The sequence below is a fragment of the Haliotis cracherodii genome, unplaced genomic scaffold (genome assembly GCF_022045235.1).
Source record: "Haliotis cracherodii isolate W230 unplaced genomic scaffold, xgHalCrac1.p SCAF_6, whole genome shotgun sequence".
Classification (NCBI taxonomy): domain Eukaryota; kingdom Metazoa; phylum Mollusca; class Gastropoda; order Lepetellida; family Haliotidae; genus Haliotis; species Haliotis cracherodii.
The window spans coordinates 55,591,941-55,664,029 of NW_027266319.1; the positions used below are offsets into that span (position 1 = coordinate 55,591,941).

General features: G+C 41.5%; 4 protein-coding genes across 4 annotated transcripts in view; 1 reads left to right on the forward strand and 3 right to left on the reverse strand.

Annotated features, from left to right (window-relative positions):
- The window catches only part of LOC139445372 (universal stress protein YxiE-like), a 6,043-nt gene extending 3,737 nt beyond the window's left edge, over nucleotides 1–2,306 (reverse strand). The window contains exons 1-2 of the mRNA XM_071226507.1: nucleotides 2,189–2,306; nucleotides 1,077–1,163 (exon numbers count right to left, since the gene is read on the reverse strand). Coding sequence (XP_071082608.1) covers nucleotides 1,077–1,163; nucleotides 2,189–2,264 — 163 coding nt within the window. The 5' untranslated portion in view covers nucleotides 2,265–2,306. The remainder of the gene's footprint in view (nucleotides 1–1,076; nucleotides 1,164–2,188) is intronic.
- A 3,554-nt stretch (nucleotides 2,307–5,860) lies between these two features.
- On the reverse strand, nucleotides 5,861–16,762 carry LOC139445141 (universal stress protein YxiE-like). Its single transcript, XM_071226240.1, has 4 exons — nucleotides 16,648–16,762; nucleotides 13,396–13,476; nucleotides 8,173–8,279; nucleotides 5,861–6,534 (listed from the first exon to the last, which is right to left on the reverse strand). Exons 1-4 carry the CDS (start codon nucleotides 16,712–16,714, stop codon nucleotides 6,322–6,324), a joined length of 468 nt encoding a protein of 155 aa, XP_071082341.1. The 5' UTR covers nucleotides 16,715–16,762; the 3' UTR covers nucleotides 5,861–6,321.
- A 5,212-nt stretch (nucleotides 16,763–21,974) lies between these two features.
- Nucleotides 21,975–26,464, reverse strand: LOC139445142 (universal stress protein in QAH/OAS sulfhydrylase 3'region-like). Its single transcript, XM_071226242.1, has 4 exons — nucleotides 26,255–26,464; nucleotides 23,416–23,496; nucleotides 22,676–22,773; nucleotides 21,975–22,381 (listed from the first exon to the last, which is right to left on the reverse strand). Exons 1-4 carry the CDS (start codon nucleotides 26,325–26,327, stop codon nucleotides 22,184–22,186), a joined length of 450 nt encoding a protein of 149 aa, XP_071082343.1. The 5' UTR covers nucleotides 26,328–26,464; the 3' UTR covers nucleotides 21,975–22,183.
- Nucleotides 26,465–43,984: 17,520 nt separating this feature from the next.
- On the forward strand, nucleotides 43,985–48,067 carry LOC139446687 (perlucin-like). Its single transcript, XM_071227958.1, has 3 exons — nucleotides 43,985–44,285; nucleotides 45,961–46,140; nucleotides 47,844–48,067. Exons 1-3 carry the CDS (start codon nucleotides 43,985–43,987, stop codon nucleotides 48,065–48,067), a joined length of 705 nt encoding a protein of 234 aa, XP_071084059.1.
- The last annotated feature ends 24,022 nt before the right edge of the window (nucleotides 48,068–72,089 follow it).

Consider the following 72,089-nt stretch of genomic DNA (forward strand, 5'->3'; position numbering starts at 1 on the left):
TTTCTCCTTGAATGTTACATTGTCACGTTTCAATGCATGCGCAGTGGTTGACATAATGTGCGATCGCAGCGAACCACGATCACCAGCACTGCAGTGTCAGTTTACCCGTTTTGCAAATATTCTTTCTCGTGCAGGTACAGCGCCGTTGAGGACCTTACAATGGAAACGAGACTCTATATAAATCAATTATTATTTTATTTCAGTATCATTTAAATGGCCATGGTTTGTCAACATTTACTCTGATACACGACCCCGGCGTGTTTCATAAGCAGGGTCCAGTGTTTATTCATGAAGCCGTCTCTTTATCCTTATGGTGCTCATCTTCCCGAGGCAAGGGAGTTAACTGACTACAAAAGTCCAGTTTCCACCCTTGCCGAACTATAGGCTGGTGTTATGGAGTTACATTTTGGCTGGACTAACGAGTCTATGCATAGTCCAATCAAAATCGCTCAACGAAATCGAAATCCGGTTCGTAAACTGTTATGCAGATTTCGGTCGATTGCAGGATTTGCAAAGCATGTGCACCGCCAACTCGTTGTCAGCAGATATTTACCTAATCTCTTGATGATTTTAATTAAGATGCTCGCGTGATTTGATACACTTCGCGATGTAAGACACGTTTTATCACAATATAGATCTTTATTATCGATCAGATCGTCTTGACTGGGTGCCGCCGTTTTGTTTGAATCAAAATGATACGTTAGGTGGAATCGGATTGTACATAGGAGAGATGCATAGAAAGGACATAGCTCGTAATAGCCACTGGTGGCGCTACGATCGACCCCAGGAATTCCAGCCTTGTTCGGCAAGGGTGGAAACTGGACTTTTGTAGTCAGTTAACTCCCTTGCCTCGGGAAGATGTATGGTGCTATAGGGGCTATTCACTTAATGGTTCTAAATGGTGATTATTCATACGCTTTTACGAGGCGTTTCGTAGAGGCGGACATCTCGTCTTCAAATTTGATTTTGACCTGGCGTCCACTTGAGACCCGTCAACTAATGCAAAACCGTATGTCTATTGGAGGAAATACGGTGCGTCAATACTTGTAAAGTACTATATTATGCTTTGGACTTACTTGAAGATGTAGTAAAGGCGTTTTGGAATTCAGGGGTGTGGACGAAAATCACGTGATCCGTCTTCCGGTGAGCATTCTCCATGTACCCTGCATAATAAAGATTTTGATTTTACTAATAAAACATTAGTCCGTAATTAAATTATTGTATTAAATCAACACCCTCCTTGGGTATCAACAACGAGGGGCCCTGGATAATGACCCAGGTCACACGTGTATTAATGCATGTTGTACATGTATGTAATGGAAGATAATAATTTATTGATTTAGGTTCGGTAGAAATATTCTGAAACAATAAGTGGGAAAAACTGCCATGAATAAGCCAATTGTTAGAAGGCAGTTCGCTGAAGTGAGCAAGTCGATGGAATTTATCAAAGATTTATGGGTAACATGGATCTTATGAAACGTTACAGCCATCTGTGTCGTCATTACATCAATTTGACATGTACAAGATACGACAGCATCCCAGCTTGCTGTGAACATAATCCCCTTTGAGTTGACGCTGTAATGTTGGCGCACATTGATCGATCCAAAGAACAGCGTAATAATAATATAGGGCCATTAGTATGCACTTGGGGAATGGAATCTGACTCATTATAGTCCTACATAGATTGTCCGTGAATATAGTTTTTATTAAAATCGGTGTATAGAGATGGTATTAAAAATTAATATATTTATGCATGCATAATTCTAAAATATATCTACAGCTATAGCTTCAAATATCGGATCCGTTTCCAGTTTTGTTCACAAAGAGGAATAACAAGTCATGATTGAAACTGTTATACCTATGAAAAGCCGTACATATTACTATGCAACTAATTTGCGCGTTCACAAATATCACATATCTCGGGGAGAAAATTGTATTATCACCGGTATAGCGTCCTTGACCTCACGAGCAAAACACAACTGAACGGCAGTTATTGCTATGCTTCTGGACTGACTGGTTATCAAAACGGATGACGCCGACAGTAGATGAAGATCTATATCTTTTCTAATAAATTTTTCGTACTATATCATTGCTTGAATTCAAGAGCGGTGTGTGGCAACACGCTGCCCATTGACTGACGCAGGAACGATCGATAAGTGAAATTATCAGAAAAAATATTCTAACTTACATTCGAAGGCATACGCCGCGAAATGACTCCCATCCATAGCAACGACCACTGTCCTTTCGTGTAAAGCTTCTGCCATCTTCCCTGTCTTTCGGAAAACAAGATTCTCTGTGGATATTGCGCCGTCACAGGCAAATTCGCAACGATTACTGCGCGAAAATAGGTCGGTTTCATTAAAAAGGTCAGCGGTCATAGTTACCGTTCTTTATCGAATAAATCTGTATCGTGTAGTGATAATTCTTGCTGACTATCTACATACGTATCTTTGATTCAGTAGACAGTTTAAACATTGACAAGGGTTACTTTTAGCATGTTCGGTTCGTACAGACGTAATGATGATATGTAGTTTAAACTATTCTTAAATTAGATGGTGTAGTTGGGACGATTAATGTTTGGGATTATTGTGAAATCCGGTTATCATGCAAGGACATCATATTTGCCATCGTGTACCATTTTTTTTGCTACAGATGACTTTACCTGGTAATCAATATTTGATGATCTATATCGAAACCCATTAATGTACTCTCCTAAATGGTGCAAAATGCATCGCGAATATTTCTCAGCAAATTTCACTCGTCGCTATGTATATGGCTGAAATAATGCTGATGCGACGTTCAATTTTAACTCACTCACTTTCACTACATCAACTAAAGCCACCACACTAAGTCTAGGCCTACTGCTTTTAATTATTTTTTTATTCATAACTTGTTATGGTCGCATTATGTGTGGCGGCGATGTGATTGGTAGCATGTCATCGTACCCCGACGCCGTGGATTGTTACTCATAATATCAATCACTTGATGGAATATTTACAGAATATAGCTGCAATATTGCCGAGTGCGGTGGTAAACAAAGTAAAAGAAAAATCAAACACCACTACAGTTAGCTACTGCTACTGGTATTGCTGCTGTAAGTTGTTTAACGCCGTACACGTCAATTTTAACCCGGATCTTCACGGGTACTTATCCTTGAAGATCCGGGTTAGAATAGGTTTTCAGCAAGTCATGTTTGTCGTAGAAGGCGACTATGCGTGTCGAAAGGGACGACTAACGGGATCGGGTGGTCAGACGCGCTGACTTGGTTGATGCATGTCATCGTATCCCCATTACATAGATCGACGCTCATGATGTTAATCACTGGATTGTCTGACCCAGACTGGACTATTTACAGACTACTATCTTATCAGTCAAATTTTGCTGAGTGCGGCATTTAAAATCAAATTCCCACTGCTTCGTTACTACAACGTCCATCGCTACAGTGATGCTTCGCCTACAACAAAGCCATCTTCTGTTACTACACCTACGACCTCTTCTTCATCGGTATTTACGGTATAAATACAAAAATATAAATATTTAATTGTTGTACTCAACTGTGCACAAGCTATGGCACGCAGCTGTACAAATGTCGAGTGTTTGTGTAAATTGTCGAATGCCATGTTACCGATGCAAGTTCCCGATCGATCGGACACAAAGTCTTTTTGACATTTTGAGTTTGTTCGCATACTAATTATTCTCTCCAGAGAAATTGATAAACATGAGTCGGGAGAGAATATAAAATGAGAAGATAAGCAAGTATCTGTAATGTATTATACATGTACTAACACTATCACGCATACATGTTGTATACCGCTCTGCACCGTGCTCGAAATACCGATATGGACACGTCTGACAAGTGGGAGATGATGACACGTGACCTGACACATTAAGGGTCAACGAAGGTTCATATGGAAGGTGGTTAACTCAATACAAAAAAGTACACGAACTGGACAGGTTATACACATAGAATGTAATTGAACCCGTGACCATGGCTTGCTTTAGGTTTCATTGAGTGAGTGAGCTGTTTTTTGTTCAGTTATTACCCGGAGTCTATTTTTAGTGGGTTGGGTTTATCGCCGCTCTGAGTAGTATTCAGTTATATCACGTCGGCTTCGGTTGCAGTCGGCGAGATGGCTCGGGCGCCATGTTGAGTAGTTTTTTATTCAGCACGGCGGGTTAGATGTCAGGGAGTGTACAAGCTTGGCTTGGTTTTGAGCCTTTTCAATCATTATCTCAGTCATATCACGCGTCTTTGTAATATTCGGATATTTGTTCAATATGTTTTTCACTCTTAATCAAACAAAACGCACCTTGAAAATTCTGGGTCCGGATTTTTTTCATGCTGTGTTTTAATTAAGCGCGACTCACGTGGGAGTCGGTACGCGTAACGACAAGCCAATTTCAATACAATACAGTGTACAACATGTTCAGTGTAACGAATATCGAAAAATCGATTTGCAACCTCTTACACTCGCGACACAATCGATGCAGGTTCGAGCGGCCGATTTGTCCCTTTTGTCGAATTCGATTAATCACTCAGACGAGTCGATATCAGCATATCGATTCACCGGGCCGACCCGTGGGAGTCAGGTTTCAATTGGGTTGAGTTCAGTTGAGTTTTAAGCGCCATTTCAGAGGATCGCCTGACCAACCAGGATATGTCCAAGCACGCGGGTGACCTAGTTGTCAAGGGCCCGTTAACATCCGGGTTAGAATAGTTCTTCAGCAGCCCGGCCCATGCTTGCCGTAACAGGGGACTAACGGAATCAGGTGGTCACGCAGGCTCACTGACTTGCTTGATGTATGTCATCGTATCCCAATAGCGTGGATCGATGTTCATGATAGCAAACCCCGGATTGTCATGTATATGTAACGTGGGACTAAACGTTGAAAATATGTGTTACGCCGAAGACAGCAATGTTGCATCTGTATGTGTGTGACATCCCGCCTAGATTGTCTGGTACAGCTGGAATATTGCTGAGTGGGGCGTCAAACAGCAAAGTTACTAACAACTGAGCACAGGGGATTCCACCCCGCTGGACAACTGTTTGTCTGTTTGTTTGTTGTTTATTTTTTAACGCCATTTTGCTTGCTGCGGTGCACAGTTGCGTCCCTTAGTTTCCCTGATAACGATTCTTGGTTTGACGACAATGCGCATGCTCGTCGTTTTCACCCAAGTGTTAAACGTCAAAGACTGGCGTCACTGGGCTTTTCCCCCACGTCAATCTGACACGCCTCGGGATGACTGGCAAGAACTTCGGCTCCTGAGACGGGGCTCCGACTTGCTTGTTTTATACGCTGATGGCAGAAGTGAACCAGTCGGAAAATTTGACAACAGTGAAGAAAAGAAAATCAAGTCATGAACTAACGTTTTATTTTCTATGTGGATGAGTATCAAGGGGCTTAAATAATTTCCAATGTTTGTTTTTGTTTCTTCTGCTTGTGAAATATATTATTACATTTTACTCTCTGGTCTCCATTTACACAAGCTGGGTATAATTAATTAAGGATGATTATATAGACGAACTATTACAATGGCATGTGTGTCAAACAATATAAATCAATGAAACGTCGATCTACTACAATTCAGTAGTACAATCGACACCGATTATGCAATTTACACTGATGGGAAAAAATAACGGAACACGGTATGTCATGGCATGGTAACATACCCGATCACTGAACTATCTAAGGGGCCGGCCATTGGCTGGTATGTAACGTTTATAACGAACACAGAAGCGTCTATCCATCTGACGCAATGAAACATGTTCCCTTATGTATACAGGCAGGCAGACTGATTATTGTAGTAAAGGTCGATGACGCATAGTAGACTGGGGGGGGGGGGGTGGGGGGGGGGGGCGCTGTTTCATGGTCAAAACCCTGTGCAAACCTAGGGATAGACTTCTTTGTAATTACAGTCAACAGAGTTATGTTTGAACGACTCTGCTGTCCCAGCAAGGTTGATTCAAGACGTCCAAACTCCAATTTGTCTGCTTACTCAAACGTTATCGATCTTGAAGTTGGTGAACTCAATTACAACGTCTATACCCGCACGGACGACTGGAAACCAGATCGTCGAGATTTTCCCTAGATTTCCCAACGTTTCTTTCTGGCATAACATCATCTACTCCACTTAACGACGCTTCAATCGTCTTGAATGTCTTAAGACCCCCACCTACAGACACGATGGCTCTTGTTTTTGTATGGAAAACCATGGACCAGATTGATCACCCGGGTAACCTTGTCGCCAGTCAGAGCAAATCCTAGCCGACGACCAAGGGTATCCGGATGCTGATAGACGCAACCGAGTAGGCCCTTGACCTAGTGTTCATGGGAATGATCCTTCTGACGACACACGAGCACAGGGATGTGGCTGTGATGTATGATGTAGTCGCTGACGCTACCCATGAGGGTGCGGCGAATGGTGCCGTTGCCCCGAGTGCCTGTTATAATGAGACTCGCGCCCTCTTCCTCGGCAACCCGCACCACCACCTCCCCTGGTCGGCCGCTCACGCTCTTCACTTTCCCGCCAATCTGAAAGGGAGATTAAAAACGTTTTATTAATAGTCAGTCGTGATCTGGACAGGAAATGTTCCCGCTATCCTATACTCAATTGGCTGACTGATGGTGTGCCATTGTGACCGAGGGTCATGGATCGTTGTTCATGCCATATCAGGCAATGCATTGCTTGATCCAGTCTCATATAATGTACACGCCGCCCCGATATTACTGTTTCATCAAGAGCGAGCACACGGACAGACAGTTAATCCCCCAATTCCAGGTACATCACAGACAGGCAGACAGCTACCTCACAGGCGGACAGTTGATCCCCAAATCCCAGCTACATCACAGACAGTCAGACAGACAGCTATATCACAGACAGACATACAATATATCCCAATATACCACTTGTAGGCCTTTCTTTCAAGGGGAAGTGTACATACAAAAGTACTTTCACAAAATAAGTGTTAAAATGTTACGCCGAAATGAAACCTTCGTTTTCCGATATAACTAGGACAGAGTTAACCCCCAACACACACACACGCACTTGGATTATGACGTACTGGGTCCTTGTCTGGTCACAAAAGATATCAAGTATCACTTTATGATGAGACAATATGGCACCGGATACATTGTCTGATTCCGAAGTAGTTCTCTTGACCCATCAAGAAATCGTAAAACCATAGCTTATGAACCAACACGAGCCAGTTTCGCGGTATGGAAACGATAAACACGAAGTGGAAACAAAGTGAAGACCCGTATAACACCGAACATAATAGTAGGCTGCGCATCTGAGACGCTAGAATCACACACCTTTACCTACTCCACGTGAAACGGGTCTAATAAGTCTTATGACGTTATTCCTTTATCGATTCGCACCAATGACATCATATTGCAAGGGACATAAGCCATGGTGTGTTTATTATGGGAACCGAACACTCATTATATGTGAAAAATATGACCCGACTTAATGCAAAAAATGAATTAGTTACTCGTGATGTTTGTATTGTTTTGACTATGAAACTACTAGGTAAATACTTTAAATGTTGAACAAGTACAAGAAATATATCTTAATTTCGTGTGAACCACCCCTTTAATCTAGTCCCGACCAGGCAAACCAGAGACTAGAATCATGACCAACGACCCCCGTCATCGGTAAATGGCGACACGCAATCAGTCGAATTAGAGCGGGTGCACACCGACCCCTCTTTTGTTCGCCTGTTACGACCAGCAAAGGGTGCTTGAGACTTTTTCTTGCCCGTTCACCGCCCGTGGGGACCCAAGCAACCTATATGGTACTCGTAAGAGCAGGCAAAATGGATCTGGTGGTCTGGCTCGGTGACTTGGTTTTTTGCATGTCATCGTATCCATTTGCGTGGAACGATGTTCATGATGTCGTTCACTCTATTGTCAGGTTCAGACTCGATCATTTGCAGATCGCCGTCATATAGCTGGAATAATAATATATTCGGAGTCCGGCATTAAAAACAAACAAAAAGATAGCAAGCAAACAAGTAGGAAATATCCTCGACGTGAAGAAATGCCAGTCTGGATCTTATTCAGCATTAAACAACAGGACAAACAAACATACACATAATCAAACACACGAGGTGCGACGGGCATGGTAACTTTGTTGTCTTCTTGTCTATCATTGCATGATGATTTGCCTACCCCAGCGTTCCTGAGCTTCTCCCCAAGGTCGTTGAGCAGCACTTTGATCTTTCTTTCCTCCTCCGCAATGATCTCTGTCACTGCCGTGACGTCGGCCAACACCATCGCTGCAAGCATTAACAAACACATGAGGAGAGGTGAAATGTGTAGTTACGTCGCGCTCAAGATTATCTATACAGTGGGGTGCATTAACGTGTGTGTGCGGCTGCTTGTAAGAGATTTATGTCGGTAATATGGTGCTTGCCCACTGAGATACCTTGCCGAGGTGGCACGGGTGGCCCAGTCGTCTAAGGCGCCGCGATTCGCTGTGCAGAGTTGCCTCCCTTGGGCACGCCAGAAACCTATGATTGTGGGTTCGAATCCCGGTTCGCCCCGATGATGTTTCTAGGTTTGTCAGCACCATACCCGTGCTCGTGGGTTTCACCGAAGTGGTAAACGTCTGAGACCTGCATCACTTCGGGCTTTCCTCATACATTAAGCTGACACGCCGCGATATAACTGGAATAATGTTAAAAGCGGCGCTAAACCCAACTCACTCACTCAATACCTCCGAGACGACTGGTCCTTGTTTTAGCGCCTTAATACCGATTGCCAGGTAGGTAACACCAAGTATCATGATGTTATATAATACGTCTTTTGGTGTGCCGGGGACAGGGGATTGAACCACTGATACTCTGTCCACTACACCACGGCGGTGAGACACACGAAGACATGCGAAACATTGTCATCAGCAGGACTGCACGTAATGCCAACTATGCAAGCCTCAACATTGGTAAGTAAAGTGCCTGGAGTTTGAACATGGCAGATGTCGCAACTCTTTGCGTAGAGTTGTGTCCCTTAGCAACCAGGACCTCAAGCTCCTTCCCAGCGCGTGACACCTTCGTTACACTCTCGGTAACATAGTATAGAGAGCCCCGCGAACGGGCTATTGCTGTGAGGAGCTTGCCAGGACCTGCATTATACCCGTCCTCGTGGGTTTCCCAAAAGTAGTAAACATGGACCTGCGTTAATTTGGCTTTCTCCCTAAATTAAGCGCTGGTAATTAAGACAAAAACGACGAGTGGAAGTTGTTTATCGTCCAATAAAACACTAAAAGGAGAATAAACCATGAGGGGTGCAGCCCCGAGTGGTTTATTCTCCCTGCAGTGTTTTATTGGACGAAAAACAACGACCACGAGACAAGTCCATTTTATGAACAGGGTGATTATATTTGGTCTTCCCCGCATATTCTCACAATCTGTACGTCGACAATCTGTATCTTTTCACCAAATACCCATTGTTATATCTCTCGCACTTTTCGGTGCGATCGTTCGGCCATTGCGTGTATCTACGTTGTCTTGCTACATCTACGGGGAACAACTAACTAGATACCTCCCTCTCATAAATAACGGCGACCAATTTACGACGTCATCAACTTGCGGGGGCATATTCGAATATACAAAAATGCCGTCACGATAGAACAATGTTTTATCGTGAAATGAACCACGCTTCGTTCTTCATTGTTCTTTGTTTTTTATCGCGTAGCTATCTTATATCAAACTATAAGTGTCCTTTACCGCATCATCAGATTTCGAACTCCGAGTACACAGTTCCTGTGCACTCAACTGTATTGGGGATCAAAAGAGCGGTAACACCGGCTGTTGGCGTTTAGTCTACAACTCCGTTGTGGACTGAAATGGATGCCACGTTACTTTGTGATATTTCTTTACAAGATTATTCAAATGTCGATTGATTGACTATGCATCAGTGTTCGACTATATCCATATGGAGATATATATTGACACAGACACGTGGACTAATTAAGACAAGGAATGAACATCATGTAAATGTTGATACTCAATTATCAAATGCCTATCTCCCATCAGCCAGCTGTTGCACCAGGTTCTCAGCTTGCAAATCAGCTGATGCATCTGACTCACGCCATGGACCACCGTCCGCGGTCTATGGAGAAATATCAGATAGCTACGCGATAATTCGCCAATGAAAAACGAAGTAGGGTTAATATCAACAAAAACGTTGTTCTACCATTACGTCATTTCTGGACATTCGAGTGAGTGAGTTGGGTTTAACGCCGCTTTTAACAGCATGCCGAAGTGATGCAGGTCTGAGACGTTTACCACTTCGGTGAAACCCACGAGCACGGGTATGGTGCTTAGAAGCATTATTCGAGGCGAACTGGGATTCGAACCCACAATCATATTTTTCTGGCGTACGCAAGGCCAATTGCACAAAGCGATCTTAGCGCTTAGACTATCGTAAGCCTATGTTAAAGTATGGGAGTTAAGATAATATTAGTGCTAAGATTGCTTTGTGCAAGTTGGCCCTGGACATTCGAACAAACGGTGGCAATGGTGGTTGGGTAGCCTAGTGGTCACGCCGATGACCCGGGTTCGATTTCCCACATGAGTAAAGTGTGAAACCCATTTCTGGTGTCCCCCAGTCGTGATATTACTGGAATATTGCTAAAAGCGGCGTAAAGACAAACTCGCTCACATTCGCTCGCATCATTATGACGTACATCGGACGACACTATTTTTATTTATGCTATCACTGCCACCAGTCAAAGTTCCCCACTACGTTAGGGGGGACAAACACGCTTGGATTTGAACTCGTATCTAACTCACCGTTATGTTTACAAATAAGTGATGACTGTCGTGACACCAAATATTCTTAGACCAGCTTAATTATTTTCTCTGTGTGACAATTTGAATTTCTGTTTCATTTCAGCTGTAAATAGTATAGTAATAATGCAAGGGGTTGAAGTTGGGTGATTTTCCGTTAGTCTGATATCTCGAACCAATCTGATTAAACACACAAAACATAAATTCTGCCTGCAGTTGTTTATTGTACGATAAACAACCCCCGTCGTCCTATTTCTTAAATAAAGAATCTGAATCTGACAGTGGGCCTTGCAGAGTAAGTGAGTGAGTCACTGGGTAAATGAGTGAATCACGGAGAGCACGAGTTGGCCACGTGTGAGTGAGGTACGTCTCACTCAGCATTTGTTTGTTTGTTGTTTAACGCCATCACTCAACAATATTCCACCTATATGACGACGGTCTGTAAGTAATCGAGTATGGAAAACTTACAACTTTATGGATAACAACTGCTTTATTGCATATAGCGACGTTTCGAAGTAGATTCTTACACCGTTGACAAACTTGATAACGTTGTAAGAATCTACATCGAAACGTCGCTATTTGAAATAAACCAGAAGTTGTTATCCATAGACCCGTACGAATTTCTTACTTATTTGCCAACTTCTAGAATGCCTATCAAACAGTTTGTAAATAATCGAGTCTGGACCAGACAATCCAGTGATTAACGCAACGAGCAATTTGGGTTCGATGTGCCTCAACCAAGTCAGTTAGCCTGACCACCCGGTCCCGTCCCTCCCTTGGACGCTGGTCACATCGTGCTACATGATATCACGAGATCTAGAAGCCAATATTTATTGCCACAAAATGCCCTGTCTATGACAGTGTATCGTTAAGGCCTATTGTGTCAGAGAGTTATGTAACTAAAAGTTCATATCACGGCCCCCAGATGTGTTAAGTAACTACTCTGAGTAATAACTTCATGTACAAATCTCCATAGTAGATTCGGTGGTGGGGGAGCGGAGGCATATGTTGATGTGTATAGTGAGTAAATGAGTTGGGTTTAACGCCGGTTTTAACAGTATTCCAGGTATATCACGGCATGTCAGCTTAATGTGGGAGGAAAGCCCGAAATGATGCAGGTTTAGACGTTTACCACTTTGGGGAATCTCAAGAACTTCGAACCCTGCCATAGGTTTCTGGCGTGCCCAAGGGACGCAACACTGCACAGTGATTTGCAAGTTTGAAGACTTTGGCTGATAGTTAGTCCCAGAAATACAGTTGTCCTATTTAACAAAATCTATATCATCTTATAAGTCTTAGAGCTGAGGCAATCTAGACTTGCCAAATCATTCTAGACTTGAGTTGGTCTGCTTTTTTAATTTATTCTCTAGGGTCTTGGAGACCGACTTTTGACAAATGGGCCACCCATGTCCCCAGTAGACAACTATACACTTGTGTAGAGAACTCTTGGTGACTTGTTTTCAACAAATATAACAATTATTTGATTAACTTCGGGCTCACAAACGAAAATCGTTTCCCGAATTATGAGCTGTCTTTTAAGTGCACCCTCCCGCCTTTTCCAAAATGTTGTACACCCAGCTTCGTATTTGAAGGATATAATCATCGCACCAAGAAAAGGCGCACGAACAGTATCCACATCTTCTCATCTTCTGTGGAGAGCAGATGGTATGGGGTTCGATCCCCGGCCGCGTCATACCAAAATGATGTTAAAATACGGTACTGTGGCATGGTATCTCAATGGGATAGCACGTGCAGGCACACATACGTGCAATGATCTTGGACGTGACGTTAAACCCAATTTCACCTCACCTCAACCTCCTGTTATACTCACTTTTGTACTGTCTTTCCCGTGAGTACTATTACGTAAACTGTGTATCTTGATTGGTGAATTTTGAACATATGAGTGAGTGAGTATGGTTTTACGCCGCTTTTAGCAATATTCCAGCAATATCACGGCGGGGGACACCAGAAATGGGCTTCACACATTGTACACATGTCGGGAATCGAACCCGGGTCTTCGGCGTGACGAGCGAACGCTTTAACCACTAGGCTACCCGACCGCCCCTTTGAACATATGAAAGGGTAGGTGTATTTAAAGGAAATATATAACATAATCCCTGTTAAATTCTTATTTGATATATCGCTTTGGTACCACCCTTGTTGTATCCTTCACGACCCGTGAAGATCCGGGGTAGAATGTATCATCAGCAACCCATGCTTGCCGTAAAAGGCGACTATTTTGTTTTGTAAGAGGCGACTAACGGGATCGGATGGTTAGGCTCGCTGACTTGGTTGAAGCATGTCATAGATCCCAATTACGTGTATCGATGCTCATCATATCAATCACTGGATTGTCTGGTCCAGACTCGATTAATTATAGACCGCCGTCATATAGCTGAATATTGCTCAGTGCGGCGTAAAACAACAAACCACCAACAACAATGTATTGTTCACACGGTCCCCATGCTAATAACAAGAGTGGCATGGTTAAGCTGGAGTTAGGGCATATCGAGGGTAAACCCTTGCATAATTGTGTAATAAACAATTGATGACAAACACAATGACCGGCATGTGACCCCCGGGTTGTAAGATGAATACTCACGTGCTTGCATGATGGCGTGGTACTCCGGACAGTGGACAATAATCACGTGATCATTGGTCTTATGGATGTTCTTCATATACCCTGAAATCAGACATACATTAGCTTAAGGGGGACATCCTCAGTCTGATAGCTATCCAGACAATGCAGTGCGTGACGCGCTAAAGTGAACATTGCCCCTGCGTAATTAGTGTCCTCGTTAGTCTGTCTTACAGACCCTGAAACAGATATATCCAATAAAGCCCATGCGAGTCTATGATACTAGGCAAGTCTCGATTACTGCAGTATCAAGCTGAAGATGATGTCTCTTTGCTCCTTTTATTATATCTTATAACTTTAATTTAACAACTGAAAAGAAAGCTATTAATTCCCCGAGTCTAGTACCCCTTCAAGGCGATGTTTTCAATAACATTTTCTGTGATTGCATGGAGCTGAATTTAGTGAAGCAGTTTAAAAAATAGATTTAACAACGAAACAAAAATGCATTTTTAACACCGACATGAAAATAACTAACATTTCTAAATTGTATTTGAATTGGTTTATTTTGCAAACATCTAAGCAATAGGTAGGCGAGGAAGTCAATAGCAATACGCGTACTAGATACAAGGGACAGACGAGGTAATTAATGCCGTCTTGAACAATTACATCACGTCGTTTGAAGTGTCACGAATATCCGAAGTGATGCAGTTTTTAGACGTTCACCACTTTGCTGAAACCCAAGAGCACGGGAATGGTGTGGACAAACCTGGCAGCATAATCATGACGAACTGGGATTCAAACCCAGGATCACAGGTAAAAGGGATTGCTTTCTTTCTTTGCTTGTTGTTTAACGCCAGGCTCAGCAATATTCCAGCTATATGACGGCGGTCTGTAAATAATCGAGTCAGGACCAGACAATCCAGTGACTAGCATTATGAGCATCGACCTACGCAGTTTGGATACGATATCATGCATCAGCCAAGTCAGCGAGCCTGACCAACCGATCCAGATAGTCGCCTCTCACGACAACCCTAGTCGCCTGACACTGTAAGCATGGGTTGCTGAAGACCTATACTAATGAAGACCTATACTAATGAAGACCTATACTAACCCGGATAAAAGGGACTGCGGCGTTTTAGACGACTAGGTCACTCAGAGAGGATCGGTGTATGGCTGATTAATGGGCTCACGTGGGTGTGAAAAGAGGGCTACCACGTAAATTGTGGATGCCTTGTACCCAATATGTAATCTGCATGTATGTGCTGTTCACATTTCAGGACCAGCAATGATAAGATACATAGGTCGCAGAGTTTGAACCACACATCTCTTGTAACGGTCAACGATAACATGTGGACAGTTGTGTTGTTAAAGTATACATGTAATTAAACAAAGGCTTATCAGTGGATCAGACTTTCATATATTATATATTATTATTTTCTTCTTTTTTGTCGGGAACATGTTTACTCAACAGTTTAAATATTTTGGGTATAACCACTTATGAGCGTGAGTCCAGGTCACCCCTCCAAGCACTGTACTTGTGTTGAGTACTCTGTGATATTACAGACTTCACTCTTACGAGGTTGGCTTGAGAGTCCACTTGTTGACAGTCGCAGTGTGCACGCTTATCTTTAATATGACACGTATCTCGCGTCTAGGGTCACATAACACATAATCTGTTTTCAGGTACATGTTCAGAGATAAATGTGTGTGTGTATGTCGCTTGAACATGACCCGGTTTTCGAATTGTTAAGTCCACATGTACTTTAAGTTGTGTTGACCCGTGGGGATCCGGGTTAAAACAGGTCTTCAGCATGCCATGCTTGCCCTAAAAGGCGACTATGCATGTCGTAAGAGAAGACTAACGGGAACGGGTGGTCAGGTTCGTTGACCTGGTTGGTGCATGTCATAGATCCTAGTTGCGTGGATCGATGCTCATGATTTCAATCACCGGATTGTCTGGTCCAGACTCGATTATTTACAGACCGCCGTCATATAGCTGGAATATTGCTGAGCGTGGCGTAAAACAACAAACAAACAACAATAAAGTTGTGTTATTGTTTTTATGTGATGGATCCCATTACTGACGTCTTCCGTAAGAATAAACCCCGGTGGTCCGGTCTCCGGGTTAAGCACCCCAAGCACCCCGTGTCCACTGTACGACACGACTCACTGAATCGGGTTACCAGGCTTGGTGACATGGTTGATTGTGTGTCAAGTACCAGCGAGACGTTGCTCATGATATCAATGACTGGATTGTCTGACCTCACCGCCATATAGCTGGAATACTGCTGGGTGCAGCGTTTAACAACAAACAAATATATAAAACGTCAACGCCAGAGAATAACCAGTCTCGATTATCCGACGAAACAGATTCCATTGGGCGTGAAAGGTAAAATAGTGTTGAATATTAAAAGAATGGATCACTGAAAATCAGTGATGACACCAGGTGTTCGGGAAGAGGGCAAGCATGCGCTGCCTTACCGAGAACATCCGCCACTTATGTAAGAATAGACCTGATAATCTTTTTAAATATACTCGACGTGAAAGGATACAAGTGTGGGATGTATTCGCACTTGGAAGATCGGAAATAGTCTAAACACTAAAGTCCAATAATGTTTGCAACTTCAATATAAGACCAAGTCGCTGAATATATTTTTCAATATAATCTCCATTCACCTCAGTACACTTATTCCATTTGTCCTTCAAGCTTTTAATACCACTTTTATAGAAAGATGGAGATTATATTGAAAAATATAAGTGCAAAAGATATTCTGCGACTTGGTCTTATATCGAAGTTGCAAAACTTACTGAACGCCCCTCGTATGTCAGGCTCGCTGGTACATTCAAACTACTAGTATTTCAACTGATGATCAATACAAACGTTTGAGTCACAGATGTTACGTATATAATTGCCACAGATGTTACGTATATAATTGCCAAATGCATTCTTCTACATTTTCAAAATAGACAGTTTATAATATGGTTGGGCATTGTAAGCCTGAAAATGAAAAGTCGATGAAAATAATAAACGTGACAGTCGATGAAAATGATAAAAGTGACAGTCGATGAAAATGATAAAAGTGCCCGATCGCTTTGTTTTAACGCAATGCTTCGATATCTATTGCATGGTAAGGTGCATAGCGCAAGGACAGTGTGTGTTGTGTTACACACAGCTGTGTCTACTAACACGCACATGTTGACGTTATACACTGTTTCATCTTCCCGCATTATAACACGGGCTTGAATATACATGCATATAAACATGTCATTACTTACAATCAAATGCGTACGTGGAATGGTCGCTCCCATCCATTGCAAGGACGACATTCCGTGGTGAAGTCATGCTGGTTTAAAGTTGAATCTACAATATTTCTGAGAGGGCTGAGATACGAGGTTAGAGGTTACAGGTTACAGGTCACCTACTGAGAGATATGGCGCTCACTCCAGGCCTTGCGGCATTGTTGATAAGCGGTTTGAACTTGTCACTGGCCATTTGTTTATGGTCTGAGTAATATTATGCAATGTCGTGAAATGGTCAGGTTATGACAGCTCTTGGGTTGACTTTTCTACCTATAGGGTATAATTCATGCAACCTTTCTTATGATAATGCAAATTCGAAAAAAAGAATTGATTTCACTGGAACCTGGTAATTCGACATTCTCGGCGTTGATTTTCAGATGGTTATTATAATGAACTTGTCCGTATTGTATTAAACTCGACATGAATACTCCTAGCGCGGGATATGGGGTGTCAGGTGTGTTTGCATAGCAGATGGTCCCGGGAAATCCAGGGATAGCAGGAAAGTGACCATGCCCCCCCCCCCCCCCCAAACCCCAGGAGGAGGAGTACGTGTGATGTGAGGAGATCACGGTATTAATTTGTATGACCCTCGCAATGTCCCCGGCTCTGAATTAAGATAGCGTGCTGACTGCGGACAAAGTAAACCTGGGAGTGCGGTGGACGGAGATAAAATTACCGCTGGTGCGTAGCTGCGTATGATAATTTCGTGGGGATGAATGACTACGTGTGGTGGCATATAATCTTCTTCATCTTCTTCATCATCATCATCATCATCATCATCATCATCTCCATCATTGCAATTAAATATATTTACTATGCTTTTATGGTTATAGTTGTGGAAATATTTTTAGCATTATCATCATCAGTGGTAATAGAAATGTGACATTGTTTTTATCAATTTCTCTAATAATATCTGATACCGATTAACACGGTGTTAGAATAAAGTAAAGATATGTGTGACAAGTGTTAATTTATAAATACCTATCGTGCTGACTGTGGACAAAGAAAAAGTAAGGCGTATGTGAACCTGGGAGAACGGCGGACTACGTGGGTATGAATGAAAACGTGACATCACATGTAGAGGCACATCATCATCATCATCATCGTCGTCGTCGTTGTCATCATCATCATCATCATCATCATCACAATTTCATGTATTTACTATATGGTTACAGTTGTGGAATTAGAGAATGATGTTTTTATCAATTTCACTAATAATGTCTGAGACTGCTGAGACCCTGTAAGAATACAGTAAAGATATATGTGGCAAGTGTTAAATACCTTCCACTCTGTACAGACATATAACCTAATGCCAGACCGTCGTAAACATACACATTACATCTTGACCACAAACTTATTTACCCTGTGGTCTGATGTTATTTTCTAGAAGAGAAATGCTACCATGATACAAATCCTCGTTCCAAATAGGTCACTATATCTACTGGCATTGCGTCGCTTTTCCACACTCTTACACGAGGAAGTCCAGAGACCATAAGTTGATACATGTCTATAGTGAGTGGGTGACTATTGTTTAACGCCGCATCAACAATCATGCAGCTATTCTCAGCGCAAAAGTGAGTGTACAGTAGTTTAGTATGCATTGTCTATGAGTGAGTGAGTGGGTTGGGTTTAATGCAAGAACGGGCAAGGTGCCAAACAAACCAAGAAACATAATCAGGGCGAACCGGGATTCGAACCCACAATCATAGGTTTCTGGCGTGCCCAAGGGACGGAACTCTGCTCAGCAAATCGCGGCGCCTTAAACGATTGGGCCATCCGTGCCCACTCATTGTCTATGAGATTGTCTACATTGTATGAGTGAGTGAATATGGTTTTACATCAACTTTTGGGAATATTCCTGTACTATCACTGCGGCGGACAAACGGCTTCACGCATTGTTCCCATGTGGAGAATCGAAACCATGCCATTGTCGCGACGACCGAACGCTTTAACCACAATGCTACCACACCGCCCTTCTAAGATGTGTGACCAAGTCCTTGCATCAGGTGACCTTGACCGTGTATATGTAGGGTTTCCGGCGTAGAAGAAATCTGATAGATGTGAACACCATATGTCGCCCATATCTGTGACTGTGAATAACCTGATTCTCAAGAATGAAATATCAATATTTATTGGACGGATACGTCTACGATGGTCACATGACACATGGATTTTCTACATGACACGTGTGCTGGAAACACGTAGATACATCACAAGAAGAAACACGTGGAAACATCACAAGAAGAAACACGTAGATACATCACAAGAAGAAACACGTAGATACATCACAAGAAGAAACACGTAGATACACCACAAGAAGAAACATGTAGATACATCACAACAAGAAACACGTAGATACATCACAAGAAGAAACACGTAGATACATCACAACAAGAAACACGTAGATACACCACAAGAAGAAACACGTAGAAACATCATCACAAGAAGAAACACGTAGAAACATCATCACAAGAAGAAACACGTAAAAACATCACAAGAAGAAACACGTAGATACATCACAAGAAGAAACACGTAGATACACCACAAGAAGAAACACGTAGATACATTACAAGAAGAAACACTTAGATACATCACAAGAAGAAACACGTGGATACATCACAAGAAGAAACACGTGGATACATCACAAGAAGAAACACGTGGATACATCACAAGAAGAAACACGTAAATGCATCACAAGAAGAAACACGTAGATACGCACTGTATTTTTCCTATTCCTAGTTCGAGTTAAGAGCTTCACCTAAAAGATATTATTACACGCTAATCTTCATGTTTTCCCGATGCTTATGCTTTCCCTCTGTGATACTGACGTAGATATGTCACGGGAAGAAACGGGTAGATACCCGCAAGAAGAAACAAGAAAAATGTAGACGTGCACATTACGAAACAAGTAGATACGTCTCAAGAAATAACACGAAGATACGCATAAGAAGAAATAGGTAGGTACATTTCATGAAGACACACGTACATACGCAGTGTGCTTCCCATAATCTATCTCAGTGCTTTGCCTAAATTATTATGCTACATGCTAATATTCGTGCTTTCCCAACACTTATCTCTGTCCTTTCCCTCGTGCATAATATGCTTTCCCTCTTCGAAGCTCTTTATCCGTGTTCTTATACACGCCTGTGTTAATTTTGTTAGTTTGTTTGTTGTTTAACGCCGCACTCAAGCAATATTCCAGATGAATAAAAATCCGTCAACTGTTAGTCTAGTACACGTACTTCGTGTACCCCTCTGACAAGTGTACATTGGCACGGCTCCCACGGCCGAAAGCTATGAACACACAATGCCATTTAGAGAGGGGTCAAATGTAACAAATGTTATATTTGGGATGCCACTTTCTGAAAATATGTGGCGGCGGTCTGTAAATAATCGAATCTGGACCAGACAATCCAGTGATTGACATCATGAGCATCGATCCACGCATTTGGGATACGGTGACATGCATCAACCAAGTCAACGAGCCTGACCACCCGATCCCGTTTGTGGCCTCTTACGGCAAGCATGTGTTTCTGAAGACCTATTCTACCCCGGATCTTCACGGGTCCTGTGTTAATTTTCGTATGGACATCTACTCTACCATACGTGTGTCTCTGCTTTTTCTCAAGTTTACTTAATGTAGTTTTACCTGTTTCGTCTGACGTTTAAAAGAACTTCATGTGTATCTCTTTGTTTCTTCTGATTTTTCATTCTTAGTATATACCCATGAAAACAGCTGTTGAATTGTTTTAAAAACCTTTGACCTAGACTGGCCACAGCTCGGAGACAAACCCCTCTGGACAAAGGGGTTTCAAGAATGTAAATTGCATGTGTATCTATATATTTTCAAAGTCTGTTGTTCTGCATATGCGTATCTGTATGTACTTAAATGTAACTTTGGATATTTGCTTATATGTTAATTGTGCCTCTGGTGCCTCACTCGCGTGTTTTCTATGGCCGCTCCAGTTTATCTTACTGCCTTTACTGTTTAGTCCGATCAAGTTTTAATTACAAACTGTCCACTGTTGGCATACAAGTTTGTTTCGTGGTTGGAATCAGGATGTAAATGTTACCGCAGTTAGGTCAGTGCTTTCTGAGTTTCTACGAACGTTTTTCGTTTCGAATTCTGATTTTGACACATACTCTATGAACGCGGATTACGTATATTCGAACCGTAAGTTAAAACAAACAAAACAGAAATATTTACTTTGTAATAACGTAATGATTTATTCAGAACTGATATATGAGAACGATAAGAAATAGACAAGAATACATCCTTCACCATGGCTATCAACAACTCAAGAGACCAACCGGTGTCTCTTACATTACTTCTCTCTATATTTGATGAGTGTATAATACAAGGTTATAACAAGGGTGGCATACATTTACGAGGTCAGACGGACACAGGTGACAAACGAGCTGACAAGTGTAGACTGAACTACTCATTGTAGGGGATATAATGAGGTCATTGACAGTCAAGATTTATCTCCATACTTTAATGTAATCTGGCAATGGATTTACATTATAGCTGACCCGGTCACCATCCGGTAGAGCAGCCGTAGTGATAACATAGCTTTGTTGCAGTAGTAATATGTATGCGCGAAACGCTAAATTAGGTTTGTGCACCCCACCTACGTGCACCCCGCCCCTCAAAGAAATGTAGACGATCTGATTTTAATACATTGTCACCCGAACCCCTACCCCGCTGAAGTTATTTACAGGGATAACAGTGTGTGAGTTGTGTTTAACGAAGTGATGCAGGTCTCAGACGTTTACCACTTCGGTGAAACCCACGAGCTAGGGTATGGTGCTGACAAACCTAGAAATAGGCCGAACCGGGATTAGAACCCACAATCATAGGTTTCTGGCGTGCCTTAGGGACGCAACCCTGCACAGCGAATCGCGGAGCCTTAGACGACTGGGCCACCCGCGCCGCCTACAGGGATAACAGGGAGGAGGGGGTGGGTGTATGTTTTAGAAAGGTTATGCGGGTATAAACAATGCGCCATCTTATATACATTACCGGGCAAAAGAAAGTACACCCATGCTTGATGGTGGCTAAAAATGAAATAAGCGATAATGGTTATTTGATGCTGATATCGTTGATACGGTTATTGTTATGTTTTGGACCTTAAGTGTGTACTGTTTCAGCGACTGTTTTCAGCCTAGTAGAGTTTAGATAACGTTTGGGGGCGGTCGGATAGCCTAGTGGTTAAAGCGTTCGCTCGTCACGCCAAACACCCGGGTTCGATTCCCGACGTGGGTACAATGTGTGAAGCTCATTTCTGGTGTCCCCTGCCGTAATATTGATGGAATATTACTAAAAGCGGCGTAAAATCAAACTCACTCACTCATTAGATAACGTTTGTAATGTTTGTGGATAAATCCAATTTTCAGTGTATACTTTCTTTAGCCCGGCAGTTTAGCCTGGGATGCCACAAATGAACGTCACATATTCCAAGCGGACTGAGTATGCTAATGTGTGATACTGCGCCAGGAGATGAAGTCTTGTCTAGTCCTGGTGACGGCAGATGAGTACGGGGACGTTACTGAGATGTACGACGTAGTCACTGACGCTGCCTAAAAATGTCCGCCGTATCGACCCCAACCCGCGAGTCCCAGTGATGATGAGATCCGCCTTTTCCTCCACCGCGACCTTCACGATTACCTCCCCTGGTGTCCCATACACGCACTTCACTTTCCCGCCAATCTGAAAGGGAGATCACTCATGATGATATTTTCAATGATGGAGATTGGTGTTCAACACTTCAAATCACATGAGTGAGTTTCAAGCTCTTTCAGCTACTTTGCCGGATTTTTAATGCAGGAAAAAGCTACAATACTTTTAATTCATTATATTCGTTGGGAATTATCGACCCTCAGCATTAGGATTGTTCAGTTCAGCAATATCCGTCAAGCTTGAAATATTCACTTTTAAGCGATGAGCTATTTATATTTGACGTTAAAGATGGGAGTCACAAAACAGCATTGGGCCGTTAGGTACCTTGGCTTTCTTTAGCTTATCCCCGAGTTCAGCTACCATGGACTTGATTCGCTCAGCTTCCTCCACCAACAGGGATGCAAGCTCAGCCTCCACCATTGCTGAAACAGGCAGAACACGGAGTAAAGTCAGATACAGGTGATAAACTACACTAACAGATGACAGGGTCCCTCTCTCAGCTACACTGAAAGAGGTCGGGGTCCATCTCAACAATACCCGTGAAGATCCGTGGCAGAATAGGTCTTCAGCAACCCTTGCATGTCGTAAGAGGCGACTAACGGGATAGGGTGGTCAGGCTCGCTGACTTGGTTGATGCATGTCATTGATCCCAATTGCGTAGATCGATGCTTATGATATCACTGGATTGTCTGGTCCCGACTTGATTATTTACAGACCGCCGTCATATATCTGGAATATTGGTGAGTGCGGCGTTGAACAACAACCAACCAACCATCTAAACTAAACTAACAGAAGTCAGGGTTCATCTTTAAAACACAGCTGCTGATCGCCTCCGTGGTCTAGTGGATAGAGCGTCTGCCCGAAAAGGTGTCCGAGTGGGGTAACAGCGGTATGGTATCTCAGTGAGCTAGCACTTCAAAACTTTGTTCGGACAAGCACAAACGCGCGCACTCTAGCAAATAAGATATGCCGACCATGCTGTAAACTGCAATCACTCACAGACTGGCTTGGTCGAGTATGTTCATCTGGCACTGACCTGAGTGTAGTGTTCATCTGGCACTGACCTGACTGTAGTGTTGCCCTGTACTCGGGGCAGTGGACAAATATCACGTGGTCGTGACGTCTGTGAATCTCTTTGACGTACCCTGGAGATAAAATGTCAGTATTAAACGTGTCACAGCCATTCATTGAATCATTAATGTTTGTTTGTTAGTTTTGTAACGTCGCACTCAGCAATATTCCAGCTATATGACGGCGGTCTGTAAATAATCGAGTCTGGACCGGACAATCCAGTGATTGACATCATGAGCATCGATCCACGCAATCGGGATACGATGGCATGCATCAACCAAGTCAGCGAGCCTGACCACCAGATAAGCATACCCATAAGCATAGTCGCCTTTAACGGCAAGCATGGGTTGCTCAAGACCTATTCTACCCCGGGTCTTCACGGGTATGTGATAATCGTGGATATGGTTTATGCTAGAATGAAATGAAACGCCTTCGTGGTCTTGTAATAGAACCTCCACCCGGAGAGCGGAAGGTACGGGGTTCGATCCCCTGCCGCGTCAAACCACAAGACGTTAAAAGATGGTACTTGTTGTTACCCTGTCTGGCGCTCGGCATTAGGGGCTAAAACAAGGACTAGTCGGCTCGGAGTCAGTATACTGTGTCTGAGTGGGTTATTCATGTTAAACTGTGGCATGGTATCTCAGTGAGCTAGCACTATAAATCGGCATCAGTCCGGACTAGTACAAGCAGCCACACACACACACGCGCGCGCTCTATATAAGTTCAAAAATCTTGGAGGCGACGTTAAAACCAATTTCACCTCACCTCACTGAATGAAATGAGAGTAATGGTCAAAATTATAAGAGTTTGTCGTTCCAAAAATCTGTGACCCACCTATGTGGGTAACACCATACGTCTGAGACCTGTTTTCTCACCTTTACTGACAATAGAGAAACCATGATTTACACAATCCCTTGGTTTAGGGTTACTGGTATGGTAAGAATTTCTTTCTTTTGTGAATGAGACAATAGTGAGGTCGATAGGATAGGATAGAGGCTGTGCACCGGAAAAGAAGGACACACGTCTAAGACCTGCATCACTCCTGGCTTTTTCTCCACATCAAACTGGCACGTCGTGATAACTAAAATTACTGTTCAAACGGCGTTAAACCCAACTCATTATACTCGTCCATGGTATCATATACTCTCTTAAGGTACCACACTAAGGTCCCTATTCTAAAAAAGGCATCAATTGTCTGATAGCTACATCCATCAAATACATCATTCGAAATACATACTCGTCCATCGTATCAAATAGCCGTCATTTGTATCATGTACTCGTTCATCGTAACATATATTCCTTCACCGTATCAAATACTCATCTATCGTATCACATACTCGTCTATCGTATCATATACTCGCCCATTGTGTCATAAATATACGTCCTATATCACATACTCGTCAGTCTTATTATATATAATACACTATTTGTCGCATCCCATACTCGTCCGTCGTATACGTATCATCTACAAAGGATCCATCGTTTACAGTAGTATATACTGTAAATAATTCCTATAGTTTGTTTGTTTGTCTGTTGTTTAACGCCGCATTTAGCAATATTCCAGCCATATGAAAGCGGTCTGATAAATAATCGAAACTGGACCAAACAATCCAGTGATTGACATCATGAACATCGATCCACGCAATTGAGGCACGATGACATGAATCAACCACCCGATCCCGTTAATCGCCGCTTACGACAAGCATAGTCGCCTTTTACGACAAGCATAGTCGCCTTTTACGACAAGCATAGTCGCCTGTTGCTGGGTTGCTGAAGACCCATTCTAACTCAGATCTTCAGGGGTTCATCGTATAACGTTCTCGTCCATGACATTTTCTATACTTTTCCATTGTATAATGTACATGTCAGTTATATCATATACTCGACCATTGTATCACTTGCACATCCATGATAACATATACACGTCCTCTGCATCATACACACGCACTCAAGGTAGCATACCACAAGGGATGATAACAGTGTTGATGAGGGCATCGACCTATTATACAGCATCATCATACGTCGCGTGACAAGAGTGCTGTGTGTACAGATACAAAATTGATATTGTATTCATACAGTGCATAGATGAGGAATTTGATAATACATCATGTTTTTATGTAACTGGAACATCCTTAAGAACATCATTTCCCTTTTCCTGAGTAAACAATACAAATTCTGCAAATTTCTTAATAATGATACTTTTTAGATGAAAACAATCGGTTTGTCACATAGCAATATTTTGGAAGAATACTGGTTCGTATGACACGGGCGTTCATGCCTTGGTGTGTGATATCTGTTAGTTCTTACGAGAAGGCTGTCAGGAACAGCAAAATGTGACAGTATTTATTTCAAATATTACTACATCAATATACCTAACAAAATTATAATTGTGGAAATTATTATCGGACAAACACCACTGAAGTTTTGGGAACTTTGAAGTTTACCATTACAGACTTGTTTCTCAATGTCTATACATTTGTTTAATACGTGCAAAAACATAATTATTAACATTTTCAACACCCCGATGCACCAGAACCTCACCACATCCTTCGATGGAGACATCTTAACAGTCAAGGCCCCTGTACGTGCTGCAACTTCCTGCTCTTTAATATTGGAATATATCAGTTTTCTTCAATATCAGCTGCCGTGGAGTAGCCTTGTGGTTAAAGCGTTCGATCGTCACGCCGAAGGCCCGGGTTCTGTTCTCCACATGGGTACAATGCGTGAAGGTCATTTCTGGTGCCCCCCGCCGTGATATTGTTGGACTATTGCCACAAGCAAAACCATAATCACTTACTTAATTCAACATGATTCAACAGTATCGATACTCACAATCAAAAGCACGAAGCGCGATATCACTTCCGTCCATTGCGATCACGACATTTCTGACTTCCGATTCCGCCATGTCTTCGATCGGAGAAGAGAGGTCCTTGTTTGTTTACCGAATGGTCAGTTGTCCACTACGTAGCCTGCCAGATGGCGCTGTGCAGGTAAACCGAGGGGTTAGAGGTCAATCTGAAGGGCAACCAGATAACATCTTTTGTTAATGCTTGCTCCAAAGCTATGTTGCAATCAATCGTGTCAGGCAGGCTATCACTCACAAGCGTAACATGACTGATACGTTAACAGTACACCTCAACCTCATTGCGTTACCGATGGAGAATGTCATGCTATTGTGGCCGTGCATGTCATGATCGTCATGCCACAGGGCCACGGATAGCCATACTATACTGACTGTACTGATTACATTAATTTTTTTAATGTAATCAGTACAGTCAGTATAGTATGGCTATCCGTGGCCCTGTGGTCATGCAATTGAGCTGAAGCGACTCTGGACACAGCATTTGTGAATGTCGCTTATGGTAACATCTCTCGGCCCCGTTCCATAAAGCGATGTGAGCGCTAGCTTACGACGATCGTAAATCGTTAAGTACTTTAACACAGACTTACGAGAGGCGTAGGGTTGAGGTCGCCCAGTGGAAGGAGGCCTAGTATCCTCTTCTGTGTTAGAGATTCAGAGCTTTCAAAATTAACAGCTTTGTTTGGTGTTGAGAAACAAGGTTAACGGCGAGGCAGAATCCATCGGTCAGACATTGCTTTGTTTTACCGACAATTTCTTTTTGTGTTTCAGCAACCAATACGTGTCGTAAGCGGCGACTAACGGGATCGGGTTATCACGGTCGCTGACTTGGTTGATGGATGTCATCGTATCCCAATTGCTTGGATCGATGCTCATGATATCAAACCCTGGATTGTCTGGTCCCGACTCGATTATTTACAGACCGCCGTCATATAGCTGGAATATTGGTGAGTGTGGCGTTAAACAAAAAACAACAACAACAAATTTGTGACCGAAATTTCCTTTTGATTCCTTATATGTTTTCTCTCGAAGAATTACACAATGCGTTATTTTTAGACTTTCCGAACACGGATTACTTAAAACAAATAAAATACCCGTCCCTGTTTAGAAAGAGACCAAACACTTAATGTTCTCGGTGGAGAGGACCTGAAATAATAGTTAGAGAAGAACTTCGAATTAATGATAAGGCAGCGGCGAATCTGGCTTTACGCAACATCATCAGTCTTGCAACTTATAATTATTATGTTGTTATTATTATACTATACATTTATACACCTAACTTATCCAGATGTATCTGCTCAAATACAATTTATTTGTTCTCCGAAAATTGGATCCGGCGGCTAGCCAGTTATCATTCTCAACTCCCTGGGGAGTATCCAACCCAAGTTACCTACGGGGGTGTCGTGCCGGGTTAGCGAAAATCCAATATTCCCTAGTATCAGTAAAGCGAAAACCCAAGTTGGGGTATTTGTCCCAGAAGACCCAGAAGACCATTCTGTACCGACAACGCCACAAGACCCTTCCTAAACTTCCTGCCACCCGACCTGAGATTCATCTTGAAGGACAGTGGACATTGACCGAAGCAGGAGAACACTTCCTTCATCGCATCGACAACGACATTCTCATCTTCACCACAAGCAAGAATATTGAGCAACGAATTGGAGCCCACCGGTCAGCCCCACCCAGAAAGAGAAGATACCGGCTGATTGACAACCGTCTTCAGGCTCTGAAAGACAATCTCGTCAACAACGTCATCGGCGACGTTGAGTACACAGATCATGTTGGTGATCCGATCCACTTGGAGTGAATGACAAATTTATTATTGAATGTATTTATGTATTTACCATATTTTAAGATATAAGTTATTGTTGTTTTTGTAGAAATTATAATGTACATTTATGAAATATTAAAGTATTAGAGTTATTAAATTTGTTAAATGTAAAGTACTTTTGTGCAACTATACTATACTTCAGCATCTAATAAATTACTACTGTAAATACGGCATACGCATTTCTGTGTTTTTCTTGTAATTTGAGAGTCCCGGTACAGCAATATCCCGTGTTTACTGTAGCGTGACTAGTCTTACTGTAGCTTCACGAAAGCGAAGAGATTTTAGAGTTGATTATGGCTAGGTTTCGCTCTTCCGGCCCATAACCTTCTATGGGCGCTGGGGGCCTTTTGGAGCAGTTACTAGGGGCAACCGGCTGAGTTCAGCTAATTAACTGGGCAAGCCTCAATAATTAACAGATGGACGTTCCAAAAATGTGTCGAGACACTTTAAATGATTGCGAAGCGATGTAGGGGAGGTAACTCTAAACGCTTACGTGCGTCATCGTTAATTGAGTGAAGCGTTCTTAATATATATTGTGTCCATAACGGAAACAACAACTGAACTGACAGTTGAACTTGAACACCATTCGGCAAAAAACGGGAATTTTCACTAACCTTGATGATAGAACAGTTTCCCAAAAAGTGTGTGTCGCCAGCGGGATTCGAAATACCGAAGCCCGCATCGAAGAAACGTTACGGAAACATGGGAAGACAATTACATGGAATTAACAATAACATATTTACTAACAGCAAGACTAAATAAATTCGTCGATGAAAGGGGATATCTGTGATATATTCTGTATGTTATTCTACACATTGGACGTACGTGTGATGTGGTAGCCTTTCGTTAAAATAAGTCTTTTCTTGACCAGGGCTATGTTTGTTCGTAATACATTTTAATTTATCAACATGGGCTTGGAATATTTAGTTGATTGATAAACGTGCACGAGTTGGTCCCATATGAATTACAGGGTAATTTGCGTTTCATATCCGGAGCTGTGCGACGAACGTTTTCTTTCAGCTGTATTACGAAGGACGACTCACACAGAAGTGAGCGAGTGAGTGAGTATGGTTTTAAGCCGCTTTTAGCAATATTCCAGCAATATCACGGCGGGGGACACCAGAAATGAGCTTCACCCATTGTACACATGTCGGGAATCGAATCCGGGTCTTCGGTGTGACGAGCGAACGCTTTAACCACTAGGCTACCCGACCGCTCCTCAAACAACTTTAGAGCATGTGTCGCATGACGCTACTTGAATTCTTAGTAGAAAAGGCATACTCGATAAGTTAATGTGAAATTTAGACACCAAAGGCTGGAGCTACGCCGCATCTCGCCTGCAATCTGAATTTACAATCCCAACCAACGTTTATCTTGTTTCTTTGGAAAAGTGCTAATTTGCAAGTTTTCATAAATAAACAGGCCTTTTAGAACCCTTGTCAGTGACCAAAACGATTGGAACTTTGTATAACCCTGAAAAGGGGCACATGTGCTGTCCCAAGTTTTCTGAGGTGAGGTGAGGTGAGGTGAGGTGAGGTGAGGTGTGGTGAGGTAAAATGGGGTTTAACGTCTCGTCCAAGATTATTGCACTTATAAAGCGACGTGCATGTACGTGTGTGTGTTTGTGTGGCTGCTTGTACTAGTCCGGACTGATGCCGATTTATAGTGCTAGCTCACTGAGATACCATGCCACAGTTTAACATGAATACCCCACTCAGACACAGTATACTGACTCCGAGCCGACCAGTCCTTGTTTTAGCCCCTTAATGCCGAGCACCAGACAAGGTAACAACAAGTACCATCTTTTAACGGTATGACGTGGTCGGGGATCGAACCCCAGACCTTCCGCTCTCCGGGCGTACGCTCTGCCGCTAGACCACGGAGGCGGTCCCAAGTATGCTGAAGTGAACACCCTGGTTCCGGCCATGCAAATGCGGAAGAGAACCGTGAAGATCCGGGGTAGAATAGGTCTTCAGCAACCCATGCTTGCCGTAAAAGGCGACCATGCTTATCGTAAGAGGCGACTAACGGGATCGGGTGGTCAGGCTCGCTGACTTGGTTGATTTATGTCATCGATCCCATTTGCGTGGATCGACGCTCATGATATCAATCACTGGATTGTCTGGTCCAGACTCGATTATTTAATTACACAGACCGCCGTCATATATCTGGATTATTGCTGAGTGCGGCGTTAAACAACAAACAAACAAACAAACAAACATACGGTAAACCCTCCAGGAAGTGTAGATACCAGAAGTAGGTCCCTAACCACCCATTATACATCGGTCGGATTTGTATAAGATGTCTTCGATTTTCGAGAGCTTTCCAACCACTATGCGTCAAAATCGATTAATATGTGGTTAACTGTGTTTTTATTTATCTCACCAGCAAGTTGTCTCTTACAGCGCCGACTGACGAGCACTTGGTGGCTTTTGTCATTTTCGATTTTTTAACGTAAGTTGACAGGCCTCGTTAAACCCTTGGAATAATCCAATCACTTGAAATCTTGTGAGTGAATTTATTTTAAGGCTTCTTTGAACATTATTTCAGAAATATCATGGCGTGTCAGCCTGATGTCATCGTATCCCAATTACGTGGATCGGTGTTCATGATGTCAATCTCTGGAGATGTCTGGTCCAGACTCGATTATTTACAGATCGTCGTCATATAGCTGGAATACTGCTGAGTGTGGCGTAAAACAACAAACCAAACCAAAAAAAACTATGTATACTGAGTCAAATTAAAAACTTCACATTTTTAAAAGTAATCCCATATATGATAATACAACGGACACATGTATCAGATGGTAATTTTTAATCATTAATGTCCAAAGAAGCATTTTAATTAACGGTGGTAACCATAATTTGTTCCAAGCACCTACGGTATTCGGTAATAACATCAACAGTTTAAATCATAAGAATCTGATGGCACACACGTTCAGTATGATGTATGGCCACCATGTGCGTTGATAACTGCCACACAACGCCTCCGCATGGACCTTGTGATGCTTGTGAAAACATGATTGGGAAGACGACGCCATTGTTGCTGCAAAATGGTGCCAAGATCTTGCAAATTCTGTGGTTGGTTCTGGAGAGTGCGCAGACTTCTGCCAAGAGCATCCCAGACGTGTTCGATGGGATTGAGGTCGGGAGACCTTGGCGGCCAGTCCATGACGTTGACTCCCGCATTCTGAAGGAAATTCCTTGTCAAAATTGCTGTGTGGGGTCTGGCAATGTCGTGATGGAAGATCAAACCGGGTCCATGAGCTGCCATAAAAGGCAGAAGTTCTCGTGCCAGTACCTGGTCGCGGTAAGCAGCAGCGTTGAGGTTGCCACGGATGACGAGAAGCCTGGAACGTGCATTGCCACAGAAAGCACCCTACACCATGACACTTCCGCCTCAAAATCTGTCAACTTCCTGTACACAACACTGGGCGTAACGTTCATGACGGCGCCTCCACACCCTCGCCCTACCATCAGAAAATCGAAGATTAAATCGGGATTCATCATTGAAGACGACTTGAGTCCATCGTAAGTGTCGCTGTGCCCACAATTGACGTTGACGTCTGTGTAATTGAGTCAGATTCGGCCCGCTGTATGGCCGTCGTACTTGAAGGTGAGCAGTTCTCAGACGATCTCGAACAGTTTGCGCACTCAGTCTACCCCTAAACAGTTAATTTCTGGTTGATATGGCCGTCAAAAATCGGTTACGGAGGTGACAATCTGACGATCCTCTGCATGTGACGTCACACGTGGTCGACCTGGCCGAGGGCGATCAGCAGTGGTACCCGTTTGCTGTAGACGCGTCTGTAAATCATAAACAGTCCGTCGACTACAACCCATCGTCCTTGCGACTACAGCTACGGACGTTCTCGTCTGCAACATGCCGATGGCACGTTCACATTGCACATTTGAAAGGCGTGGCATGTCAAATGGCCGTAAAGACTTTTGTTTTCTTGTGTTTTTCTTTTTTTTTGTTAATGACTGCTAACACGTATGGCTGAAAACACGTGCGGTATTATGGCCACGTGACCAGTTGCACGTGAAAAAACACTTTTGCCATTGTAATGCTGTGCACATGATTTTGATCGATTCATGGATCACCTGCACAAAAACAGGTGTTATCTGAAGACAATACGTGGCCATTACTGTTTAAATACACAATAAGTGCCCACAATGATAACTGGTCAAAATGTTAAAATTTTAGGATTGTGAAGTTTTTAATTTGGTTCAGTATATTTACTATGTGGTTATGGTTATAGTTGTGGAATTATTTTTAGCATTATCATCATCAGTGGTAATAGAAATGTGACATTGATTTATCAATGTTACTAATAATATCTGAGACTGATTAACACGGTGTTAGAATAAAGTAAAGATATATGTGACAAGTGTTGAATACCTATCGTGCTGACTGCGGACAAAGTAAAAGTGAGGCGTATGTGAACCTGGGAGAACGGCGGACGGAGTTACCGCTATGCGCAGCCAGTGGACACGATGAATACGTGGGGATTGCAAACATAAGTCAAGGGACAGCTGAGCGGCCGGGTTGTTACCTTCACCCCTCTGCCGGTAGACTATACGTACAAGGTCCACCGTAACCACAGAGGTATGGAGGAAGAACACAGCAATTATTAGTGAGTGAGTGAGTATGGTTTTACGCCGCTTTTAGCAATATTCCAGCAATATCACGGCAGGGGACACCAGAAATGGGCTTCACACATTGTACCCATGTCGGGAATCGAACCCGGGTCTTCGGCGTGACGAGCGAACGCTTTAACCACTAGGCTACCCGACCGGCCCTATTAGTGAGTGAGTGAGTTGGATTTAACGCGGCTTTTAACAGTATTCCAGTTATATCACGGCGTGTCAGCTTAATGTGGGAGGAAAGCCCGAAGTGATGCAGGCCTCAGACGTTTACCACTTCGGTGAAACCCACGGGCACGGGTATGGTGCTGACAAACCTAGAAACATAATCGGGGCGAACCGGGATTGGATCCCACAATCATAGGTTTCTGGCGTGCCCAAGGGACGCAACTCTGCACAGCGAATCGCGGCGCCTTAGACAACTGGGCCATCTGTGCCTCCCAGCAATTATTAAAGCACAGCAGCAAAAAGGTACCAAAAATCTTCACGTAGCCTCTTCCACAATATTCTTAGTCTCATAAATTATATTAACCCTCCTTCTCATCTTTATAACATACAATTAACCTGGGCTGTGAGCGTGACGATGGTTTACCCATTAAGCTACTCCACCGCACCATAACATCTAGGACCTTGAGTCTGTCATCCTACGTTGGAATTGAGTTCAAGCACCTGGGTAAGATATAAATGCCTAGCACTGGCTTAAGTCGTGACTTGTGCAATCAGCCATGCACACCAACCACACCATAAGTGCAACAATCTTGAACGCGACATTGAATTCCATGTCACTCACCTCATAAAGTAAACTAATTCTCAGGGGATGTTTTTAATCACATCTTTGGATTCCAAGAGCTATATATTGAACTACAAACTTTGAAACTATGAGCTTACTATCACAGCTTACTTGTCATCTTGTATGATGAACTTGACTCTAAATGCGAGACTTTTAGACGATATCGGTCACGATTGCAAGACTACAAAAGAGAAGCGAGTTATTGTCAGAAATCAGATCAAGCAAACGAATTAATGAAGAGAGGAAAGCGATCTATACGAGACTGAAAGTCACTTTCAAAGGACAACAGTCTGATAATGCTGATGTAAAGTCCCAGTTTGCTATCCTTAGAATCGATTTGGATGATATTGATGAGTCCTGGTGATCTTGTGTCTACATTAGTGGCATTGGCATTTTCAGTATATAACTAACTTTTATTTTGAGTGATTAATCTTATATTTTGTATGGTGCTATACAAGTAAAACGAAAGTCATACATATTTTAAGATTTATCTTGAAGTTGGAAAGGTATTCAACATATTTTAAGTGGATGGATGATAATCTTCCGATTGTTTGTTCTAGTGAATATTGACATACTTTTGTGACAATTTCGTAAATTATCCGTCTTATTGGCATAACCAATATCAGGAAGCATGTCCTGAATGTTTTTTATAAAGAAATAAGACTATAAAACAAACACAATTTACGGTTATATAAAGTCTTTAACAGAGTATACTGTGGAAGAATGTCAACAAATTTCTATTGAGGTTTTTGAAATTGTTGCTGCGAACAACCATCCTAAACTGCGCAGGCATTTTCAAAATTTAATCTAATACATGTTGTAAGAAATATATAAGTTTCAGGGTATGTCCATTTTTTATATAGTTTAGCTTCCTCGTATCGTTTCAGTTGATCTTATGCAACAATCTATGTGTCATGGTCACTTGCTGTCTTGCTGATGAGAAAGTAATTACAAGATGTTAATCAGTTGTTACAATAGCAATATGTTGATACCATACTAATGAAATATCTTCTCTTTGATTGAGCATAGAACCGCTTTGGTTTTACTTGAGTTGAAACATGATGTTCACGTCACCTTCCTAGCTTACCCATTAAGCTTACTGGCTTTGATGTAAATGAAATACTTTCCATGGCAACATTACACGTGAAGTGAAATGGGGTTTCACTGTGTACACGTATATTTCACACCGACTTGTGTGTGGCTGCTTCGAAACAGGAGTCGCTGTATGGTTGATTCGTTTGTTTGGTTGTTTGTTTGCTGTTTAATAACACCGCACTCAGCAATATTCCGTCTGTATGACGGCGGTCTGTAAATAACTTACTCTAGACTAGACAATCCAGTTATTGACATCATGAGCATCAATGCACGCAGTTGGGATACGATAACATGCATCAACCAAGTCAGTGAGAATGACCATAAAACGTAAAACCATACTCACTCACTCACTCACTCACTTTCTGTGAAAAAAAGGAGAATCAGTTTTTCAACAAAACCATACTCACTCACTCACTCACTCACTTTCTGTGAAAAAAAGGAGAATCAGTTTTTCAACAAAACAGCCATGCCCCCTGAGACCCTCAGTTTGTTTTCGGTATACTACTTTCATTTTTAATGGGCCATAACTCAGACTAAAGCATGCTGGAAGTTTGATTGATCACAGCTTTGAGAGCGCGTATTTGTCTATGATGTCTATGGCCTGTGATTTCTGCTGCAAGACAGGCTTTATGGTAAACATGCCTAATGACAATTTATGTCTTCTTTGATAGCTATGAGGAAGTTCTAATTGACAGCTAATGATGTGCGAAATAGCAAAGCAGCGAGAAGAGAAGTCAGATAATCATTAAAGGGGAAGAAGAAGAAAGAACTTCACGGTTGAAATCATGTGAAAAGCTGATAGATAAAAAAGTGAGTTTATGCTGAAAGGTTGATACCCGAGAAGGATCAATGCAACTCTAGATGTATATGACATTCTGAAATAGTGAAAAAAGAAGAAAAAAATGACATTTTTGTGGAAAGAATGAATCTGTTTGGAGACTGTTAAAAATTTTGTTCATGAAAGAAATACCAGTACAGTAAAACTGTACAGCACTAATGCACATATTGGATGGTGCTTATACAGGCGAGTTGAATGTTAATGGTGAACGAATTATGAAGACAGGTTATTTCTTTTTCACTTATTAAAGGTAATATATTCCTAAATGAAAGCGTCGACTTCCATTGTTACTGGATGATCATCAACCGGGTCTCTTGTGCGATGAGTCAGCAAGTTGGAAGTTACACATCGGCATTATCGATTTACACACAGATATTGACGAGAAAGAAAAATTAATATACATCTAGGACAGAAAGGACAATGAAACAACGAGCACCTATCACATATTGAGGATAAAAAAACCCAGACCAGTTCATAAACTCACCCGATTGTATCAAATCAATGCGATCAAAAGTCTGTCTAATACCAGTAAATACGGGATTTAGGCCACCATCAACTAGAGATATGCCACTATGCTACGGATCATATGGATTGTCGTGAAGTCATCACCTTGCAAACGTGGTTATTGGCAATGGTTAGCCATTAACTTAACCATTGTTCTAGTATCCAAAGCTGTAGAAACTCTAGTTGTAGTATACTTTGAATTTATAATGATAATAAAGTGGGGACCTTTTGGAAGGAATATGTCAGTCCCAGAAAGTACTTTAAATATAGCGCCCAGCACCATCACAAGGCTATGGGACCCGTGAAGATCCCGGGGTAGAATAGGTCTTCAGCAACCCATGCTTGTCATAAAATGTGACTAACGGGATCGGGTGGTCATGCTCGCTGACTTGGGTTGATGCATGTCATCGATCCCAATTGCATGGATCGATGCTCATGATATCAATCACTGGATTGTCTGGTCCAGACTCGATTATTTACAGACCGCCGTCATATAGCTGGAATATTGCTGAGTTTGGCGTAAAACAACAAACAACCACCAACAACAACAACAACACATGGCTATGGGATCAGTTTCAACAGCATAGGTCAACAAGCGATCGGCCTAGGTCGGGATGACCAAGAATAACCATCCCGCCCAAGATCACTACTTTCGGCTGCGCCACTTATCTAAAAGGACGACTACAGCCACCTCAAACGCATCCCAAATACCCATACTGCGCAGAATATCCGACCAGACCGTACGAAACCATTTAAGAGCAGCAGGCCTATGAGCAAGACGTCCTGTTCGACACATCATAGTGAGACAACATCGTCTACAAGGACTGCATTGGTGTCGTCAACACAGGGTATGGGCTAAACTGCGAAGGAGAGATGTCTACTTCAGCAACGAATCAAGATTTCTTCTCCGTCGAGGGGATTGAAGAGCACGGGTCTGGGGACGTCGGCGGAGAACGTTACGCTGGAGACGTCGTCCAGGACTGGTTTTGTCGGGGTAGCGTTATAATGTGGGCGGCTATCTCTCAACATGGCAGGACAGGTTTGGTCCACATCCAGGGCAACATTACGGTTCAACGATATATCAACGAAATTCTCCTACCACACGTCCTCCCAATTGCAGCCAACGGCAACGGTGTTTTCCAGCAGGACAATGCTCGACCGCATACAGCACGGATCAAAAGAGCCTGTCTACACAACAACAACGTTGATGTTCTCCCCTGGCCCTCCAGATCCCCAGATTTGAACCCGATAGAGCACCTGTGGGATGAATTGGATAGACGGCTACGCCGACGTCAACCACAACCCCAGACGTTGCAGCAGTTACCATTTGCACTGCAGGACGAGTGGGCTACCACTCCCAAGGATGTGATTCGCATACTCTTCTCTTCCATGGGCAGGAGATGTCAGGCCGCTATCGATTCCAGCAAGGGACAAACCCGTTATTGCTGGTAGCTGACCTTCACCTTGGACTTTTCCTATGTATCGATAACTGAGATGACTACAATCACCAAGTGTTCTCTCCACGACATTTTGGCTCAATACCTTGTACGGCTCCTCATATAAATGTATTTTCCTACCTCACGCACATCTGGCTATGCGTTTCTTTTTAAAGAATATATAATTGGAGACGTTTAGGTTCAGAGCACTTTACCTAAGGTGATACTTTTAGCATGTGGATGTACAAAACGTTCAATCCAGTTTCACTGACGTTACTGCACACAGACGGGATCACCATCCCTCTGTGAGGTGTGTGTCCATCTTCAGGGCCTGATGCATTCATAACAAGAGTTTGCCACTAACGTGGCTATATCCCCCTCCCCTGTTGCAGAGTTTAGGACATAATTAAATCTAAACAAACCCTAACCTTTTTTTAACCGAGGTGGAACTTGTCATGGAAATTGTAAAAACAAAACCGAACCCTACCCTCACAGAACTTAAGTCCATCTTGTTGCCATAAACGTAAAAAATAAAAATTTCTAAAATTTCTCAATATCAAAAGGCACCAGTTCAGCATGTACCTGACAGACCTGCAAAGTTTGATGAAAAAATATTGAACGGTTTATGAGTTATGCTCCGGAAACGAACCCTACCCTCACAGAACCTAAGTCCATCTTGTTGCCATGGAAACGTAAAAAATAAAAATTTCTAAAATTCCTCAATTGCAAAAGGCACCAGTTCAGCATGTACCTGACAGACCTGCAAAGTCTGATGAAAAAATATTGAACTGTTTATGAGTTATGCTCCGGCAACGAAACGTGACGGACGGACGGAGCCCGTTCTATATCCCCCGCCAACTTCGTTGGGCGGGGGATAATTATCCAAAATCTAATCTATTGTACGATGCCGACAATATCATAATGTGTTCATAAATTACTATCCAATAGTGATAACACCAGCCAGCTGTTCGTGAAAGGGTCAGCATATCCTGCTCCCTCACTGGCACCCGTTACAAACACATGTAAAGGAATTTCAATTGTTCACCTGAATCAACAGGGGAACATATGGTACGAGTCAAAATTCGGAAATGTATCAGATATCATTATTGTAATGCATCAAGTTTGGAAATGGATCCGATATCTCCACATATCTCCTACATAAGCTTTTGGACGCTTTACCGAGGCTTGGTTGCTGTAACCTTGATGAATCATCCTTTGAGCAAGAGGCACTTTGTTATCTCCGTAGAAAGGGCATGCTCGATTGTACTTCAAAAGTTGTGAAAATGTAGACACCAAATGCTGGAGCTGATGGAATATTGCTCGACATGAAGGGAAAGTTGAAGTCATTCATCTTGTTATACAGTCTTGTAGATAAATGAACCATGCGTACTTACAGCAATTATTGGAAGGAAACATGTATAAATGTCTTGTAGGAAAATGGACGTCACCACACTGTAATTTCAAGAAAAATGCAGAAATACCGAACAAAATTTAAGGACATGCCACGCCTAGGTCAGCCTCGCAAGACATCCAGCGAGAGTGAGTTAAAAGTTAACGTCACACATCCAGCGAGAAGAAGCAGCATCATTAAGGCTCGACAAAGGATGTCTATTTGACAACAACAAAAATGGCACAAATGTGTTATATTCAATTGTAAACTTCACTGTGCAGGGTAATCTGCACGGACCTTTGTACATTTGTTATGTGCTTAACTCCATTCAGCAGGTTAATGATCACAGTGCTACATTAAAAGGTTAAAAACTCTGCTGATACATAGTCATAGATACAAGACTGATATACTGAACCGCAAAAGAAACATCACCCCAAGTAACATTGCATGTAAAGTTATCATTTAAATCTCTGGGTAATTTTTGTCAAAGTTTCTAAAATTTAACATTACCTTGCCCAGAAAAATGAAATTTGATGATAAAAAAACCAAAAGCAGATGTCAATAAAACCGATCGCACAAACGCATCACGGTAACGGCCATTGTAACCCAATGCACGTGATTTCCGTGCAAATTGAAATGCACGTGCGTTCACCCATTTCTTTCCTTATAAAAATTCACCCAGATCGGATACGCCATACCTCATTTGGCACGTCGCCGCAACCACGAGTTTCAACATGATAACCCCCGTGCCCACACTACGAGAGCAACAAGAGACTTCCTCCAGCAGAATGGCATCAGGACCATGCAGTGGCCTGTCCTCAGTCCCAATTTAAATCCCATTGAGCACCTGTGGGACGAGATTCAAAGACGGCTGAATGACGTCCAACCAAGGCCGACAACTGCAACTGAACTGCGTCAGGCGTTCCTCAGAGTGTGGGCTCAAGTGCCTATGACTAGAAAATGGTCAGAGTTTCTGCTTCTTTCACATGTGATGGGAGACGGTTCTATAGAGCTGGACCACTGTAGGCAAATGACGTCTGCCTAGACCTTGTCAGTTTAGTCAAAGGAATACTAAGGAGATGTTTCTCAGCGGAGCGGAGGGATCTAGATGGTTGATATACCTGGATAAGGTTAGATAAGTAGGAAGATCTTGTCAGGATTGAGGTTTAGCATGTTCTTAGTTCTCCAAGATTTGATTTCATCAGTCTTCTACATGTATGATGGCAGATCAGGAATCATGAAGGTTTTCACAGCTTAGTGCCCGTAGATGAGATACGTTTACCGAGGTCAGGGGTATACTAGTAAATAAAATGGGACCATGTACGGGTCCTTGTGGCACACCATACTTATGCGTTGTTCGGGTGGGGGTTTCGACTCCAATGGTAACTGACTGAAACCTGTCTCTGTATGATAGGATTTGAATCAGTTTCAGACTGTTTCATCAACACTGATGGTGCATTTCCAAAATGTAATTTGCCTCTTATGATCGAACGATATAAGCATGACATCCTGGAGACAGCAGTTATCCCCCATTTTGACAAACATGCTTTGACCACTGGACCTGTCATTGTGTATGATAATGCTAGACCTCACAGATCCCGTACTTTTCTGGAATGCTTGCGTCATTGGCCAGCAGGAAGTCCAGATCATAATCCAAAAGAACGTGGTACAATTAAAACTGTCTTGTTCGACAGACCATCCCGTCCAAAATGTACGTGAACCTCTTGCAGCTTTGAAATTCGGAACGGGCTAGAAGGCCTCAACTTCAAGCAAACGTCGTTCGTGTACAGGGTGGTTACATCAAGTATTGACTATAGCTTTTTTTTTTGCATCCCCTGACTTTAGGTTAGGATCCGTTGATACAGACTGGTTTGAAGCATTTTAGTATTTATATCATGATTAATTATCTGATAAGCAATAAACATAATTGGATACTAATATCTCGAACACACTTTGCACTAGGTCGCAAGTAAATTGACTCACTCATGACAATATAGGTGGTGCTTAATTATTTGTTCCAGGTTTATACAATGGAATGGTGAACATATAGTCATGATTAATGACCCTTTTCTTTCAGTACTTAAAAATCAAATGCCTCCCTAAGACGGGTAAAGAAATGTTACACACTTACTGCTTTACATCACGAATCCACATAGCAAAATATGCTTGTGACGTGAAATGTTCCTCATAGAGTATACATTGGTTTGTCCGTCGGATGATCATGGTGTTCGACTGTGGCCAGCACATCACTGTCTTCACAATGTCTTGACAACTTAAGTAGACATGTCCTATTATCACCGGATGCCACGATGTGGGAGGGGGGTCTAGGAATATGTTTTGTACGTCCTTCCACAACATTTACTTCTGGAACACCATTCAAAGACCGTTCAATATATTCTTGATCAAACTTAAGGCTAGCAATGAACGCGTGCCGTTTGCGACTTGGGAATACTTTATGAGACGTTAAATCTTAATTCACTCACTTAGTAATTTTGAAATTGTTAAATGTGTTCTGGTACAAGTCCCAGGTGGCGTTTGTGGTCTGGGGCGTCATTTGACACTCAGTAGAACCTATCATTGATGGGGGTTATGAGTATTCATGTGCCAAAGATGATGGCTTTTGCAGAAATAGGAAAACCAAGAATCTCTCCAGGTAGTTGATAAACAACGTTTTTAATATTGATATGGTTAATGTATTTGAAAATAGTTATTTACAGTTTTAACCCTTTTCTAGGTACATAAAAGCTCCCATGTGCATTTTGGTGTTTGTGGAGTTTGCACCGAACGTGGTCCGTACCCACACCTACTCTTTCCTTATCGATGACCCATCAACATGTATTAAAACACATCTGTGACGTCATTCCATTGTTTGAACGCTCCATTATTTTTCAGGAATGGAGAGTTGCTTGTCAACTGTACATTATCTTGAAGCAACATTTGAATTAATTTCCACTTGGAACAGACGGAACTATTTTTTTACATTTATTTACAAGTGAATATTTTTATTTTTTTCCGAAAACTTGTGTCGCAAGAGGGGTTCGAACCCGTATCGTTAGATTTGAAAACGTGTAATTTTCAACCTCAGCTACTGCGGCACATGAAGGCATAATGTGAAATTAACTATTAAATATTTTCACAATTTTGCATAATGCTTAAAAGCTCAAAATTATATGTATATAGTTTGTGATAGAGCACGTTACCCACAACAATGTTCATATTTATAGATAGTTAGATAAACCTTTGACGAGAAAAAACAAATAAGGTAACATAAATATCGCTTGTTCGGGGCCCTATATTTCCAATTATACCCATCAGCATGTATTAACAATGTGCAAGCGATTGATAAATACTAGTTTAGGACCCAACACAATTATGAAGAGCCGTGTTCCATGCATTGTAAATGTCAACTCGCCACGGAGCTTGGCGCACGTGCAAAAGCGGCAGAGAACGCATTCCTCGTGCATCACGCAAGGTCGACTCACAAGTATAAATACGGACAACAAAGAGTTCTGGTTTATTTTTCAAATATTTTCAACTACAAACTATTTTGTCAAAGTTTAAAAGTAGGGATGAGTTTTAATTAGGGGAATATCCTCGTAACTCTCCATTCCTTAAAAATAATGGGCCTCGGCCCCTGCGGGGCCTCTGCTCAATTATTTTTAAGGAATGGAGAGTTACTCGGACATTCCCCTCTACGTAGGGTCATCGACTTGCCTGTGAAAGCGAATACTTTGACATCAAAGCAAATCTCTTTACGCTCTACACCTGTAGTGTCTGCACTGTAACGCCCCAGAAGCCTTAGTAAGGAAGTGTTGAGCCATTACAAGTGCCTGTTGTTTATACGTCAATGAAGGACTGAGAATAATACCGCCGAAGAACCGGATATTCCTGATTTACGAACAATACATACGTCCTGTTTGCTCACAAATACTTATCTCTTTCAGCAACATATTATTAACAGTTACATCAAACAAAACACACTCAGAAGGAAACACTTGTTTAAGTTTTTATCATATTTGTTCCGTGAAATGTCACCAGCTTACAGGGAAACTCTATATAAATACACTGTTTCGCTAGCTGCCGGGACCTACATCGCAGTCAAAAAGGTATTGGGCAAAAACTAAATCACTCAAAACAGAGACAAAAACAAAATCTAAAATCAATTATATCTAATCAGGAAATTAATACCTAAGTTTTATCTGTTGTGTATTTGATGGTTGATGGGAGAACGTTTGGTATTGTTATACTTAGATCAAACGCCAAACCGTCATCTGACAGATGGTGACAATGCATGACAGCGTAATTCGTGTACTTTTGAATACTTGCTATTATTTGTAGACAAATTTCCTTGGGGGATTCGGCGATAGAATAAGTTCCCAGTAACACATAATTGACCTTCGAATGGACCCAGTCATTTGATATTCCATCTTGGGGCCGGGAATTTAGATGGAGACTAGGTACATTAGCTGCAAATCAAGATCCAACCTTTAATTAAATCAATTAGCCTAAATAGTTTTTGCAACGAATTGCAACATTGTAATATTTGTGGCAGACGCTGTTATATATAATTGTTCCTCCCCCCCCCCCCCCCCCCCCCCCCCCCCCCCCCCCCCCCCCCCCCCCCCCGCCCTCCCGCAAACCCTAACTCGAATATCTTAAATCGACGGTTCCTTAACTGGATGGGGTGGGGTGGCCAGGCCCTCCCTACTCTTACCGTTGCCATTAGCTCATTATATATTCATTAACCAGTTTGTTGTCACAGGTTATTAATACCAAACCTATGAGAACGTTAGAATTAATCGATTTCTCTTACCTGCATACACGGTTGGGATGACGTGCATTATGATCCACCACATCAATTTTCAATGAGTGGTAAGGCCCAATATTTGCAGGGGTATGTTTTTTCCTGTATAATATAAATTCATGGTACATGTCGATATTGTTAAAATACAAAACCAGTATTTCGAATACATAAGCAGTGATGATAAAGTGTAATCACGCAAGCTACCTGTCTAAAAATTGGGATCGTCCTAACCAGGGTGGCGCCACTTTTTCACAAAAGATTCTTGATCTGGATCTGTCAGTACAAGACAATATCATTGCTTCCGGCAGTAACTCTCCTACAACTTCTGCAAGGTCTTACAATTAACGGAGGTTTTTTTCGTAAACAATATGTTATTCACACTCATTCTCATCTCAGTAACCATATACGCTTCACCTTGCGTTATTGAAACTGCTTATGGAACCAAATGGATGTCATTTACAGACGTCATTGTTAGAAGCAATATCATCTCTGAAGTTTCAAATATTGGAAACAGATTCACCTGTCTGGGTCTATGTCTTCAAAACGAGGCGTGTGTGTCTGTGTTCTACAGACAGCAACACCGACGGTGTCAGCTCCATGACGTGTTGTTCATGTCGTCCCAGGACGGAGAACAAGAGATGGGTACAGTATACTACAGCATTAATACAGGTTAGGATACTTTTGTTTGTTTCTTTGTTTATTGTGTAGCGCCACACTCAACAACACTGCAGCCTTTTGACGGTGGTCGGTAATTTATTCGAATCTGGACAAGACAATCAAGTGATTGACATCTTGAGTATCAATCCACGCAATTGGGATACGATGACATCAATGTTAGGGTTTTGTATTGATACCCAATATTATTTCAGCAACAGATGGAAAACCTGATATGCTTTTAATTATAACTCTGAGCCTAAAAATCTTCTTTTTTTTTCGAAAAAACACATTGTGTACTTTTTGTGGCAGACAATGTCTTCTTTTCCAACAATATGAAGCATAATTAGTATTTTCGAGAATTTCGGGGACAGTTGTTTACGATAGAATCCCAGGCCCTCCCCTCACCGCGCGCACACACACAAGGAATATGAAATCATCGGCCCTTATGACAAGCTGAAGACGAATTGTAACCAGGATCTTCATGAATCAACTTTGAGATTTGCCGCAATTCTGACATGTAATAGACATTCAACTAATTCAACTTTATCGTTAGTGATTGTTAAAAACTGTCCTGTGAAGATTCCGGGTTAGAATTGGTCTTCAGCAGCACATGCTGTCGTAAGAGGCGGCTGACAGGATCGGATGGTCAGGCTCGCTGACATGGTTGATGCATGTCATCGTATCATACAGCTGGAATATTGCTGAGTGCGGCGTAAGACAACAGACAAACATGCATGTAAGCTATATGGCGTCAAAATCCAATAATAAATACTCATGTTCATGGTCAGAGTAACCTTGCCCTTCAAATCCATTCTATTATTTGTCAGGAACATGTCACCTGTGTATAAAAGCGATCTACAGTTATGGTGTCTCTCAAGAATTACCCTAAGCCCATGGTTGAGAACATCTGCTTGAGCGGTGGCAATAGAGTTCAACCTTGGTCAAAGGGCAAAAATACTCATCTTCAAGATATCGCATCTTATCCCTCTTGCATATCAAACATTAAAGGGGAAGTGTACACGCAAAAATCACTTTCTTTCTTTTTCTAAACAAAAAGCAATTTTAGAATTAGTTAGTATCTGTGTTTGAAAATATACACTCATTTTTTTTCACAATGAAAGTAGGAAGCTCACAATAGTGTGAAAGTGATATGCCGTTATGAGGCCTTCGTTTTACGAGCGAAATAGGCCTGAGTTATCCCCCTTAGATTATGACGTAATTGGTGCCAATTCAACTGGGTCCCCTGTCTATTCTCAACGCAAAAGATATCAAGGACAAGTTTGCGGTAAAACAACATGGTCTACGACACACTCCGGCGCAGTGGTGTCTCAGCATAACACAATTCTGGCTGGCATCTGAGATGCTAGAATCACAAAACTGTACCTACACCACGTGAAGCGGCTCTAACAAAGCATGATGACGTCATAATGTTTATCAATTGGCACCAATGACGTCATATTGCAAGGGGCATAAGCCATGGTGTTTTTGTTATGGAAATAGAACACTTGGTGAATGTGAAAAATATGAATCGTTTTAGTGCCAAAAATATGTTAATTAAATATGATGTTTTTATATTTTTGTCTATGACACTTCTATGTTAACACTTTTAATGAGGAAAAAGTACAAGAAAAAATGGTTCATTTCCGTGTGAACTTGCCCTTTAACCTGTCCATTTATGTTTTTTCAGGTGGATGTCCCTTGACCTATATTCAGTACAGACTTCTCAACATCTGCTACCAGATTCACCTCAACGGAACGACCTTTCAAAGCGGTGTGGCTGATTGTAGTTCCAGAGGGGAACACTTCATTGTCATTGACAGTGACGACAAGCAAAACCACATGAGGAAGCAAATTAACTCCTCGTCGGGTAAGTATAATTCTCCTTGTCTTCCTTCACCATGCAAATGTTCTCATCACGCTACAGCATCGGAACTCATTAATATAACGTAGCAGTTCTTATCGTTTTCCCACACCCGTCCTCGTAGACCTGATACACATAGATAAATAAATCTGGAAACAAAATAATTTGTCCTCGGGATATACCCTCACAATAACTGGCTGATTTTACCCTCACAATAAATTGTTAGATGGACAAGGTAGATATCTAGACGTAACGTGTTGTTTGAAAGGTATTTAATTGATCATCTCCTTTCACGGAGTAAATATATGATTATATTGCTTCTGGCGAATATAGACGACATTGCATTTTGCCTGCATCATTTGTTATACACTGGCTGATTTTGCAGCAAAGGTAGCTCTCAATCTGTGACATAAGAGGTCTATTGCAAAGGAAGTGGGTCACCAAAGTAGATATTAACTGATTACATGAAATTGCACTAACTATTGGTTATAATACTTGGGTTGTCAGTCTGGATTTGAAGAGGTCATTCATTGTACGGGGATGTCGTATCGGCCACTCCAAATAAACACATGAACATTTATTGACAGGTGAGGATCCTCCAGTGTGTAACGCTTCTATTCAGAGAACCATGGTCAAGAACTGCTTGCTTGTCTGTACGGATTTATGCGTACTTAGGGATAAATATTTCAAGTATTATCTCTAAACGATCTGTTGAAAACTGCATATGTTCAAATCAAAATTTAGAAATCGCAGAGATTGATAAAATATCGAAATATGCGCCAAAATATATAACATGTACTTGCTTCATATTAAATGTCAGGTGCGATCGGGTAGCCTAGTGGTTAAAGCGTTCACTCGTCATGCCGAACACCCGAGTTCGATTCCCGACATGGGTACAATGTGTGAATCCATTTCTGGTGTCCCCCGCCGTGATATTGCTGGAATATTGCTAAAAGCGACGTAAAACCATACTCACTCACTTTTAAATGTCATAATGATACATAGAAATGATATTTTCAATATGGTTGACACAGCCGCCATGTTTAAAATTTCTAAGAGCAGATTTTTAGCACATTTTCTTACCTCAAAGGATGTAGACCATGATCTAAATACAATTTTATTTAGTATGTGTGACTTCATGTTCACACTGACAGCCATACAACAACCAAAAATATCGCGGAGTAAAATAGTTCCTCAAAAAGAAAAGTGACATGAGAGTATGGATGCACAACTTGCTCTTCAGAAACATCTTACGCAGCACATGTGTTCAATCAATTAATTACTGGATTTTCTGGTCCAGACTCGATTATTTACAGACCGCCATCATATAGCTGGAATATTGCTGAATGCGGCGTAACCCCCCCCCCCCCAAAAAAAAAACAAAAAACAAACAAAACAAAACAAAACAACAACAACAAAAAAACAAACCAATATTCTAAACCATGGCAAAGTAAGAAAAGAAAATGTCCAGTTGTCACTTCACATGCCAATATGTCATAGTTTAGCATATATTTTAAAATTCCCCGTCTCTATAGCTGAGATATTGCCGATGCGCCTCTAAGAATTCTTACAGTTATCTCATAACATTGATTATGGTATATCCTATAGAATGTTGCGTGAGAGCATTTAAGGTATGTATGCGGATGTCTCAAGTTGAAAGTACTGGTAGCATTGTTCAACTTGGACCAAATTGCTTTCTATCTCCCCAGATAATATATCAAGAAAATTTCACCTGGATGGATCGGATGAGGTAAATGAAGGACGTTGGCTATTCCATGACGATCGTGTCATGACGTACTTTGCATGGGGTCCAGGTTATCCACAGAATCTTTCTGGGAAAAACTTTCTCGTCGCAGACCCCGAAGTGGACTTTCTGTGGAGTGACAAAGAGGGTTCTGAAGAAAAACGTTACATTTGTGAGAGAGACATTTGAATTCGAAACCATATTCGGCCTAAACAATGTCCATTAGCAGTGGAACTGAATAGTTCCTTTCTGTTGTTAGTCATGGTGGACATGAGGCTGCTGAATAAAAAGGCGTATCGTATGTTGTTTAATTGACTTTATGTTATGACTTTTGTGTCTATAAGTGAGTCTCATTAAAGTCCGATCGTAGTTCTCGCTACCGCTCAAACAAAGATCTGAGGACATTCCGTAACGGGACACGTGAGAACGACCTTTCATCCGACCAATCAGAGCGTCGCTTTCCAAGTGAAAGTCGAAATGTGTTTTCTGGTGTCCGACTGAATTCACCAAAATAATCTTCTACAATGTACCTATCGCTTCAGTGAGAAAAACGCATTTGTAGTGAGAGGGTATGTTTTTACGCCGCTTTTAGCAATATTCAAGCAATATCACGGCGGGGGACATCAGAAATGGACTGAACACGTTAAACCAATGTGGGAAATCGAACCCGGATCTTCGGTGTGACGAGCGAACGCTTTAACCACTAGGCTACCCCAGCGCCCTGTCAAATAGGGATGGTATCACCATGCTTTGGAGCCAGAGAGATCATTATATGTCTGGTCACCGACATTAGGCTTTATTTCGACTGTCGAGTAGGCCAATATGGATGAATTCAAACCGCTCCGCCTCAAGCGGTAATCTCTGTCATCAGCGGCTCATCTAGCTTAAGTATGACTCGGGGGCACGGGTGGCCCAGTCGTCTAAGGCGCCGCGATTCGCTGTGCAGACTTGCGTCCCTTGGACTCGCCAGAAACCTATGATTGTGGGTTCGAATCCCGGTTCGCCCCGATTATGTTTCTAGGTTTGTCAGCACCATACCCGTGCTCGTGGGTTTCACCGAAGTGGTAAACATCTTAGACCTGCATCACTTCGGGCTTTCCTCCCACATTAAGCTGACACGCCGTGATATAACTGGAATACTGTTAAAAGCGGAGTTAAACCCAACTCACTCACTCACTAAGTATGACTCAAACAAACACCCGATGTTCACAGCACGTTTATATTAATCCATTTTCAGAATCAACCGGATCAGGATTTCTTTCCAATACTAGCTTTACTGGGTGCAATTTCTATTTCAACTTGACAACCTTGCCTCAGCCGCCATTTCATATTCTTTGTAAAACAAAGGGACATAACTCCCTTTTGATTTTTTGACACGGATGACGTCACGGTAAAAAGCAAGTCTCCGCGTTGAAATAGTTCCCCCAAATAATTAAAGTTGGTGTTCAAAAGAATGGTTCTGTTATGATTTATGTGTCTATCAATATAAGGATTCAAGTTGTGTTTGTAAAGTTCATCAACTGATGAAGACAGTGTCTCACGTGAGCAAATAACCATAAAGTGATTCTCGCATCAGGGGTATGGGTCACGTGAGGAACACATCCAACTTGAATCCTCAAGACGGGTAATTTTTTGCACAGTCAGCCCGAATCAGTATAATGTTCATACGAGGGTTGTTGTGTTATAATCTTAATGCTTTTTTAGACATTACATGAAGCAAAGACATATTAGAACAAAGAAAGGACGGCAGCGGTAAAGTCAATAAGCTGCACTGAAGACGACTGGGGTCATCTGTCAAAGTCACAAAGGGTTGAAACACTGGTTCGCTTGTTGATATCGAGTGTGACCACATCTGTGTCTGATGCATTCGAGACAACGTTGACGCATTGACCTAACCAAGTTTCTGAGGGTAACCTGTCGAATGGCAAACCATTCTTAAATTGTTACACGAATTGCACAACTGACCACCGTTTGCAGTCTGAGGGTGGTTATCCTGAACGTGTCGTCCTACCACGCCCCACAAATGTTTAGGTGGTGCCAAATCAGGAGAACAAGCTGACCAGTCCATTTCGTCAGTACGATTCTGCTGCAGAAAGTTCCTGGTTTGGTTTGGTTTCTTTGTTGTTTAACGCCGCACTCACCAATATTACAGCTATATGACGGTGGTCTGTAAATAATCGAGCCTGGACCAGACAATCCATTTATTGACATCATGAGCATCGATCCACGCAATTGGGATCGATGACATGCATCAACCAGGTCACTCCCACATTAAGCTGACATGCCGTGATATAACTGGAATAATGTTAAAAGTTATTCTTCAAAACAAATGGTTAAAAGTCGTCTAAGTCTTCTGAGCTTGAGGAGTCATTTGAGCCTCCTACACCGGCAGGAGGATGAGTCGATCCTGTGCACTTGTGATTCGTGGACGACCAGGGCGACGTGTTTCCTGTTTGCTGAAAGCGTTACCACAGTCTGTGAATAACAGATCGGGACACCTTAAGACGCCGTGCATCTTCGCGCAAATTGCAACAACCCCAGCCCCCTTCTCTCTGTCAACATTACTCACAACGTCTGTCTGTCCAGTGCAAACGTTATGACATTATAACTCTATATGAACCAATTTGGACAGCGACCCATTCAAATGATATTGTACATGGTACAATAAAAATACAAGTAATATTGTTTGGTGTTAGATTCTTTTGAGAAGCCATTCACAAAATAAAAATGAAAGTACAAACAGTTCTACTCTGTGAAATGTTGGTTGGTTGGTTGGTTTCTTGTTTAACGCCGCAGTCAGCAATATTCCAGCTTTCTGACGGCAGTCTGTAAATATTCGAGTCTGGGCCAGACAATCCAGTGATTGACATCATAAGAATCCATCCAAGAAATTGAGATCGATGACATGTATCAACCAAGTCAGCGAGCCTGACCACCCGATCCCGTTAGTCGCCTCTTACGAGAAACATAGTCACCTTTTACGGCAAGCATGGGTTGCTGAAGACCTGTTCTACCCCGGATCCGATGAAATATAAATCGGAGTATTGACGTATTGTTATATGTATTGACATGTACCTAAGTAACGGTAGTTGCTTATATTATATAGTGTCAGGTTATCCTTATGGTCAAGTACATGTAAGTAGGATTGAAGCACCGATTGAACGTAAGGAAGAAGTACCTCCGAGACTACGTAAGGAGATAAGTAAACACAACCAAGACATCCAACACAGGGACCCTCAACTCCACGGAAGAAGCCAAAACTGGATGTGAAGATCTCCTCATCAAGATACAGAGGAAGTGTCCCAAAGTGGACTGAAACAATGCTTTGATATTAAGTGTACATAACCTCAGTACGTGACAACTCCAAGGAGGAATGAAGTACATATACTGCACGAAGCTTCAGTAAAATGATACGTATACTTTCCTTTTAGACTAAAAGTACTTCTGTTGTCGAGTTAGGCCTAACTGCCACATGTTCTGCACACGTATTGACTTCTGTAGGAGTTAGTCAAGCGACAGCAACATGTTAACAGAACACAGTTGATGCGTAACGCTGCACTGCGCAATGTTATCGCTATATGATGGCGGTCTGTAAATACTAGTTTGGACCAAATAACCGGTGACTGACATCTCGAGCATCCATCCACAAATTATGTTTCGGATGTGATGAATTGCAATGAACATAGTCACCGAGCCTGACCACCCAATCCATTAAGTCGCATTTCACGACAGCATGGCTTCCTTGGGAGCCATAACTTACCAAAACTGGCACCATCCCACAATCGACACTGATAAGAGTTTCTTAGTATTTGATATCACGATCTTGAATATTTTGCCAGTAAACACCTCAGTTAGAGACACGAAGTCACACCTTTGCACCAACATCAACTAAACATGCATTAGTCTGCCAAGTTTTGATTGTGCTCCCAACTAAAGAATTATTCGTTTCATTCATGTAAGGTTTGCACGAAATGACACCACCAATGGTTACAAGCTTAAAGTGACATCAAGCATGGCCTTACCATTGCTGCAGCTAGAACTTTCTATGACACGACGTAGTGTATTTGTTGCTCCGTGCACGCCATGCCTGCCCAACAATTGTCCAATCAAAGTGTCTCATTGTCTCTTGCCCTTCGTTTCTCTGAAAGTTCCTAGAGAATCCTTTAGCATATTATAAGGTTCTGACAACTCGGTGTATCAAGTTTGTCTACACAGGGTCGGGTATAACAAGGAGGTCAGCCAAGTGTGCTATCACCTTTGAACCTTATCGTTTCTGCACATTACCACACAGGTTTTACCATTGCTCCAGCTAGAACTTTCTTCAAATCTATGAAACGATGTAATGTATTTGTTTCTCCCTGCACGCTATGCTTGCCCAACAATTGTCCAATCAAAGTCTCTTATTGTTCCTTGCCTTAGTTTCTCTGAAAGTTCCTAAAGAGAATCCTTTAGCATATTATAAGGTAGTGACAACTCAGCGCATCAAGCTTGTCTACAGAGTATTTGGTATAACAAGGAAGTCAGCCAAGTGTGCTATCACCTTTGAACCATATCGTTTCTGAACACTATCACACAGGAGGTAAGCGCTTTTGGCCAACCTCGCCCCTTTCCGTCACTTTCCGTAATCTCAAAGAAGACTCGGCTGTGACTGAAGGAAATGGGCAGACTGCTGCCCCAACAGTAAACAGGCTTCCGCCTAAACACGATCGCGGATGCACATTTTTTGCGTGTAAACGATTCATCTGTTTAATTTTAAATAGTCTTATCTATACTTAGCTACTAATTTAGAAGAAATGATACTAAATATATTCCAAATATACTCGTATACAACTACCGTTTTGAAAATATAGTTCCAAAATGTTGATGTAAATTGGTCGGGGTCCGGACCGGGGCCTACGGGGTATACTGATAAGCGTAAATAACTAAACAAAACTATCGTAAACGTAAGTTGAGTCACATAACTTATGCAAACGGCCGCTTTCGCCACGTACGATGCAGTTTTTTTTACTCCTGACAGGCCATTCATTACTGTCATCTGCATGCGAGGATGCTTCCATCACGTGTCGGTCAAGTGGTCAAATATAGTTCCGGCTTACAATGTATACGAGTCACCAAAGAGGCCTATTTCCACTGGTGAGTGAGTGGGTATGGTTTTGTGCCGCTTTTAGCAATATTGCAGCAATATCACGGCGGGGGACACCAGAAATGGGCTTCACACATTGTACCTATGTCGGGAATCGAACCCGGGTCTTCTGCGTGAGAGCGAGCGCTTTAACCACTAGGCTACCCGACCGCCCCTATTTTCATTGGAAATTGCCGATCGTATTCAGATAGGGGGTAAGCACTGTCCATGCCAAACCGAAAGTTGGTAGCAAAAAAATGTGATTTCAACTCGTGCACATGCCGTATGATTAAGGCAAGTTTTTAACAAATGTGAATAATCATTTTTAACTAAACCTAACATACATCACGCACAGAAGATCCTCCGGACCATTATCGTTATTCACATACAACACTCGATCATGAGATCTATATTTTTTACTTTAACTTTGATGTTATTTGTCGAAAACTATATATTTTTTCAGCGTGAAACGACATTATTAATTCATACTAGAGAACCTTTGTGTCAGTTTTAGCTTTATTAGGCTATTTTGGTAATAATATTGATGCATAACTTTGTGCGATGAATATGTTCTGAGATACTGAACAAAACAGAAACTGTACGAGTTGATGGTAGTTGGTTTATCACTGTCTAGGTTGTTGATTTACTATATAAGCTGGCTGTCGTGGTAGTTGTTGCTTGATTTATACTATGTTCCTGCTTTTCAAATTGCCGATGAACCCAAAATGAGGCCATGAGGATACTTATCCTTCTAGGAATGATGGATGCCATTTCTCATTGCTGTTACTGATGACAGTGAATTCACCATCTTCCCTAGGCAAGTGAGTTAACTGACTATAAAAGTCCAGTTTCCACCCTTAACGAACTAGGCTGGTATTATGGAGTTACATGTTGGCAGGACTAACGAGTCTATGCATAGTCCAATCAAAATCTCTCAACGAATTCGAAATCCGGTTCGTAAACTGTCATGCAGATTACGGTCGATTGCAGGATTTGCAAAGCATATGCACCTCCAACTCGTTGTCAACAGATATTTTCCAAATCTTTTCACGTTTTTATTCAAGGTGCTCGTGTGATTTGATGCACTTCGCGATGTAAGACCCGTGTTTTCACAATATAGATCTTGATTATCGATCAGATCGCCTTCACTGGGCGCCGCTATTTTGTTTGAAATAAATGCAAGTGATGGAGTGGATTGGTCCATAGGAGAGGCATAGAAGTGACATAACTCATAATAGCCACTTGTGGCGCTACGATCAAGCCCAGGAATTCCAGCCTAGTTCGGCAAGGGTGGAAACTGGTCTTTTAAAGTCAGTTAACTCTTTTGCCTGGGGAAGATGTGAATTCACATGCCCATACAGATATAATGAACTCAAAGGGACCACTTATTCTTGTTCGTAATAACCGTAGTTCGTTATAAGCATATATACAACATATATGCAACAAATGGTCGGAACTAAAAAATATGTTCGTTATATGAGTCAGTTCGTTATAACCGTGTTCGTTATAAATGTTCTTTGCTGGATTTAGATTTGTACGTCTTCGGACTCAATCATGTTTGCGCTTTGACGTGAGTGCTTGAAGCTATTTGACTGGTGTTAAATGATACACATGACTTATCAATTTCTTACTTAACGTGGTGACCATAGTTACATCGCCATCTTCAGAGGTTCAGGACAAATTTTCCAAACTTAAAGCAAATGTCATTTGAAGTTTACCGAGAAAACAGGTTTTGAAATGCCGGACTACCTAATTGATAACATCGATAAGGGATTTAAGGATAGGTCATTGAGGCAAGAATTTGGCATCCGAATGGGCACCAATTGTGCTCCCCTTCTGACTGAACTGGTATTTTTATGCATACGAATCTGAATTTCATCTAGGATTGGCAAAATCAAAACAAGTGATCGGATATCGTTCAATAATGGTCAGATTGCCACTGATTTATCCATGTGAACTAGAAATAATATACCAGTGCAACTGACTCATTTGTGTGTGAGTGAGTATGGTCTTACGCCGCAATATTCCAGCAATATCACGGAGGGGGACACCAGAATTTAGTTTCACCCATTGTACTCATGTCCGGAGCAGAACCCAGGTCTTCGGCGGGACGAGCGAACGTCAGCTCTCCCTTTCTCTTTAAGTCGAGTAATTTTCCAGCAGCTCCAACCTTTGGTGACCACTTTTGAGGTACAATCTAGCATACTCCTTCGACGACGATTTCCAAGATTGTCAATTGACTCTTTTTCAAAAGTTGTTTGACCAAAGTTAAAATATGTTGAGGACATTTCAAACGTTGACCATCGGTGACAAAAATGATGTCCGATGCAATTCCCTTTGATTTTTACAATGTGTTCCCGTGTTTTTTTTCATATTTACCTTTGCAGTGGTTTGTGATGGATACCAACGGTGCGGAAGAATACGCGAACTATTTTGATCACTGTAAGATTGATTCATAATCAAATACCTATGATCAATGATGTTTTATGATTTTGGAAATGTTGTTTTGTTGTCGCTTATTTTCAACAGGAGAGTGAATGCGCTATTTCTTAACGCCACATGAGGAAGTTTGTGTCTATTTGCGACCAAAACAATATAGTTAAAATGCTATGAGGGAATACATTGGCCAACAAAAAGTCCTAAAAATGTCTTCAACAAGGAGAGTTTTCATCAATGTCCCTGCTGTGTAATCTGTTCAAATCAATATAACATTCTTACAGTAACTACCCAGACATTGATACAAATCTTAAAATAGCCTATTAAAGCTAAAACTGACACAAAAACAGACTGGTATGAATTGATAATGTCGTTGTCACGCTGAAAAGCACCTATCGCGCCAGGTGACATCAAAAGTAAAGATAAAAATATCGAACTTTTTATTGAGTATCTATATAAAAACGATAACGATAATGTCCCAGAAGCCCTTCGGTGCATAATTTCCAGTGACAAAATGGGATTTGGTACCTACCAACTTCCGGTTTGACGTGTGCACTGGTATAGTGTTAGTTTTGAGGCGACTAATGGGATCGGACGGTCATTGATCCCAATCGTATGGATCGAAGCTCATGATGTTAATCACTGGATTGTCTGGTCCCAAATCGACTATTTACAGACAGCCGTCATATGGCTGGAATATTGCTGAGTGCGGGTTAAAACAACAAACAAACAAACAAAAGGTCAGAGAAATAACTATCTGACATATCATCCCCAAACGTTGATATTTTCTATGTTACCAAAACCTGACATTACATTAAAGGAATCAGTATTATTCTAATTTGGACCACCTGAAAACCAATTAAAAATTTAATTCAATTATTATATCTAGAACAAGCAAATAAAATGCTTGTTTCGATAAAATGATTCTGATTAATCTTATGGATGGATATTAGTGAATCCCTCATATGTATTTATCTAAATTCCGCCGTGATATAACTGGAATACTGTTAAAAACGGCGTTAAACCCAACTCACTCACAATCTAAATTCATCCGTATTCCTTATAGTCAACAAAGCAAACCAAGCCAAAATGTCTTTATTTCTCCCAATATATGCTGGTGTATCAATAACTTCAGTTATTCAGACTTTTCAAAACTCAACATGGCATGTCCTCGGCCCAGATGTCTTAAACACCTAAATGAATCCCAGGAGAAACTGTTTTTTGCTTGTAAGCAAATGGAACATTGTTATTTTGTAGAATAGTTTCATTCATAAATCATAAGTCTGATAAACATTAGCCATGTGTCAGGTGAGTGAACGACTATGGCTTTTCTCTTCTAGTCACATTGTAACCAGTGTGTCATTATCAGCAGAATGCTTCGCCAGACCTCCATCACCGGAAATGTTTTCAGTTTCAGGAAAGACATATGTAGATATATACGTCTTTAGTTTCAGCATACATCTTCTCAACGAAGAAAGGGAATCAACAGAAGAGACTCTGCAGACTGTGTAGATATTTATTGTGTTGGCTCTCTGTCTCACATCTTCCCGAGGCAAGAGCTAGAGAGTTAACTGACTATTAAAGTCCAGTTTCTACCCTTGCCGAACTAGGCTGCTATTATGGAGTTACATTTTGGCTGGACTAACGAGTATGCATAGTCCGATCAAAATCTCGCAACGAAATAGAAATCCGGTTCGTAAACTGTTGTGCAGAATACGGTCGACTCGGGATTTGCAAAGCATATGCACCGCCAAATCCACACAAATGGGATACGATGCCATGCATCAACCAAGTCAGCGAGCCTGACCACCCGATCCCGTTAGTCGCCTCTTACGATAAGCATAGTCGCCTTTTACGGAAAGCATGGGTTGGAGAAGACCTATTCTACCCCGGATCTTCACGGGGCCTAGCAGAAATTCTGTTTAAACACAATTTAATGACAGAGTGTTCTACAGCTCTTTCTATCAATGTCACACATAAATTCACTCTTGTTTAAATGAGACAGGTTTTGATATTTGTATTATGTATTTAATGATGAAATACTTTGTTTAGTCGGAACATACTGAAAACATACATCAAGTTTTGTCACTCATGATAATATTAACTTTGTCAGATTACAAGATGAGATAAATGCATGTTATCATAGTTATTTGACAAGGAAAACAAATTTCTTCTATGTTTGTGTATGTTTTTATTTCTCGTCTTGATTGAATTATCAAATCATCAAATGATCACACCACTTGACTTGATTAAAAAAACTAAAGTTCTTAAGATTGTTATCAATAGCCAAATATTACACTATAACAATATAATTGTTGCACACTGATATAGTAAGCACAACTATCATCTAATATATATTAATAATCAATAATACCTTACATTATATTTGCTTGCACAAGAGAAATTATTTTGTTTTGAAACTTTCATTCAAAACATGTTTGTATACATATAACCAGATGTATTTCACTATTACACTTACACAAAGGCAATAAATGAGTTATGATTGTAATACACTGGAAGTTGAGGAATTACTCAACATTCAAAAGTTGTTTCTGTTTACATTAATCTCAATCTATCTTCTTAAATTTGAAATATACGCGTATTTATAAATTGTTAACGAGTTATCTGTTTCTGTACATAGGGATCACATATAGATTAAACATATACTGGCCATTAATTAGTTGCAAATTGTTTACAAAATTGCAGATAAAACTGTGTTTCACTAGACATATATACATACCCTGTATGTAATAATTCAGTAGAAATAATTCACCTCTTGCTATCTAATCTATCAACATTAACAACTAATTATAAAATACTGTTCAAAATCACAGCAGCACTAGATCTCGAGGTTTAATATTTTATTGGAATGTACTTGAGTCCACGTAAATATACACCAAATCACAACTGATGCAACATTCTGATCTATTTATGATTGTAAATTCTTAATAGGTTACACTAAGATAAATAAAATCAACATATCAATTTAGTTAGTTTCTGACATCTATGTAGGTATGGTCAAATGTCAATATTTTCTAATCGCAAAAGATCTAGTTGATTTGAAACAAAACTCGCAAACTCAAACAAATAAATAAATAGTTTGGGTGAGTGCTGTGTAAACAATGTATCATTCTTTACACGATGCCGGTAGGTTTTGTATTAAGTCTGTGTACACCTTCTTTAAACTGCACTGGGCGTTAACAGGTGGTCATTGATATTTGAAATTGAAAGCACTAAAGAACGGCAACACTCACATAGATATCAACTTATATCAGTAAGGAGACCAGATAGCAGTAGGATATTTTGCCAATGATAAGAATAATGTTTAATGTTCAAAGATAAATGTTTTAGTTTCGGAATGGTGAAATTGTCACAGTTTAAGCCGATTGGGTGCTTTGTTGACACCGCCATGTGTATCATGTGCTATCCAGCCTTCAACTTCTACACTCCAAGCCTCGCTTTCAAACCAGAAGTAGTGAAGTATGAAAAAAGTTCAGTAGCCCCGACCTTAAGGGTTGGCGAGTAAGGTTATACCAAGGAATTCCGTCCTTAAAGGTTGGCGAATATAGTTATATCAAGGAATTCCGTGCTTAAAGGTTGGCGAATATAGTTATACCAAGGAATTCCGTCCTTAAAGGTTGGCGAATATAGTTATACCATGGAATTCCGTCCTTAAAGGTTGGCGAATATAGTTATACCAAGGAATTCCGTCCTTAAAGGTTGGCGAATATAGTTATACCAAGGAATTCCGTCCTTAAAGGTTGGCGAATATATACCAAGGAATTCCGTCCTTAAAGGTTGGCGAATATAGTTATACCAAGGAACTCCGTCCATCCTTAATCTTCCGAGGAAATCTTTTTGTGCGACCTATAACTACAACGTAGAATCGTTTCAATATTTATAAAAGCTTCAATGTTATTTTTCAAATATTTAAATTTTCTGAAACAAACACAGTCATTTTTCATTTTTTGACTTCTTTATATTTTTACTAAAATATTCATGCGGCCTATAACTTGCAAACTACTACACGGATTGTTTCCATACTTGTAGAAGAGGTGCATTCACATTTCAACTTCAACATTAGTGCGACTTAAAACTTAAGAACTACTACATGGATTCTTTTCAAATTTAAGAAACACTTTCTATACTATGAGAAGAGGTGCAGTGCAAAATTTGATTTTGATATGTGTATGTTCTGAAAAATATGATTTTTTATGCTTTAAACTAATATTTGTTTTTTCAACATTTGTGGGACCTATAACCTGAAAACTCTTTTATGGATTATTTATCAGGTACCATATCAATAGGAGAGCAGCATAGCAAAGTTTAATTTTGATCAATGGATTTTCTGAGATTTTTTTTTTCATGATGTGAAATATGTTGGAGTTGAATTTGTGGGTATTAAAGAGTCCTGCTCACTTTTTGCCTTGTTATCTCTAGTGATATCGTTTCATAGAAACCTGCTAATTTTAAAAATATTTCTGCGAAAAGACTTATTTCCTTTGTTTTTTGTTTGTATTCTGAATTTATGTATTCTTAATCTAAAACTATTTATAGTCACAATGTGATTCAATTTTAACTCACTCACTCACTAACTCAGAGGTCTCCATCACCAAATGGACCCATGTGCCACCGCCTTCTGTCACAAGGCTCTAGGCAATATATTTCATCACTAACTAGTATACCAATTCCAAAACGATATATTTGACAAATTAAAATGTGCAGAAATAATTATGCGCACAGGGTGTGGCGTGACCAGACGATTGATAGCACTGGGCCGGACCATTCTACCATCCGTGTAGGTGAAGTAAAGGGGTGGTATACAGGGCAAGGGTCATCTGTTTCTGACTCCGGTGTCCTCAATCACGGGCGCAACCCACGGCAAACGGGTTGCCCAGTTTAGTTAATCAGTGGGGTGCTGGGGACACATTCCGCTCTGGGTCGCCACACGGGGTCCCTGACAGCCCTGACGTTGGTGTTGGTATTTGCTGTATTGGTCGTTTTTAGTTCATTTAAACTCTTTGCTGTGTGGCTTCATTGGGTCTGCCTAGTTAAAGTGCTTAGTGCTTAGTCCAATTAATACTGATATCCTTCGTCTATAGTGCATTCTGATACTCACGCAAGAGTGTTGATGCTATAATTTGTTCAATAATGGGTTCGTTGAGTTGTGTTGCATTGAATTTACATTTCCGTGCTTGGCTTCAACAGCCCATTCCGAAATCTCCCACTGTTTCTTCCTTCCGATGATAGAACTGATGACGCTTCAGTTTAGCCACTCCAAGGTTTTGTAGTAGATCAAGTTGCTCTTCGAAACGGCCCCATATATATATATATATATATATATATATATATATATATATATATATATATATATATATATATATATATATATATATATAATCAGGATCTTTTTGCTGCTCTTTTGTCAGACTCCATGGATTGAAACGTCTGAGACCCTCATCTTCCACAGCACTTGAGATATAAGGAGCTTGATTCTTTTTGTCGACTGATCTCATTGTAAGATACAATGTCATCTTCTATTTGAACAAGCTAAACGCTTCAGTGATATCCTGAGATATCCAGGCCTTCAATGGCAGGGCGTCCGCCATTCTAGTAGTTGATGTGTTAATATGACTTTATATGTGTAGGCAATATAAAAACTAGATGTGTCTTTGTAAAATTAGCTCTCAGGGAAATTGATTATCCCTGCCTGGTAACAAATCGATAGTAGACATGGGAGCTTTTCCCGCGCATTTTTTTATCGCTAATGTTCCGATACTTCCAGTAAATGCTGACAATAAAAACTCAAATTGATTCTTTCATCCATTTCCGCGGCCACCAATGTGATGTTTCCACTGAAGACAATCAATGTATCCTGTGATACACTATCATGTTATCGGCGGACCTCGCACACTTGTATCCTTTGCACAGGACGCTATTACGCTTCATTAAATATGCTCAGAATTTTTTTTCTCCAAAATTATAAGAGATGTTCATTGTTTTATAATACTAGTAGTTATATGATAAGAATGAACACATTACAATCGGTTGTGAAGTTTCACAGTCAGTGTAATGACCGCCAACAATCAAGGTTTTCCTTGAAAGACCACTGCCCCGCCACCTGTCACTCCTGAAAACTCTCCAACCCATGGACGAGGCGTCGACAAAGAGAGTCAGACTCATTCAGACTTTCGACAAAACGAGCCACTTTTGGAGATGGGGCCGTAGGTGATTCTGTAGGGAAATTAGAACCTGACAATCGTTGTTCTGAATGTAGGGCTTGAGAAAACACTTAAGTAGTCGCAGGTGAAGTTGTCCTCTCCTGCTGAGGGCATGTACCGACGCCAGGAGACCAACGTAGGAGTTGGAACAATGGAACAAGGAGTTGAAATTTCACCCAACGATCTTGGGGCACGAACACCTTGCCTAGGCGTGTGTCGCACAAGAACCCGATAAACTATAGCCATTGTGTGGGAGCCATCTCCGATGTTTTGGTGTTTACAAGCCAGTCGAGTTGATGAACAAGAGGGTGCGTGAAGTTGAGTTGTAGTAGAACCATGACTGGATCTTTGTTGGCCTGAATGCAGTCGTCGATGTATGATTCGAAGACGATGCCTCGAACCTGTAGGAATTAGATTGTTGAGTAGAAACGTGGGAGCTATTCCCACGCACTCTATGGTGTTCTGCGCAAGAAGCATACCTGTGGCAATTGTGAGAGCCGGAAGATGCCTTTCTGGATTCAGGTGCTGAAGAGCTTTGTAAGTCGAAGGACAAGTCGCAGTGAGAGGTAGATGGCCTAATTACCCGCTAATAGACCCAATCTGTCGCCTATGACCCCCGGGGCGGAGCCTCAGTCAAGTCTCTTAGGGATCACATCTCCTGGTCTGGGAGATTCGCCGCTCCCTTTTGGTCCTGAGAAAGACACGGTCCGTCCGGTAGATTTGACATCTTGTTGACCTCGGCACCTCGCCCACGTCCATGAAAAGAATGGGATCTGCTAGGTATCACCTCCCAGAGATCTGGCTGAATAGGAATGAAGGCAGGTCGTTTATGGCCTTTTGCTGTTTCTCTTTAAGTTGGTTACATTGTAAGCAAAGCAGATCAACCGTCACCTGTAGAGCTGTCACGCTCAACATCCATGTGCAATGTCTTACATGCGTCCATCAAAAAGTGCAGGAGTTGATGGTATAGTCGAGTTTTAAAGGGATCATTCCATGCTGAAGGAAACCACACCGTCTTTAGGCAGTAACTGACACCGCCTGATGAGCAAGAAGATCCAACATGGCCATAACCTTTGTCCTGAATAAGACATACATCACCTCGAACCCAAGCTTCCTCGGGAATAGATGCTTGGACCAAATCTCTACGAAATAAAATCTCCCCCCAGAATATTTCCTCCCCCGTTCGTTTTATGAATACTTGCCATGCAGTTCAATAGTTGCCAAACACTCCTGATAGAGACGATGTTGAGAATGTGGGGTGAAAAGGGCTTCACTTTGAGCACTGTGTTTTCTTTAACTACCGCACCATGAGACAATAAAGTGGTATATAGGTAGATATCATACTAGTCGTTAGATATAAAGAATGTTTAGTAACTTAAGAAGTTCCAGGACAGTTATTAACACGTGTCGTGTCAGTCCTATGACATTCGCGATTGTCCACTTCCAGAAAACATCCTGTGTTGGTTAAACATGAATTAGTATTAGGAATGCCCAAAACGTTAATTAATGAAAGACGAGTAGTCAAAAACACTGTAATTTCCTGCCCAGGACATCACACCCCTACACGCTAAAGTCGGTGAGAAACATTCTCATCAAAGAAAACACACTGTCAAGACTGTAGATTCCCGTCGTCAAAGAATTTTGAACTGAACTGTTGAAATGACCCCTGATACTTTTATACGTTTATGAAGTCAAAATCAATGCTGATTATTCATAAATGTTTCGTAATATAGGCCTGTGGCCTCTTCAGTGCTGAAAAAGATTGAAAATACATCAGTCAATCAAAGATGAAGGTAACTTTCTATATCGGAGTTCTTGAGAATTAGTTCATGTTTTGTTCTTAGACTAACATTTCAACCATCGATTGTGTTCACATGTAGACTCAAACTGGATTATTAAAAAATGTATGCACACAACATCAACTGTATTAGAAACAACAAACACTGTACAGACCCTTGTCTCTCATCCTTTGTTTGGTATGATTATGTCTTATAATTATTTTAGGATGGAAGGTACAGTTACCAAATAAAATATGCTGAAATATGAATTCAATATGACCATATTTTATAATCTATTTTTTAAAGTAACCCTCCTTACATTAAAGATAACTATTTAAAGAATATAGTACTTAAAGACATTGCAACAAACCGAATAATCAGGGGGGAGACTTTATACTGAGGGGGGCGCGAAATATATCCGCCAGGGGGAGATTTTATTTCAGAACAGATTCTCAGGGGGAGAATCTGTACCGGTATAAAATCTCCGGGGGGAGAGTTTTTACCGTGACACCGGTATGCACCAGAGCTCTATCGTCCACAAAAGAGCAGGACAAGGAATCTTTGGCTGCAAGAGTCACTAAGTCACTGTCCAATTCAGGAGCAGTAGTCGATAGACCATGAATGCATGCATCAGCCAATATAAAGTGGGGCAAATGTAGTAGTTTCCATAATCTGGCGAAGGGCCTTTATCCTAATTTGTAGCCATATCCATTCGAACCGGTCTCGTGGGAAGCGTGATATTTGCCGTTTGCAGAAGGGACAACAAAATATCCTGAGATATCCTCGGTCATTTGGGAGCTTGAGTTTATCTGCAATCCAAATCAAAACTGTGACCGATCAGCAGTGTTTAAACTGCCTGAGGAAGAAGCAGGAGAGGCATACTGACCCAGTAAACCTTCCTCTGGCAACGGGTCCGCAGGGGAAGGTGAGACCTTCGAGATTCGAAGGCTGAGGAGAAGCCGAAATGGAAGTAACTATAACCGTGGGAGGACCTGATTGAGGGAGGCACGGGCTTGCAAGAGGCACTGAAGTTGCTGCGCCAGAATTGAGTATTGCTTAATAAGAGTGAGTGAGTGAGTGAGTTGGGTTTAAAGCCGCTTTTAACAGTATTCCAGTTACATCACGGCGTGTCAGCTTAATGTGGGAGGAAAGCCCGAAGTGATGCAGGTCTCAGCCGTTTACCACTTCGGTGAAACCCACGAGCACTGGTATGGTGCTGACAAACCTAGAAACATAATCGGGGCGAACCGGGATTCGACCCCACAATCATAGGTTTCTGGCGTGTCCAAGGGACGCAACTCTGCACAGCGAATCGCGGCGCCTTAGGCGACTGGGCCCGGAGAGCGGAAGGTCTGGGGTTCGATCCCCAGCCGCGTCATACAAAAAGACGTTAAAAGATGGTACTTGTTGTTACCCTGTCTGGCGCTCGGCATTAAGGGGCTAAAACAAGGACTGGTCAGCTCGGAGTCAGTATACTGTGTCTGAGTGGGGTATTCATGTTAAACTGCGGCATGTTATCTCAGTGTGCTAGCACTATAAATCGGCATCAGTCCGGACTAGTACAAGCAGCCACACACACATACGTACATGCACGTCGCTATATAAGTGCAATAATCTTGGACGCGACGTTAAACCCCATTTCACCTCACCTCACATATCCTGTACCACGTCACTTAACGATAACCATGTAGATTACAGGATTGTCTGGTACATCGTCGATTATTTACAGATCGTCATGTGGCTGTAATATTGCCGAGCGTGGCATTAAACAAAGTTTTCGGTTACAATTTTAACATTCTCATGACAACCGACGAGTGAATGAGTGTACCAGTCAAAGTAAAAATGTCCAGTTGGATTTGTATTCGTATTCACAGTAAAAATGTCCAGTTGGATTTGTATTCGTATTCACAGTAAAAATGTCCAGTTGGATTTGTATTCGTATTCACAGTAAAAATGTTCAGTTGGATTTGTATTCGTATTCACAGTAAAAATGTCCAGTTGGATTTGTATTCGTATTCACAGTAAAAATGTTCAGTTGGATTTGTATTCGTATTCACAGTAAAAATGTCCAGTTGGATTTGTATTCGTATTCACAGTAAAAATGTCCAGTTGGATTTGTATTCGTATTCACAGTAAAAATGTTCAGTTGGATTTGTATTCGTATTCACAGTAAAAATGTCCAGTTGGATTTGTATTCGTATTCACAGTAAAAATGTCCAGTTGGATTTGTATTCGTATTCACAGTAAAAATGTTCAGTTGGATTTGTATTCGTATTCACAGTAAAAATGTCCAGTTGGATTTGTATTCGTATTCACAGTAAAAATGTCCAGTTGGATTTGTATTCGTGTGAAATCTAATACACGTTTGTAACGCGGTACAGGATATGTACTCAGATCAATCACTCTCTAACACAGCGATACTCCACACTTGACATGGGGTTTTCGGGGACTATAGATGACAGATAGTCATGACGCTTTTTAACTATGTAATGCCACTTTCTGGCCACTTATCCTCTGAATTGATCTTTCTTTCACACCATTTCCTCTTGTGAATGCCACCTTTTTAGGTTCTCGGACGTAGTAATAGGAACTTTATAATCACCAAGGTGTTGTCCACAAGACAACAAGATAACTTCGTACGAGATGCAGCTTCTTCTGTTCTAATGTCCCGTTTACAGATAGATGTATTATCGCCAATAAAACAAGGTCGTGTCTGCTTGAAATTCTGCAACCAGTGCATGACACGAGAAGGATTTGATGCCAGTAAAGGGAAAGTAATCATGATGACCGAAGCACTTCACTAGTTTGACTTGTCCTTTATGTTGCTGTAGTTTATAGGTGAACAAGTAACTTGCCCATGCAGGTGTTTGTGGCGGGTGCAACCGGTGGGGCAAGGTGTGTTCACCTTTTGGCAAGCACCTGGTATCGTCACTGTTTGAAAGTGATTCACAAACCCATGGTAATGATATGGTCGGAATTGCACAATGGACTGTGCTTTAAGCAGAGATTTCCTATGATTATGGAACTGGTTTTGTCGCTTTTATTTAGGACCTATCCTGTTGACAGTTTGCACGTGAAGGCTGACGAGACGCCCCTTATAATCGTTTTTTAAAATGTCCGGGGTAGAATAGGTCTTCAGCAAACCATTTTTGACGTAAAAGGTAACTATGCTTGTCGTAAAAGGAGACTAACGGGATCGGGTGGTCAGGCTCGCTGACTTGGTTGATGCATGGCATCGTATCCCAATTGCGTGGATCGATGCTCATGATATCAATCACTGGATTGTCTGGTCCAGACTCGATCATTTACAGACCGCCGTCATATATGTTGAATATTGCTTAGTGCCAACCAGCCAATGTTTTTAAAATGCATTTTGTTGCTTTCTCATCCTTTTCATTCCATTCAGCTTCAGATCTTAAGATTATCCTTTCATATGAATTGAGTTGTTTCTTCTAGAGCATTGTTTTCCATATTTTTGTTAAGTACTTCCTGCTTTAGATAATCGTATTCTGTAAATCGATACCAGTTTGCATTATTTTTTAATAGTTTCAGAAGATATATACCTGTTTTCCCCGAGGGAATCGGTATATTTATTTTCACTTTTTACTTTTTGATCCGTGTTGGCAAGGACGCTGCTGCTAGGGAGTAAAATTGTTTATAACTTCCTGATATAATAAAATAACTATTGTTGCCTGAGGTACTTTCTGGGTACAACTTGTACGTCCTTGTGTAACGGACCCGTAGTTTATGCTGCTACAAAATGAAACAAAAGTAGACATACTTGTTGTTTTTAATTATGTAAATGTGTATTTATCTGTTTGGGCACGATATTGTTAATGTTCAGTAATATCATATCAGAACTACCGCAAAGAAAGTATACATTTAAATGTTGGGAATTACGTTTATTTGTTTGTTTGTTGTTTAACGCCGCACTCAGCAATATTCCAGCGATATGACCGCGGTTTGTAAATAATCGAGGCTGGACCAGACAATTCAGTGACTGATATCACGCGCTTAGATGTGGTGGGAATTACGGTTAAAGGGGCATCACACATTGCAACTTGTTATATGCAATTAGTTGCATGAGCTGAAGTCGTGTACAATTCGGCATTCACACGGCGGCGTGTTGCATACAACTAGGGTCTCACGAAATCTCAAGATACCGCAGTGATGCTTGACAACATATTTACACAACAGCGATACCGATGACGATATTCTTGAGCTTGTCACAGTTGCATTGCATGCGGATTGTACACAAGTAAGAACCAAGCGATACAAAGGCCTGCTCCAATTTCCCTCGCATGAACATGACAAGCTTCATCAATGAACAAGACCACTTTGACCGACCTCCAAGACCGTGTGTGTCCTCTGATTATCAAAAACGGACCCCCCTATGCGTGATGCTATTTCACCCGGTCACAAGGTGGCCACCACTCTCCACTATTTGATTTGGGCGTTCCCTATCGTTAGCATCACAAAGGTCATCAAGGTCATCTAATAATGCTTCAGCATTACCATCGCAGAATAATAATTCAACAATTCAGATTTATTTTTCACATTACCTTAGTCTGGATTCCGGGTTCGTTTAAGTGTTTGTTATTTAACGCCGCACTCAGCAATATTCCAGCTGAATGAAGGCGGTCTGTAAATAATCGAGTCCAGACCAGACAAGCCAGTGATTAATATCATGAGCATCGATCCATGCAAATGGGATCGATGACATGCATCAACCAAGTCAGCGAGCCTGACCACTCGATTCGCCTCATACGACAAGCATGATCGTCTTTTACGGCAAGCATGGGTTGCTGAAGCCCTATTCTATCCCGTATCTTCACGGGGCCTAACACAATTTAAATACATAGAGTGTACTACAGCTTTGTATCTGTTTCACACCTAAATTCCCTCTTGTTTAACCGGTTAGTCGCCTCTTATGACAAGTATTGTCGCCTTTTACGACAAGCATCGGTGGTTGAAGACCTATTCTAACCCCGATCTTCACGGGTGGGATTCCGAGTAATTTGCTTGTCGCCTGACTAAATGGTCACTTGCTTGATGGCACATCACAATATCCAAATTGCGTATATCGATATTCATGATGTCAATCATTGGACTGATCATTCGATTATTTAGATTGTTTTCTGAAGTCGTTTTGTATTTACTTGAACTGGGTCGATATCTCTACTGATTGACTTAACTTCAGTCCCTGTGTTCGTCGTAGCCCCAGTACCGATAGTCAATTGTGCGGAGTCACTGTGGCAGAAAGGCTGCCGCTGTGATGCAAAGCGAAGGGCGAGGTTTTCGGCGTCATAATATATCATTAATTATTAGCTGTGATAATAATTCCGGTCAGGATTTATTAATACAATTTGAATTGACAGTCTTGATTATCAAACGAGTCAATGCCTTGTATCGTAATTTCAAAGGCTAGACTATGCAAATACGATATTTACTTTTGTGAATTAGTTAGATTCATCTTGTTCATTCAGACGTCTATTTTCGGAACAATTTTTTGTGGAAATGATTGAGAATAAACTGTTCTTGTTTCTATAATGAATGAAGCAAGACGTTTAGACATGACAATCAACATGCGACATGAACTTACCTTTAATGAAAACACATTAACAAAAAAGCATGTCATGTGTCATAGTCACAGACTAAACCCATTCCAATTTCATTTTTTAATACGATGTAGAGCACAGTTTCTAAGTGTTTGTTTGTTTGTTGTTTAACCCCGCACATAGCAATATTCCAGCTATATGACGGCGGTCGGTAAATAATCGAGTCTGGACCAGACAGTCCAGTGATTGACAACATGAGCATCGATCCACGCAATTGGGATACGATGACATGCATCAACCAATCCCGTGTGTCGCCTTTTACGGCAAGCATAGTCACCTTTTACGACAAGCATAGTCGCCTTTTACGGCAAGCATAGTCGCCTTTTACGACAAGCATAGTCGCCTTTTACGGAAAGCGTGGGTTGCTGAAGACCTATTATACCCCGGATCTTCACAAAAAGAAACGACAATTGCGTACAGGTTTCATTGAGAGGAAAAGCTTGAAACAACGCGGGCGATAGGTTTATTTATGTCAAATAAAGAAAGTTCGTCTTCAGTTGTAGTTGTATTCAATCAAATGTGAGGATTGGCGTTTCCACATAAACGTTTCCTGTGAAAACACAAACCATTTACCCACATATAAAATTAGAATTGATAACCCAGAAACTACTTTCGGAAAAAACTTGGATATCTTAGACAAAAAATATTTTTCACAAGTGATATTTGTTCATATCGCAACTGTATAGCCATTTATTTGCATAAAAGCGTTCACTAAAACATATGCCCTTGCACGTGACCATGCACGCACTGGGAGTGTCCCCCTTGTGTTAAGCATTCTGAAAGTCTCCCGTCATGTTCACGAGCGTTATATTATTCTCCCTCTTATCCGTTCTTAAGTTAAAAACTGACAGCAATTCAATGCAGTGCATCGATAATTTGTGGGTTAGCAAGTACGCAACGCCCTCAGGAAACGTCAATGGTATGTGGTAATGGTCAGCGCACAGTAGAGTGTATCTCCTCGCCATGTGTTACTAATTACCCTCACTTCGTCACTGGTGTAAATGCAACAAACTAACGAATCCACGCTTGTATCGTACTTAACCCAGGTACCTTATCGCACAATTAAAATAAATGGTAACTCTGTAAATTTTTCAGTTTTAGTTATGAGCAAATTTATAGCACTAGAATCTGTGAGGTGAGGTGGAATGGGGTTTAAGGTCGCGTTCAAGATGTGTGTGTGTGTGTGTGGCTGCTTTTACTAGTCCGGACTGATGCCGATTGATAGTGCTAGCTCACTGAGATACCATGCCGCAGTTTAACATGGATACCCCACTCAGACACAGTATACTGACTCCGAGCCGACCAGTCCTTGTTTTAGCCCCTTAATTCCGAGCGCCAGACAGGGTAACAACAAGTACCATATTTTAATGTCTTTTGGTATGAGGCGGTCGGGGATCGAACCCCGGCCTTCCACTCTCCGGGCGGACGCTCTACCACTAGACCACGGAGGCGGTCACTAGAATCCGTACTTTACTAAGAAAGTGTTTTATCATCCAAAACTGGCTCCCACAGGAGATATCGCTTGGATGAGATCAAGCGATATCTACACTGTAGATATCGCTGCAATGAAATTACATCACAATGCTTTGCAGACCAATGTGACATCACTGGTTACCATGACGTCACAATCAAATGACATCACTAATGGCTCTGCTACTGAAGCTGTTAGCAGTACTTTTTACACTGAAGACACTGCTAATTACTGTCTCCAAATTGAAAATGTTGGAAGAATGATGTTGGATGATAAATAAAATCTCACCCTCGTGTCTTTTGACATCAAATATATCAACACTCGTTGATAAAAGTGCTAAAAATCCTCGGCAAGCCTCGGAATTTTTCCACTTTTATCAACTCGTGTTGATATATATTTGATATCAAAAGACACTCGGGTGAGATTCTCTATATCCCAAATATAACATTTGTTACATTTTACCACTTTCTAAATGGCATTGTTTATTCATAGCTTTTGTGCCAGTTTACACTTGTCAGAGATCTAGACTACCAGTTGTCGGACTTTCATTTTGGTTTATGCCTCCATTGCTGAGCAGGTTAGATCGCTGACTTTGTGTGCTGGCGAAAAGGTGCCTCACTCTGGCAGTGTAACCAATAAAAGGACTGGAATCTGTAGTAAGTGCGAAAATTTTAAACCAACTATAACAGTTGTTACATTTGATCTCTTTCTTAATGGCATTGGGGGGCACGGGTGGCCCAGTCGTCTAAGGCGCCGCGATCCGCTGTGCAGAGTTGCGGCCCTAGGGCACGCCAGAAACCTATGATTGTGGGTTCGAATCCCGGTTAACCCAAATTATGTTTTTAGGTTTGTCAGCACCATACCCGTGCTCGTGGGTTTCACCGAAGTGGTAAACGTCTGAGATCTAGACCTGCATCACTTCGGGCTTTCCTCCCACATTAAGCTGACACGCCGTGATATGACTGGAATAATGGTAAAAGCGGCGTTAAACCCAACTCACTCACTCACTCACTCACTTAATGGCATTGTGTGCTCGTGAAGATCCGGGTAAGAATTGTCCTCAGGAACTCATACTTGTAAGAGGCGTCAAACGGGATTGACTTGCTAACTTAATTGGTTGATACATGTTATCTATCCCAATTGCGTAGATGGATGTTCATGATACCAATCACTGGGTTGTCTGGTCTGGACTAGATTATTTACAGACTGCCGTCACACAGCTGAGATATTGCTGAGAGCGGCGTTAAACAACAAACACACAAAAACATTGAAATCCTTGTCACGTATGAACATTATTTACTATTAATGCCCACGTTAGAAATACATGAAAACGATGACGACATTCATACACCAATACAGATGCTTAGTTATTTGAATGTTGGTTTGTTTCCGTACTGTATATATGTGTAAATCTGGCCGACAAATAATACGTAAATTGAGTGACTTGAGTTTAACTGCGCCTTTTATTAGTATTCAAGTTATATCACAGCATGTCTGGTTTATGTGGGAGGAAAGCCCGAAATGATCATGTTTTAGACGTTTCCACTTTTGTGAAACCAACGAGC

Excerpts from the sequence above, each read along its gene's own strand:
- LOC139446687 (XM_071227958.1), top strand. The coding sequence starts at position 43,985 with ATGTTATTCACACTCATTCTCATCTCAGTAACCATATACGCTTCACCT. Across the intron at positions 44,286-45,960 it reads ATACTACAGCATTAATACAG|GTGGATGTCCCTTGACCTAT; the intron begins GTTAGGATACTT and ends ATGTTTTTTCAG. Across the intron at positions 46,141-47,843 it reads GCAAATTAACTCCTCGTCGG|ATAATATATCAAGAAAATTT; the intron begins GTAAGTATAATT and ends CTATCTCCCCAG.
- LOC139445141 (XM_071226240.1), bottom strand. The coding sequence starts at position 16,714 with ATGACTTCACCACGGAATGTCGTCCTTGCAATGGATGGGAGCGACCAT. Across the intron at positions 13,477-16,647 it reads TTCCACGTACGCATTTGATT|GGTATATGAAGAACATCCAT; the intron begins GTAAGTAATGAC and ends GTCTGATTTCAG. Across the intron at positions 8,280-13,395 it reads CCACGCCATCATGCAAGCAC|CGATGGTGTTGGCCGACGTC; the intron begins GTGAGTATTCAT and ends TAATGCTTGCAG.
- LOC139445142 (XM_071226242.1), bottom strand. The coding sequence starts at position 26,327 with ATGGCGGAATCGGAAGTCAGAAATGTCGTGATCGCAATGGACGGAAGT. Across the intron at positions 23,497-26,254 it reads CGCGCTTCGTGCTTTTGATT|GGTACGTCAAAGAGATTCAC; the intron begins GTGAGTATCGAT and ends TTTTATCTCCAG. Across the intron at positions 22,774-23,415 it reads CAGGGCAACACTACAGTCAG|CAATGGTGGAGGCTGAGCTT; the intron begins GTCAGTGCCAGA and ends TGCCTGTTTCAG.